Source organism: Populus trichocarpa, chromosome 3, assembly GCF_000002775.5.
Source record: "Populus trichocarpa isolate Nisqually-1 chromosome 3, P.trichocarpa_v4.1, whole genome shotgun sequence".
Lineage (NCBI taxonomy): Eukaryota > Viridiplantae > Streptophyta > Magnoliopsida > Malpighiales > Salicaceae > Populus > Populus trichocarpa.
Window position 1 is genome coordinate 4,352,270 of NC_037287.2, and position 72,089 is coordinate 4,424,358.

The 72,089-nt window shown below is 32.8% G+C and overlaps 3 protein-coding genes across 7 annotated transcripts; 2 read left to right on the forward strand and 1 right to left on the reverse strand.

Annotated features, from left to right (window-relative positions):
* The first annotated feature begins 744 nt into the window (after nt 1-744).
* Nucleotides 745-11,282, forward strand: LOC18096753 (protein ROOT HAIR DEFECTIVE 3). 2 transcript variants are annotated; one of them, XM_006385304.3, is made up of 23 exons: nt 745-910; nt 1,944-2,093; nt 2,507-2,573; nt 2,686-2,788; nt 3,609-3,679; nt 3,784-3,847; nt 3,938-4,003; nt 4,092-4,139; nt 4,216-4,278; nt 4,391-4,447; nt 4,659-4,817; nt 5,001-5,069; nt 5,187-5,278; nt 5,950-6,028; nt 7,144-7,309; nt 7,600-7,724; nt 8,060-8,322; nt 8,410-8,506; nt 8,598-8,762; nt 9,361-9,465; nt 10,095-10,189; nt 10,281-10,377; nt 10,566-11,282. In XM_006385304.3, the coding sequence occupies exons 1-23, from the start codon at nt 907-909 to the stop codon at nt 10,794-10,796; spliced, it is 2,436 nt and encodes an 811-aa protein (XP_006385366.2). In that variant the 5' UTR covers nt 745-906; the 3' UTR covers nt 10,797-11,282. The 2 variants fall into 2 exon arrangements, with proteins under 2 accessions (XP_006385366.2, XP_024453155.2); XM_024597387.2 differs by lacking the exon at nt 745-910 and adding an exon at nt 1,622-1,852.
* Nucleotides 11,283-24,639: 13,357 nt separating this feature from the next.
* LOC18096754 (protein HOTHEAD) lies at nt 24,640-29,941 on the forward strand. 2 transcript variants are annotated; one of them, XR_008058827.1, is made up of 7 exons: nt 24,640-24,828; nt 25,652-26,030; nt 27,266-27,576; nt 27,667-28,049; nt 28,189-28,757; nt 28,895-29,004; nt 29,179-29,941. XR_008058827.1 is itself a non-coding variant. In XM_024596988.2 (6 exons), exons 1-6 carry the CDS (start codon nt 24,750-24,752, stop codon nt 28,947-28,949), a joined length of 1,776 nt encoding a protein of 591 aa, XP_024452756.2. In that variant the 5' UTR covers nt 24,640-24,749; the 3' UTR covers nt 28,950-29,156. The 2 variants fall into 2 exon arrangements, 1 of the variants encoding a protein (XP_024452756.2); XM_024596988.2 differs by lacking the exon at nt 29,179-29,941 and having other exon boundaries at nt 28,895-29,156.
* Nucleotides 29,942-44,534: 14,593 nt separating this feature from the next.
* LOC18096755 (receptor-like serine/threonine-protein kinase ALE2) lies at nt 44,535-51,564 on the reverse strand. 3 transcript variants are annotated; one of them, XM_052451566.1, is made up of 11 exons: nt 50,875-51,562; nt 49,140-49,223; nt 48,654-48,779; nt 48,332-48,544; nt 48,153-48,230; nt 47,938-48,045; nt 47,468-47,839; nt 46,745-47,035; nt 45,987-46,379; nt 45,648-45,891; nt 44,535-45,492 (listed from the first exon to the last, which is right to left on the reverse strand). In XM_052451566.1, exons 1-11 carry the CDS (start codon nt 50,951-50,953, stop codon nt 44,859-44,861), a joined length of 2,622 nt encoding a protein of 873 aa, XP_052307526.1. In that variant the 5' UTR covers nt 50,954-51,562; the 3' UTR covers nt 44,535-44,858. The 3 variants fall into 3 exon arrangements, 2 of the variants coding, with proteins under 2 accessions (XP_052307526.1, XP_024453739.2); XM_024597971.2 differs by having other exon boundaries at nt 49,140-49,229; XR_002981025.2 differs by having other exon boundaries at nt 45,357-45,492; nt 45,569-45,891; nt 49,140-49,229; nt 50,875-51,564.
* Between the last annotated feature and the right edge of the window lie 20,525 nt (nt 51,565-72,089).

Consider the following 72,089-nt stretch of genomic DNA (forward strand, 5'->3'; position numbering starts at 1 on the left):
GCTTCGTTAATGTTTAATTGAATATTACTTTTAATAATAAATATTAGGGTTGAGTAAGAAAACTGAAAAATTAATTAAATCAAGAAAATTAAAAAAAATAACCGAATCGTGAAAAAAACAGATTAAAATTTTGAAAAAACCGACCAGTTCGATTTTATAAACCTGAAACTGAAAAAACTGAATCGAAAAAAACCAGAAAAAACCGAGCCAAAACCGAAAAAACTGAGTCAAAACCGAAAAAACCGAGCCAAATCGAAAAAATTGAACAGAACAGAAACCTGTCGGTTTGAACCGGTTTTGATTTTTTTTTAAAATTTTGATTTGATTATTCTTTTTAATAAAAACCGAACCGAACCGAAAATAAACCACTCTAATAAATATATTTCAATTAACTAGAAAATGGCATCCATTTTTCTTCATCCTAAAAAAAAAATAAAAGAACTCTTAATCAAACTTTCTCTTACCAAAAGAAAAAAGAAAAAAGAAAAAAACAATTGCTTTTTTTAATTCCCTTTTACAGTTTACTTCCCTCTCTTTTCTTATTTTTATTTAATAAAGTAAAATAAGAAATAAAAAGGGACAGGCAGTCTTTGTCAAACACCCTTTTTGAACGCTCCGGTAACTTTCGTTTTTAATGTTCAATGAAAATATATTTGCTTTGAAAAATAACAAATTAATATTTTTTATAATTTTAATAGGTTGATTTAAAAAAATTAAAAAATTATTTTAAAATATTAAAAAAACACTCTTGAAAAGCTTTTTACACCCAAAGAGCATAAAACGAGAGAAGGGAGGAAAGCTAGAGACACACACACACATTGCTCTCTGAGATCCCTTTGCCTTCTTTCCCAATCGAACAGGCATCCGTTTTAGGTGAAATTGAGCTGTCTTTTCGATCCAATTCAAATGGGTAATCCATGATCTCTCTCAACCATTCTATCATTCTCTCTCTCTCTCTTTTTAACGTCTCCTTCAATTATTATTATTATCTACCGGATTGGTGTCTTCTCGGTTCAATTTGTAACTGTTCTTTCGGTTTCTTACTTGCTTGTTGCTGTTAAATTTGTTGAATTTAGTTACCGTGCGACTTTTTATTATTAGATGAATGAATTTGATTCACTTTTTGCGGCTCTTAAGATATGTTGTGATTGCAGATTGATAATTATCAATTTTCGGGTATTTATGGAGTTTGGATCATGATTTTACTTTGAGGCAAATGTGGATAAGAGAAGAGGATTTTGAGATCTTGATTTTTTTTTTATTTGAGGATGAATTTGAAAAGAGTTTACTACTTTTGAGGACTAAATTAAAGTGAGTTTTTTATATTCAAATGATTTGAATTTGAATAAGAAATTGCCATTTCATACACAATTGTGACTCTGTTTTTTTTTTTTTTTCCTCTCCCCTCTTTGTCTTCTTTTTCTTGCCGAATGAACCAAGGACTGATAAATGTTTTGAACTATGTACATGTTTGGTGATGTGGTTGAAAGTGCTTTTCTTTTAAAAAAATAACAATCAAATTGATGCTTCTTAGGTGATTTTCAATGGTTTTTGACGTCCTCGTATAAAAAAAAATCGAAAATCACCTAAGAAAGCAATCTATTTGATGCCTTTTAAGACAATAAGTCTTTTGAAAAGCACCCCAACCGCAGTGCCAAATAGTCCCTAAGTGGTTTCTAATGGGGTATAAGTATGACTTTAAGTGTGAAAACCTCAGCCTATGACTTTAAGGATTCTCCGTTTTGAATTGTATGAAGATTCATGTATTCTATTTCTGTTATCATTAGTTTGTATGGGAAACTCGCACAGATCGATATGGCATGGAACTTTTGAGCTGTTAGTTGTTTTAAAGGTTATATTGCTTATGTATTTACTGTAAGATATGTAATCTGTAATCTTTAATTTGTGCTCCAAAACTAATTCGTGTAATGTTTGATTTTCAGAAAAGAGCGATGGTTGCTGTTCTACTCACCTTATTGATGGAGATGGTATGTTTAATGATACTGGATTAGAACAATTAATCAAGGAAGTGAGATTGGGCGAATGTGGATTGTCATATGCTATAGTCTCCATTATGGGCCCACAAAGTAGTGGTATGAACCTTTTTCGTTCATTGATGAGTTAACCTTTTGTTTATTTCTCTCTGGTTGTCCTTATTTTTGTCTGATTAAAAGATTTTCATTCCGTGATCTGATTTGCCAAATCGCTTTGCACTAGAAGCTAGAACAGTATGATTTATCCTGTAAAGAAGGTAAGAGAAAGTTTTGATTATGAGACTCAGTGCTGCACTTTTTGGAATGTAGTCAACCTGGAATAATTAACAGCATAGCTGGTATATTTAATGCGAATTTGAATGTTGTTCTATCTAGTTTTATCAAGCTGTCCCTGGTTTTAGTTCAATTCAAGTTCCACCACCTTTCCAGTTTTATTGGCTAATAATTTACACCTGTTATTAATGGCCCATGTTGCCTGAAGAGTTTTACATTGTTTTCTTTGGACTGGACAGGGAAGAGCACTTTGTTGAATCATTTGTTTGGTACCAGCTTTAGAGAGATGGATGCTTTTAAAGGAAGGCACGTTCTTGCATTGCTCTCTCCAATTTGATTTTCTTTTATTGCACTTTTTCCTTGAACATGAAAAACTTTCTGGAATTGCTAAAGCCTGATAGGTTCCATTTATTTTCAGGTCTCAAACCACTAAGGGAATTTGGTTGGCAAGATGTGCTGGTATTGAACCCTGTACTCTTGTAATGGATTTGGAGGGAACTGATGGAAGAGAACGTGGAGAGGTGCCTTTATTATCATTTTTGAAATAACTTCACTTGCATTTCTCCCTCCCTCCCTCTTTCCCTATAGCACCATTTAAAGTTTTCTGGGGTTTTCAGTTTTCTGTAATCTTTTTATACCTTGTTTAAATTGTAAATTCATTTTGTATTACACAAATGCAGCCATGTTCTAAAACTGGTTATATTATATTACCCTCTTAGATACTCAGCTCTCCATTCCTCTGCTCTATATTCATGAAACTTTTTTCAGTATAGAATGAGTAAATTAATTCTCAAAAATTTGCAGTGAACTTCTGAATGCAAAAATCAGTAGAGTATGCACTTTTAACCTAAAACATGCTTTGGCTGACAACAATACCTTTTTGGTCATGAACACATCCTTGAGCTGCCTTCTTTGAATTTTTTTGAAGATTTATGCACATATGATCCCTCCAGTAGTCTACCAGAATGGTTTGTCAGTTATGGTTAGGGTTGTAATTGTATTGGCTGCATTTAGATATATAATTTGGAGTTGTTTGATTAAGATTTTATCGATGTAGATTTGGAAATGCTGAGCATTACATTAGTGAAATTATTTTATATCAAACCTCGTCGGATGTAAGTGAACAATCCTCTAGTCAAGGGTCAAAGAAATGGGCAGGAGGGAGATTGTCTTTTTGTTGAATGTTAGCAAAACCTGCCCAATATATTGACTTCCATTGAGAGAAATAGCACATTAAAGGGTCTTTCCTGAAAGAGAGTTTTTTCTTCTCAAGAAACACTAAATGAAACAGTATATTGTTGTTTGCTTTCTCTTATCTAGTGTTCTTCTCTTCATTTTTAGGATGATACAGCATTTGAGAAACAGAGTGCCCTTTTTGCCCTTGCTGTCTCAGATATAGTATTGATTAACATGTAAGATCTCTATCTTGCACTGGACATAAATTCTTCATGTTTCTTATAATGTTTAGGTTTTCCATAATTTGTATACATAACCTTTCTAAGAAATATTTATCTAGGTGGTGTCACGATATTGGTCGTGAGCAAGCTGCAAATAAGCCTCTTTTAAAGACTGTATTTCAGGTAACCTTGCTTGTGTTGTCTGCAAACCTTCAATATGGATTTTATGAAGTTCCCATGGTTTTGGAACTTGATGGGTTTGTTTGCTCTCAGGTCATGATGCGATTATTCAGTCCACGCAAAACAACTTTGATGTTTGTCATACGTGACAAAACAAGGGTGTGTTTCTCTCCTTCATGCTAGTTAATGTTGTGGCTTGACTGTGCTTTTACTTGTATCCATTATGTTGATCTTTGGTTGTTTACAGACACCATTGGAGAATTTAGAACCTGTTCTAAGAGAGGACATTCAGAAGGTAAATAAAACCATGCTTTCCTTATTTACTGAATTATGGTATTGTCTTTAACCTTTTTTCTTCTATGTAATTGCAGATATGGGACTCTGTTCCCAAGCCAGAAGCTCACAAGGAAACTCGATTGAGTGAATTCTTTAATGTGAGATGTCATGCTTTTGTCTGAACTTGTTTTTGAAATGTCCTTTTCTAGAAGGGAGAGATGTGGAACATTGATATTTGACTTTGCAACATTTCTGATAAATGATGGCCAGGTTGAAGTTGTTGCTCTTTCTAGTTATGAAGAAAAAGAAGAGCAATTCAAGGAGCAGGTAGAGAAAATATGTTTCTTGCTGTTTGTGTTGCATGCAAATTAGATGGATGTTAGTATCCAGTCATTCCATTTTAAAGTCCTTGCATTTCAAAGTTTAAATGTATCACACTATAGCCTACCATCTGGATTCTAGTTTGTGATCTAAACATTGAGCTGGAACTTAGCTAGCATACCTTTGTTATTTGATAGACTTCTTCTTGTCAATGAAGGTTGCTAGTTTGAGACAGCGATTTTTCCATTCTATTGCACCTGGTGGGCTCGCTGGAGATCGTAGGGGTGTAGTTCCTGCTTCAGGTTTCTCTTTCAGTGCACAGGAAATCTGGAAAGTTATTAAGGAAAATAAGGACCTTGACCTTCCTGCCCACAAGGTAATTTGGTGAATATTTATTTAGCAGAGGATTAGAGTAAGTACATCCACATTTTATTAATGCCATATGTGACCCCAATAATCCTTTCCACAAGGTAATTTCGTGAATATTTACTTAACACAGACATGGAACAAGTACATCCGTATTTTGTTAATGCCATTTTCAACCCCCATATTCTTGCAGGTTATGGTTGCTACTGTACGCTGTGAAGAAATTGCCAACGAAAAATATGGTAGTTTTGTTGCAAATGAGGTATAGGCTTTTAAAGTATTCTGTCATCCTTTCTTTTCTTATTTCCACTTCTTATCTTGATCTTATCCTTAGTGGGAGCATTGACACTGAGAAAATATGGTTTATTATCTCCCACAGAAGTGGTGTCAAATGGAAGAGGCTGTAGAATCTGGTCCAGTCTCTGGCTTTGGAAAGAAGCTTAGTGCAATTCTAAATATTAGTTTGTCTGAGTAAGTGTTTTCCTTGTGCAATATGTAAATTTACAGTGGCTCTGCTACTGATGTGTTCCGGTGTAGGGTTAGCATACAGCTTTAGAAACTGCCTTAAGCTTTGGCAGATATGATGTAACTTGGGTGAAGAACTGAAAGCTATATCTCTATTTTTGCAAGGTTTTATATGCCGGTGGCTTTGTGCTTAGTTCCACATGTATCATCCAACAAGAGGGTATTAGAAATTTAGAAGCATTGTTAGATTCTAAGGGAATTTATTTTCATTAGAATCCTAATAAAAGTGGTGAACAAGATGACTACTGCACGGGTTCATACTCTAATAAAGCTGATTAGATTATTTTTCTGGTTGATGAAGGGATGGTTGGGTTGACTTCTTGATTATAACAGATCAGATTTCATACCTTGTTATTATCTGTTGCTTTCAGAATTTCTTTTTCCCTTACCACAACAACTTGTTTTAAGCTGGCCCTTCCACTTTTTATGCGCCATGAAATAGAGTTTCTTATGATTCTAGGTAGATCTGCTTCATCTTTGGTTGCATCGTTAACTCAATTTTCTCTACTTTGTCATTATCTGGGAACCTTTTATTCAGTACTAGTTCTATGGCTTAAGATATGCATTGAAAACCTTGTTGATTTGGTTATCATAAATAATGGCCTTTTTAATTCTAGGTATGATGCCGAAGCTATTTATTTTGACGAAGGAGTAAGATCTGCAAAGCGAAAGCAGCTTGAGGAAAAATTGCTCCAAGTAATCAGTCTCTAAAGAGTTTTTCTTTTTTTCTTTTAAAATTTTATGGTAGTTGTTTTGATTGATGAAAAACTGAGATATTGCCATAAAATTGAGAACTTAGGATATTGAAGTACAGTCAATGCCTGTCCATTTGGAACTAAAAGCATGTCAATATTTAGGCTACTAATTCTTTTGATTTGTGTATAAACTATTAACATGATCATTTTACAGTCCAGAAAAGTGGCCACCAATAGTCACATTAATATGGAATTAGAATCAAACTAATTTATGTTAATACTCAGTTAATTTGAGTTGTATATTTGAATGTATGGACAACCTTGAATGCATAAGCATGTGACTGCATAGGGATCAACAGAGGTGGCTGGATGAGTTCTTACGGCTTGATATCAAACCTTTTATGTGATTCCTCTCTTGTACGGGTGTGTTTGGTTTAGCTTTTGTGGTTGAGGTTGTGGTAGGGTACAACCCATTTATGCACAAAACTCAACCATAAAAGCTAATTTTTCTTGCTTTTTGTGGCTTTTTTAGTGGGTCCCACACCCAACCTCAACCTCCACCTCAAATACAAACACACACTTGCATTCAACCCAACAAACTCAAGCTAGTTGGCAGAGAGGCTTGTGTATCATGTCAAGTTATTCTTTATGGCAGTGAGAATTGTTTGCACATAAGAAGATTAGATGTATGAAATACAAAGTATGATCTGTAAGTGATTGGTAAGAAGGTGGAAATGCACCTGATTGAGGATAGGTTGAGGGAGTGCATTTTGAGATGGTCTGGTCATGCATAGATCTACGGATGCATTGGTGGAGAACATTGATTGACTGCGTGTACTTGGAGTAAAGAAGGGGTGGGATGGAAATGTGGGCTGAAATGGTGAAAGAAGATATAGTATTAAAATATATTAAAGCATGTTTGTGCTCATAACATAATGGATATTAGTTTCCTTATTGGCCACTCAATTCATGTGCTCTGAGGATTGTATTTGCAGAGTGCTGTTTTTGGATTTCTATCTTCTGCAGCTTATTTGTAGCAGTTTCAACTGTTTTCTTATGTTTGATATCAAATTTATGAATAATTAATCTGGTTAGCTGTCTTCTTGTGCTTTGTAGCTTGTCCAACCAGCACATCAATCCATGTTGGGTCATATAAGGTCTGGAACTCTTGAAAAATTCAAGGAAGCATTTGATAAAGCTTTGAATGCAGGAGAAGGGTTCTCTTTGGCTGCTCAAACTTGCACTCAGTCTTACATGGCTCAATTTGATGAATGGTGTGCAGGTATGATTACATGACTTAAATACATTTTGCCATTTCATTATTAGCTTTGATGATGTAGAAAAACAAGGCTTAGAAAACAAAGCTGTCAAACAAGTGGAAAGAAACTTTATCACACTTTATTCTTAGGGGAAAATAATATCGAATTGCTGTTGCATGATTAAAAGCACAAGGGTAATATGAGCAGCCTTTTGTTTAATCAGCTATGTAACTAATATGAGAGTATTGAAAAACTAGCTATACTGTCTGGGCTCAATAAAGTATATCTTCTCTTTGAAATACTATAATCACAGATGCTGTCATTGAACAAGCAAACTGGGACACATCTAAAGTGCGGGATAAGCTACGTCGTGATATAGATGCACATATTGCTTCTGTCCATGCTGCCAAACTCTCTGAACTTACTTTGTCATTCGAGGTACAATTTTTCTATGATTATCCTTTCTTGCTTCTGTGTGTGCCAGCTTCATTTTCTAATTGTCTTCAAGTGAAGATAAGTTAAAACTAATATGGAAAAATGCTCAAGGAATATGGTTGTGCTTGAAGTTTTGTCTTTGCAGGTCAACAATTAAAATGATTGTCGTATTGTTTCACGCATTCTGGATTTTATATGTTGTGAAATCTTGTTAGACACCGATATCTTATCAATAAAGTTGGGTGTGGTGAATGACAATGGTCACATGGTTTGGACTTGCTCACAAAAGAAACTCAATGTCTATATATGTGTGCTAAACAAATTTTCTTGACCTGCAGGCAAAACTAAATGCGGCATTATCAGGGCCTGTTGAAGCTCTTTTAGATGGAGCTAATAGTGAGACATGGTCAGCCATAAAGAAACTTCTGCTGCGTGAGACAGAATCAGCTGTTGCTGGGTTCTGTAATGCAATCTTTGGTTTTGACATGGATGAACAATCTAAGGACAAATTAATTGCAAGTCTGGAGAATTATGGAAGAGGTGTCGTTGAGGCAAAAGCAAGAGAAGAATCTGGAAGGGTCCTGATCCGTATGAAAGACAGGTAACAACCCATTGCAATTTTTCAACTAAGTTATTTGTTTTGTTTCATATCCATCTTATGGAGAGTGAATGTAAACTTTGCAAGCAGGTTTTCAATGTTGTTTAGCCATGACTCTGATTCAATGCCACGAATTTGGACCGGAAAGGAGGACATTCGAGCAATTACCAAAACTGCACGCTCTGCAGTATGATCAATACATATTTCAACAAATGTTGATTCTCAAGTTTTGTTTTGAATATGGATCTCAACTAATTTCATTTGTTAAACTTTGCCAGTCTTTGAAGTTGTTATCTGTAATGGCTGCAATCCGTCTGGATGATGATGTTGACAGTATTGAGACTACACTATCGTCTGCTTTGATGGATGCAAAGAACAATGCTGCTGTTAAAGACAGAAGTATCATACCATTTGACCCACTGGCCTCGAACTCTTGGGAAAAGGTGACCTTTTCTTATTGCTGAGCTTTTTCCTGGTGTTTATGTTTACATATCTTCAAATTTGCTTGTTATTGTCATAGAAAGAGTATGTAATCAATAATTCAAGAAATGAATTTTGTGGACCTTATACTAGATCATTTTTCTAAGATCAATTCTCAAAAACTCCTGAAAGTTTTTTAGTTTATTTGCAACTCTTGTGAACTTTTTTATATCAGTTTACAGATGACATTTGCATGAATGAGGTCTGCCATTCTAAGTTAAGTGTTTGATCAATGAATCTCTTTAATTCTGCATTTCAAGAAGATGGTGGTGGAACTTGTGATAGTGGATCCCATAGATAGTGCACACATAGGCCTGTAGCTATGAATAGGTCTGTCATGCTGGTGCAGATGCTATATGTCAGATGTCTACAAATGCATTTCTCTTTGATAAATTAATTGGGAATTGCCTGATGGATATTTTAAGTACATACTGGCACCGTAGTATCGAGTGATCATTGCTTAAGACCTCTCCCTTGATTTTGCACGCACTGATACCATTGGACTCTTCTTTACTTACCACAAAGCACCTTTTATACTTGCAACTGGTTTTGCTACTGCAGATTCCATCCTCAAGGACATTGATCACACCTGTCCAGTGCAAATCTTTGTGGAGGCAATTCAAGACAGAGACAGAGTACACTGTTACCCAGGCCATTTCTGCACAGGTATGGTATCCTTGCATATCATTAGGTTTGCAAATTTATTTTATGTTTTCACAGTTGTCTTTAGATTATGATTGTCAACATAGAGATGGAACATAATGTACACCTTTTTTGCATTTTCATGTTTGCTAAGCTGTGCTTGGGATAAGGCATGTCCAAAGAAATAAAACTTGAGAACCTAGTCCTGACTGGTCAGTTGCATGAAATGCTGTACATTTAGTGATATCTGGTTCTTAAGAGTGCAGATTATCAAGTTTTTATAAGATGACAACATTTTACAGGATGTGGCAGGTGCAGTGGCACAAAAATATGACTAGGCTTCATCTCACGGCCTTAGATAACTGTATGAATATCACTATTAAAGTGTTCCCACCATATCGAGCAATTTAATGGCTTTACATTTGGTGTTGCAGTCAAAACCCTTATGCTGTGGCATTGAGTGTTTTATGTGCTGTAAATGTTATATTGCTAATTCTTGGAATTTGATTATTGTGCTATTATAGTTGAGATAAATGGGTAAATGGCTCTATCAAATATCTGCTGTTTCTGGTAGTTTACACGCACGCGCGCATACTCATTTACACATCTGTGTGTGGATGCTTTGTTAATCTATTCACTTTTTCAATTTTCAGGAAGCCCACAAACGTAATAACAACTGGTTACCACCCCCATGGGCAATCCTCGCCTTGGTTGTGTTAGGATTTAATGAGTTTATGACACTTTTGAGGTAACATGGTCGTGGAATTAGATATTTTTGGTGACAGATTATATCCCTTGTTTGCTGATATTATTTATTTTGGCATTCTTTACTGTTGCAGAAATCCTTTGTATTTGGGTGTCATCTTTGTAGGTTTTCTACTCATTAAAGCCTTATGGGTGCAGTTAGACATTTCAGGCGAATTCCGCAATGGTGCTGTAAGTGTCAAACCGCAATCTCATAGTTTGGTTCTGATTTTCCACGCATGTCTTGCTTTTGACAAGCTCCTTTTGCCCTTGAAACTATACCACCAAAGTCTCCATACTGACTTTTAAAAGTTTTGCACTTGTTCAAATTACTCGTTGAGTATGCTTTCTAAACTCCCTCCCTGTCTGCATGTTCACAGCTTCCGGGGCTTCTTTCCTTATCTTCAAAGTTCGTTCCCACTATCATGAATCTTCTCAAAAGACTAGCAGAAGAGGGGCAGAAACCTGCGACTGCAGATCCTCAGAGAAATGCAACAAAAAGTTTTCAGAATGGATCAAGCTCTTTTAGTGATTCCTCATCAAGCGCTTCCTCTGGTGTTACGTCACCAAAACAAGGGACCGAGTACTCGAACACCTTGAAAGATGACTAGGTGGGGGGAACAGCTGTCTTGTTGGAAAAGCATTTTAGTTTCTCTGTTTGAAGATGCCAGCATTCTGCACGCATTGTGGTGGGTTGCATGTGTATGGTCCACGATTTTGAACTCTTGCAAGCATGTGAGAAGAACAGATATTTGAAGGCATTAATTTTTGTGTAAGTGCCGCATACAGGAGGGTGCTGGTTTATTGTGAGAAAGCCCCCATTGAATAGTTCTTCGTGTATCAACCCTAGGTGTTACTTTTGTTTGTTTATTTTTCGGGGACAAGCTACATCTTATCTAAACATTGGTCGTGGTTGATTCTACTGGCTCGTATTCAATCTTGTCTTTGTGAGAATTGTGACGCTGTTTCTGTTTGGCTTGTATCTTTTGCACTCTGTGTTTCTTCTTCGCTCTATTTCAGAGGAGGGAAAAAGAAAGAAAGAAGGGCATTGGGTTTTGGAACAGGAAATGCAATTGATGATGATTGCTTTTATTTTATTTCTTGGTTGTCAAAGGGCTTAATAATATATCAATGGCGGATGCAGGGCATGAAGTTTGGAGGGGCAGGATGTGATATATATATATATATATATATATATATATATATATATCCATTAATTGCTTCCTTAATTTCTGTTCCTCATCGGCTCAAAGACAGCCGGCAAGATTGTTTATTATTATTATTATTTGACTCGTTTTTTCATGATCAAGATTCAAGACAGACATGATCATGCATGGAGACTGGTTCCCGTTAGTGGCAGGCAGGCAGACTGTCCTACAAATGTGAATTCAATAAATCTCACCAGGCAGTGGGCTACAATGATTGTGACATGCAGACCAATAAGGGCATAAATCTCATTTAAGAAAATAATCACAAGAAATTTATTAATGGTGGTTCACCTAAGCTAATAAATAAAAAGAATAAAAATTAAATTTAATATAAAATAAAATGAACTAAAATATTAAAAGATGTAATTGAAAATTTTTTTTATCAAGAGAATAATATAAAATATTGAGGAATGTAATTGAAAAAAATAACTTAATTAAGAGAATGATTAAAAAAAAAATATAACAATCAAAAGAATAAGAACTAGATTTGAAAGGAAAATAAAAATAAATGAGGGTTAAATAGAAAGAAAATATCAATTTTATGGATTATTTAAAATAAAAAAATTGTAATAAAAAGAACAGAGATCAAATCTTAAAAAAAATAAAAATTAAAAGATTGTTTTGAAAATATATCAAGAAGAAGAGATGAAAGAAGGGAGGCAAAAGAGACTTGGTAATTAAAACACCCAACCTTTTTTTTAAATAAATTAATATTTTATATATTGCTAAATACTAAATTGTTCTTGATCAGACTTGGTAATTACAAAAAAAAAAAAAACAAAAAGGCAAAAAAACCCTTGACCCATGTCAAAGACAATCTCAATTCAAGGGCATTGCAGTAATTTTATTGTGTATTTGAAATGAAAAAAAAAGTGCCCTTTCCTGCCAGTTCATTATTTTTTTAAATCCAAATGGCATATTAGTTATTTTATTGTGTAAATAAATAGAAAAAATTGGAATGTAGAATTTTAAAATAAAAAAAGAAATGTTTTTTGGAAAATTAAAAAAAAAAACAAGGTGACAGTGAAGCACCATAAACTTTTTCAATTCTTTTAGTATAATTGAAGAATGAATTTGGAAGAAGAAAAAAAGAAAAGTAGAATTAAAAAAAAAGATTTGAGAAATTAAAAAAAAAACTAAAGTGTTGTTCATATGAATAATAAAGCATCATAAACTTTCTTAATTGTTTTAGTAGAGAGAATAATAACTTAATAAAATTGATTTTTGATTTTAGAAGTTATTTTTTACAATAATTTATGATAAAAATAAGTTAAGGTGGCTAATAATTTTAACTTAGAATTTTTAATATATTTAGTGAAAATTTACTCGAAACAACTTTATAGGTGAAGGAAAGTAGTATAAGTTAAAAGGCCAATAATTTTAACTTAGAATTTTAATTTGGTTTCGTAATAAGTTTTTCTTTTATTAAAGTCAAAAGTTAATTTTAATGAAATATATTTATGATTTTGCTATGAGCAAAATTTAAAAAGCAATTGAAATCAATTTTCAAAATCATGTGATAGTAACCTTTATCAATATCATGATTAAGAGTTTATTTGAGATGATTTATGAAAAATAACTTTTGAATGGAATCATAATCTAAAATCAAAGTTGTTTTTTCATAAATAATTTATAATAAAAATAAGTTAAATGACTTTAAATTAGAATTATTTGTGATAAAGATAAAAAAAACTTTCTAAAAGAAATAATGTAATATAATTATATTATAAAGGTCTTGGCATTTCACTCTGAAATGCTAAGGTCTTTTTGACTTTGATTCTCAATATTTTTTTGAACTTTCTTGTTTTAAAAAAAACTATTAAAATTTAGTTTTGTTTTTTTTTTGTTTTTTTTCTAATTTCATCGTTCGATATTTAATTTACTAGGTATTGAATTTTATAATTTATTTTAATTTTTTTCTATGAGGTTATCACGATCTCATTACTTGAGTTGCGAGTTTTGCGGGTTAGCTACTTGATTTTTTTTGAGAAAAAAAAATATTGATGACTCACAACCTAGTAAACCACTCCATTGTGTAATGTTGAATTAGTAAGTGAGCAGCCCCAATCTATTTCAGTTTGCTAATGAAAGAGATAACTAGAAATGTGATAAGTACAATGATTTAGAAGATGGATACAAATTTGTAAGTGGATCACATTGTATCTTATTTTATATTTAAAAAAACAATTTGAATCTCTAATTAAGGACAATAATTTAAGCTGAATCTGATAAACACCGCATCAATCTGGATGGGTTGATATTTTATGGATAGTTACCATACTCGATGCAGTGAGGGCTAGGACCCTGCAAGGCTGATATATATATATATATATATATATATATAACCTAGCTTAAAAATATATGTTATTAAAAAAAAATTGTTAAATAAAAAAAATTAAAAGACCTAGCTACCCAACTCTAGCTCTTTTTATATGCCCATACCAAAAACTTCTTGTCTCTCCCTCTCTTCCATCATAACAAGGAAACCTAAACTCAAGATTCCTTTTTTTTTTCTTTCCATCATAACTTTTAAGTGTCTCTTTTTGCTTTTGTGTTGTATTATTGGCATTCTATTTTGTTTTTACATTTGCGTGGGTTGCTATTAATTTTAAATTTTGATTGAGTTTTTGTTACTTTGAGTGGAATTAAGGATGCCAATTTCATCAATTTTATCAATTTATGGTCTTGATCTTTATTGTTGTTTCTAATTTTGGATCTTGAATTCTTTTAATTAAGTTTGCCTATTTCATTTGATTTGATTTCAGGTTGAATCATGAACAAGACGACAAGAAGAATTGATTTTTTTTGAGAAAAAAAAAATATTGATGACTCACAACCTAGTGAACCAACTCCATTGTGTAATGTTGAATTAGTGAGTGAGCAGCCCCAACCTATTTCAGTTTGCAAAGAACTTGGATTCATTATTTAACAGTCTCCTACTAAAATTATAAGATCTAAACAAAAAATTATTGACATTGCTCATTTAGTTCAAGATCTAGGTAATCAACCTCAAATTTGGGAACACCTAGTTAATCAACAAGAAGAAACTTGAAGGGCATACATTATTTTAAGGCCATATCAATCTTTGATGTCTGAAAATCTGTTAACTGGTAAAAAACTCCCTTGTCAATTTCAATCTCATTAGTTCAAAAGTTTTTCTTGTCTTGAATATTTGGAGAAAAATACTGCGTTTTATTTTTCAAGTTATTTATTTGCAAGTAAACCAATAGGAAAGCCAAGATAAAAACACATTTATTGTTAAAGAATTTAGTTGTTAAAAAAAAGTTAATGATGATGAATGATGTGTTTTTTTTTTTACTCATAAGAAAAATGTTCAAATTCAGCTCATAAATTTATTGCGGATGCTTGGAGAACTTAATAAAATCAATCATGTTATATTGAGAAAGTAGTTGAGAGGCAAACTTCTCAAGAAATTATAAATAATTGATTGTGTATTAAAACCTCAATAGATATTGTTCGTTGGCTGACATTTCAAGCATATCCATTTAGAGGACATGATAAAAAAACCATAATAAAAAAATTAGGGTAGTTTTCTTGAAATAATGGAACTCTTAACCATCATTTAATGAACAAATAGGTGTTTTTATTTTGGATAATGCTCCACAAAATGCTAAATACATATCACATTAAATTTAAAAGGAAATGTTTCGTGTCTTTACTAGAAATGTTTAGTTTTCAATTCGTCATGAGATTGGTGATGCATAATTTTGTTTGATTGTTTATGAAGCTTGAGATGAGTCTAAAAAGAGCAAATAACCTTTATTAATAGGTTTGTTAATAAAAATAGATTTATATGAGAAGGTTTTTTTTTTGATATAGTGCATGTTAAAGATACAACTGTTTTAATTCTTAAGGAAGATATTTCCTCTATTTTATCTCATTATAATCTTAATATTTAAAATATTAAAGGTCAAGGGTATGACAATACTAGTAATATGCATGGAGAGTGGAATGACTTGCAAGCTTTATTAATTAAAGATTGCCCTTATGCATATTACATATATTGCTTAGCCCATCAATTGCAATTGACTCTAATTGTTGCAACTAGAGAAATATTTGATGTTCACACTTTCTTTTAGAATTTGATTTTTATTATCAACATTGTTAGTGCTTTTTGCTGAATTGCAATTGACTCTAATAATGATGAATTTTGAGCTTTTCAAACAATTCAAATTGAACATTTAATTGTTATTGGTGAGATTAAAACAAGTAAATGATTTAGTCAAATAAGTGATTTGCAGGTACTCGAAGATAGTAGATGGAGTTCGCATTTCAAATGGATTTACTTATTCTCAACATGGTGATGCAGTTTTTGCAGTTAAATTGCTAATGTCATTTGAGTTTTTAATATGAGGGGTGATCTCACTGTAAAAAAAATTCAGTAACAATTGAGTATCACTACCAAATTGACTCTAATAATTAATAGATTGATTCGACTTATTTTAACTCTTCATGTTTCAATAACAATTACTAAACAAGCATTTTTAACAACGATGTTGTTAAAACAAGACTTCACAATTAGATGATGGATGATTTTCTTGTATATTATTTGATTGTTTAAATAGAAAAAAAACATTACTGAAAGATTCTAAATAGATATGATAATCAATGATTTCTATTTTATAAAAGAACAACGAGCACAATTAAAATGAAGAGGTAAGAAACTGTCATTATTATTTTATTATTATTGTACTTTATTTTGAAAAAATTACCAAACAAAAATAATGTTTTGTTTTAGCTAATATTTCTTATAAACTTTGTATGTTTACATTTTATAGGTATGAAGACTAATAAAATTAAAGTGATGGATCCATTGTGAAAATAAAATTAATTTCATACTTTTGATTCAATTTGATATTTCTCTTAGCCTCTTAAACCATACAAAGATCGTTCTATGTTTGTAGTAAGTTCTTACATTATAAATTTTGTCTCATTCTATGTTTTTCTTTGCATAAAACTAAATCATGCAGTCAGTTTTGTATTTAATTCATGTATGATAGATTAGAAAAAAAAATTTATGTCTTGTTATAATAGTTTCTCCCCCTAAAAAATTATCCCAATTTTGTTTTCGACTCAATGAGTAATGGATAGGTATTGAATTTTTCCAAACCCAACTCGAAACCCATCTAAACTTAACCTGAAATATATATTTATATTATATAGATATATTTGTTGAACATTTAGATTTTTTTAATACAACATGATATATACATATCTCTACATTGACATAAAACACATACATGTATAATATTTATAATTTAATATACACACTTTGAATAAATATATTAACTATTTTGTTTTTTTATTAAATAATAAATAATAGTAGAATATAATAGATACTCAAAACTCAAAAGATAATTTATAAATATATAATATTTTTATTTAAAAGAAAATGAATAAAGTATAAATATTAAAAAATCCGACCGTGAAAACTGGTGGAATCCGTATCTCTATCCAACACTAATAATGACCGACCCCTCTAATAATTATTGAAGATGACAAAAGATTGTAGATATCTGATAGATAGCTTTACTTTTGGGTGTCCTGTTCCGAAAACAGGAATCAATTCATACAGATCAAACACAATACAATGCCATCTCTGTGCTGTTAGAAGCTTTCTCCAATGGCTGCACAATGATTTGATCAACCAAGCCAATCTAATTGACACCATCTATTTTTGAAAACAATTAAGAGGATGGGAATTTTGAGAGTCAAGCAGCAGGATGGATGGATATGGATGATTCGCTTCCCATTTACACGCACATAATGGTTGCTAGGTGAACTTAATGCTTGCAATCTGCTTATTTTTGTGTTTTTTAAGCATACTCATGGAGAGAAAAATTATATTGCAGATAATTTGGCCAAATAAAAAGTTCTTGAAAAGCTAATTTAGTTGCATGGTTTTATTACAGAGTTTTTAATGTTTGAGAGATGTTGCCATGCAAGTAGTGTTTTGATGGCTAGGTGACCAACCACCCTCCTCCGTCGTAGTCGCCGTCCTCGTCCTCCAAAAAAAGAAAAGAAAATAACATCACTCACACATAGATGTGCACATGAGATTTCATGACAGATACATTCGATATGTACATATGACCAACCACCCCCGCCCTCCTCCTCCTCCTCCTCCAAAAAAAAAAAAAAAAAAAAAGAAGAAAAAGAGGTCTTGATTGAGGGTTGCAGTTGTGAGAATTAATGGCATCCATTTTCTTTTGCTTTCCATCAGTCGTGCACGACAGGTGTTTGTTACAATGACTTCAAAGTCATCTCTCACTTTACTTTCTTTCTTTCTTATTTATTGCAAATTAAATAGTTCAATCACATACATGTTTTTTTTATACAGCTCCTCCCAAGAAAATAATAATAATAATAATAATAGTTTCTATTTTATATTTAACAATAACAAAGAGCGTTCATCTCTCTCTCTCTCTAAAGTTATAAGAGGAAGCAGCCCTCCCCTAGCAAGGCTGGACCTGGTGAAATCTAATCGCTCACACATACATTTATGTTTTAGGCTACACAGCTCTATTATTATTATTAACAGTATAACCTCTTTTATTATTATTATTATTATTATTATTATTATTTGCAGCTTCAACCTCTCCTGCACAGCATTTTTTGAACATACTATGAAACATATTTACTTCTTAATACAATTAAATTTGTTTGAAAATATATTAAATTTTTTTAATTTTTTTTAATATTTAATATCAACAAATTAAAATCATAAAATAATAAAAAAATATTAATTAAATTATTTTTCAAGCTAAAATCACTTTTGAAAAACACCTAAAATGAAAAAACCTAAGGCTATAATGTGTTTGAATAGTTTGCTTATTTCAAAATATTGTTCCATACCACCACCACCACCACCACCACCAATAATAATAATAATAATAATAATAATAATATAAGGTTTTGTTCCTCATCGAAATAAAACCTAAGGCTATAATGTTTATTATCATATATAATTGATAAACCTACTCCAATAATTAACTCTGATACAATGCTCTTCATGGTTTTAAAACCCGACTTGATCTAATAGATAAACTCGAGACTCGGCTGATCTGGAGCTGAAACTGGGCCGTTTTTAAAAAAATTAATAGAAGTTAAAAACTTGATTGGCCCAACAGGTTACCCGATAACTCAATTATCCTAGTAAGAATTGGTTAAAAATTCAGTTCCAATCCATTGACTATTTAAAAAAATAAAATAAAACAGTATTATTTTAATTTTTTTAAAAATTAAAGATTACCTAATAATCTCGACAAAACTCATTATCCAGACCGGATTTAAAAACTCTTATTATTCCCTGTACACACCGCACTATTTACTTCGAAGCAAACTCCACCAATCCATCCATGAGTCCAATAATGCATGATCTGTCGTCAACAAGTGCTAGAATACAAACAGGTCACCATAAATGTCAGAGATACTCGTCAATCGTCATCACATGCTGGAAAAAAAAATATGTTAAGCGAGATTAAATTTCCTCGCACAGAATTTCAAGAGTATATCTTTTATATCAATAAAATATATTCAGTGGAATTTAATAGTTTTTTTTTATACCGAACTTCAGACTTAAACTTGATAAACTGAAAAAAAATAATAAACCTCCTCTTGATATGCTTTTTTTACTAGGTGGAACTTTACTCCGCATGGTTCGGAGGTGTTTTGCGCGCGTACACACACATGCACTGGTGTGTGTGTATTTGTGAGAAGTGGAATGGAAACAGCACATTTCTTGTCATTTTATAATTATTAAATCAAACGACTTATTTTGCCGGGACGGGAGCACGGTCGGACATGATCTGTAACAGCTAATACTTTCAAACTACACGGAGAGAGTAGGCCCGTTGTATCATAAACGTGCACACCCATATCAAGCATTTTGGGGCAACATTATCAAATTATTTTTATTTTTATTTTTATTTTTGGAACTCATGAACAGATCAATCATGATCACATGAAAGTGGTGGACAGAACAAGAAGTGGGTCCCACGTATCCTGCAAGATTATTATATAACTCTCTTTCCCTCGGCCAGGCTCCATAGGCTTCAATTTTTTCCTTTCTTTTTGTAATGGTGGGGCATACAAAAGGAATTGACCGCAGTTTGTTTCTGCGGTTCAAAAATAAGAAAATAATTGAAATATTGTAGTTGTCCATTATGTGATAAATTAACCTCTCTAAATTAAGCACCCTTGTATATAATTAACACAAGTACCTCAACAATAATTATTTTAGTATATTTTTAAATAAAAAATACTTTCTCCTTGATGAATAAGAAACACGCAAGATATTCGTTACTTACTTGGACGGAAGTAATAGCAATTTTTTTTTTAAAAAAGAAATAGTCAATAATACGCAATTCATATAAAAGTGTTTATTTTAAATGTAAACATCGGATGCCCTGTACGGCGCTTTTGCTGTGCGTTTTGTGGTGACATGTGATGGTGTGCCAGAACTCACATCCTGCCTTTATTTTTGTCGCATAGTTTATAAAGGCTTATCATGCTTCCTGATAAGCCTTTATAAACTAAAATAAAGGCTTATCATGCTTCCTGTCGTACACGTAATGATACGAAGGGAGCATTATCATGCTTCCTGTGATTAAAGTTTTTTTTTTTTTTTTTTTGGGATTGTTTAGTATTATAATAACAGTTTTTTTTAAAAAATAAAAACAAAATTGAAACACTTAAAAACAAAATAAAAATAATATTAATTAAATTATTTTTCAAGCTAAAATCACTTTTGAGAAACACCTAAAAATAAAAACAAAATTGAAAAAACCTAAGACTATAATGTGTTTGAATAGTTTGCTTATTTCAAAATATTGTCCCATAACAACAACAACAACAACAACAATAGTAGTAGTAGTAGAAGGTTTTGTTCTTGATCGAAATAAAACCTAAGACTATAATGTTTATTATCATATATAATTGATAAACCTACTCCAATAATTAACTCTGATACAATGCTATTTATGATTTTAAAACCCGACTCGATCTAGTGGATAAATGTGAGAGATACTCGTCATAACATGCTAGAAAAAAAGTAGGGTTAATAGACATGAGATTATAATAAAATTATAGAAATAAATGCATACGGAATCATGAATACAAAGATGATAAAAGTAGAGAGGTGAACAATTCTTCAACACCCTAACCTTCTCTATGAATGATTTCTTCGTTGAGGTACTCGATTTTATATATTATTTTTTATTGTTTATTTATTTATTTCATGTAGAATTGATAGCTCTAACCTCCCTTTTCTTTTGCAATCTATATTTATAATTCCCACATGGATTTAGAATCATATTTAAAGTTTATTTGGGAGTATGGTTATTTTTTAAAATTAATGTTTTTTATATCAAAATACATTAAAAATATATTTTTTTATTTTTTAAAAATTATTTTAGAAATCAGCGCATCAAAACGATCTAAAAAATAATAAAAATAACTAATTGATTATCTTGATGATCGAGATCCACTTTCAACTTTAAATTCATCCATATATATAACTCCACCATAATTATTAATTTTTTGGTTTAGTATATTAATTATTAATAGTTTCCTAGAATTGTGCTTTATTTTTATTTCATAAGAGATTTGCGAGCTATTTTGCACGAGTCCTGGATTAACTAAACAATTTAGAAAGGTTAATTAAGTTGAAATATTCATCAATCATGCATTAGAGATATTGATTGAATTGAAAAGCCATCAATCATACAGCAACATGAAAACAATTTTTTTTTAAATTTGTAGAAGAATAAGGTTTTATTTACGGGAATAAAAAAAAATTAGTAGTTTGATTGAAATTTTTATAACCATCTTGATGACGTAGATTTCTTTCCTTAATTATGTATAGGCATATAGGCATTCATTTAATTAGTGTAGAACTAGATCATTCAACTATCTTATACCGGATCAAATTTTTTTAAATATAAAACAAATGTTTAAGCATTTATAATATGCTTTTTCTTAGCAAATTAATGTAAATCTAGATTATTGAGCCATGATATATCGCGGATTAAATCATGTAAAGTTGTTTTAATATGATCCAATCACCTCGACAGGTCAAAAAACAACCATGATGACTGGTAAAAACATGGTTCAAATTAATAAAATTTCAAGACAATATTTTTTTTTATATAAATATTGAAACAATGACATATTGAACCAATCTAGGTTTGATAAATTTTTTTTTTAATATTATTTATGTGATAACAAAAATAGACGCTTATAGTAAAGCAACCATATAAAACTAAAAACATTATTATGATGGGTTGTACAAAAAGAATGCTTGTTAATATCAAAAAATATTTATATAATCTTATTTGGAAAAAAAAGTAAAAAATGAATGGTATTGGATAAAATAATATCTAAATACATTTTTAATTATCTTAAAAATTTAATAAAATAATGTACCTAAAATATTTTTGATTAATTGGTTTTTAAAGAATTCCATCTAAATTTTAGAAAAAAAAAATAAAAAAATAGACTAGGCACGAGTGTCTAGGCCTTTTTTTTTTCTTTTTGAAATTGGATTATCGATGCGTCGTTTGCCCAATTTGTTTTAAAGACTAAGCCCACATGCTTGGATTTTTTTAATTTCTTTTTCAAATTAGACAGATAATATGTTGTTTGTCTATTTTTTGGGTAAAAAAAGCAGTCAATGCGTCGTCTTTTTGTCCATATTCTGACTACTAAAGAGGTGGCAGAAAAATCATAGTGGTGTTCTTTTGATCTTAAAATCTTTTTTAAATCTATTTTCACTTAAAAATATCTACTAAAAAAACCCTTAAAAATGGTCAAAAAACATAAAATTAAACTGAAAAAGAATTTTTTCCTAACATCGATATACTTTTCTAGCAAGAGAAAGACTTAAAAAATATATCAATGAAACTTTCCTCGTCAAGTGAAAGTCGTTGACACCAGAATCAACTTTTTTTGTTGTAGAAATGTTATCAATAAACAACTTTTTTTCCTTAGTTATTTTCCAGCAACTCTCTCTCTTCTTTATAATTTAGAGATTGAAAAGTCAACAAAATAAAGTTTGAGACTAGAATGTTAATTGTTCAAATTAAAAGTATCGAAAATGAAAATGTAGAAATTCTTTTAAAAGAGTTGACTTAAACAGTAATTGTCAAATTTAGTCTCAATTATTTTTTCACACCTAACAAAATTGATTATTTTGAAAAGAGGATTCCAAACGTAAAAAGTCACCAAAATATTGGTGGAAAATCGATGTTGTAATTACTAATATTAATACGTGTCTAAAAGGTCGCATGCTTGATTTTGTTTTTTTCCAAAGAAAAAATGAAAAAGCATCTTTGATAGAATTTCCCAATTATAAGTAATTTAATTGGTTATATATTTATTCATGAAATTAAACTGTCACAAGTTAAAAATAAAGCGGCGCAAATACGAGTTTGGAAAAAGGTGAAAACGACCGTACGCATGGGAAAAGCTGGATAATTAGTGTTGGAGAATATGGTTTTGGTTGATTTTTAAAATATGTTTTTATGTTTAAATATATTAAAATAATATATTTTTTTTATTTTTAAAAATTAATTTTGAGATCAGCGCATCAAAACGATTCAAAAAATACAAAAATTAATTAGAAAAAACAAATATTTAAATTTTGATAGAACACGGTTTGCACCGCGTTACCAAACACATTAAAAAAAAATCATCAAATCAGCGTACGCGTCAACTATTATTAAATTTCTTTTAATTTAATGATTTCAAGAGGCAAGGTATATATATTCAGAAAAATATGTAATAAATTTATCAGAATAATTAATATCCCTATATACTCCAACTCCGACGGTGGCATTAATGAGCTCACAGTTGTTGTTTCAGCCTTGCAATATTATATTTCAGCCTTGCAATATTATATCAACGATGTCTATCCTCTTCCGTTATGCCTTGAATTGCCTCCCATCTTTTATATATATATATATATATATATTCTAGATTTCTCATCTAAATTCCACTCAAAATGATCCACTTTCATTTCACTAGTTTTATTCATGTATAATATATATTTTTATATTTTTTAATTTTATTCTTTAACACTTAATTTATTAGAAATTAAACTTTATAATTTATTGTGATTTGCTTTTTTTGCGGTTATCTCTGTTTTATGATTCATGTCACGAGTTTGATGAATTAATTCAGTTAACTCGAGTTTTTTACCGTGTCCTTTTTTACATAGAATTTTCTCAAGTTCATTATTCAACAATGATTTATTGAGAATTGAGTTTCATAATTTGTTTTGATTTGTTTTATTTGAGGTTATCATGATCTCATGACTCGGGTTGTAGTTTTGAAAGGTTAATCTAGTTCAATCCAATATGTTGTTGTTTCAATAATTAAAAAAAATATTGCCTTAATTTTTGAGTTAAACTAGATTTTTACCAGTTGTCTAGGTTGTCTTTAGACCTATCAAATCGATCAGGTCACATCAAATTAACTTTTATATGATTTAAATTTTTTATTTCTGCAAGAAAAACATTAGCTAAGCCTGGATTCTTCTTTTAAAATTAAAAAAATTAATCTAACCAGCAGAATAACACGGGTCAACGATCTAGTTGTTACTAAATATAAATGTTTAAATTTTAAAATTATATTTAGATATTTAATATCGCGTGAAATCTGAATTATATAATCTCAAGTTAATTTATTTTTTGATTTGAATTGGAATTATATATGTTTAATTAATATTTTCAATTATATATATATATATATATATATATATATATATATATATATATAGTATAATTCTAAAATAACACTTGAAAATACTCCAAAAATAAAATATATCATTCTAATTAAAAAAATAAAATACCAACAGAAACAAAATTTACATCCTTATATATGCTATACAACTCTAAACGCACATAAGAAGTTCTGTTCAATTATTTATTTATTTTGAATCTAAATCTTAGCATATTATTAAGAGAAGTTAATAAATATATGAAGATATATTTTTAAAATTAATTGAAAAAAAAGTTAATATCAATTGACGTCTACATGAAAATATCCCTCACTGTCTAAAAATAATCTTGACAACTCACTGACTCACTCACTAAATGGATATTGATTAAAATGGTCAAATAATGAATTATAGATGCCATTTCTTGGTGAATGTACTTATTTATTTATACATGTTTGTGTCTTTATGGTGTAAAATGTGAGTGTATATATATATATATATAAAGGTTGTAAACACACAGAACAAGGCCAACCAGAGGCAGCCACATACAGGACTGAAACAAGAGCTTCTAGTTCTGCTGCTGCTGCTGCTGCTGCTGAGGCTTTTGTCTGCCTTCAATGGCTTCTGTTTGCGCACTACTGAACCAGCTCTTTCTCTTCCTCCTTCTATGGCTTTATACTCTCTCTTCTTCTCAAGGTTCGTTTTGCTTCCAGCTCTAGCCGCTAATATTACCTACCTCCATGATCACTATATATTTGCATGCATCTTTAGTTTAGTTTAAATTTACTGTCCCTTGACCTCTTTACTTCTTTTAATTTTCTTAATTTCCATCTCGATCTCTCCCCTCGGATCAAATACATGTTTCTGCTTCTGTTTCTGCTTGCATATATATAAATTCTACTTTATTTTTGTTGGTCAAGAAGAGATCATCAGTCTTCTCTAGTTAATATTAACATACATATGAAAACGAGCTCCATTGTTCTCAGTGTCTTTGCACCATGCATCTTGGCTTTAGAGAAAGGTTTCAATATTTTGTTTTCTTTAAACTTAGCAGACATCGCGTGGATGGATGCATAATTGAGTCCCAGTATTTTTTTTTCCTCATACACAAGTAGTCAGAATATAAATCTTGTGAGTTTAAGAAACAGAGAATCTAAATGATTTTTATCTTTGTTTCAAAACATGCGCAAAACAATGGTGATTCATTGCATAAATGTCTTCTTCTTCCTTCTTCTTCTTCTTCTTCCTCGCTTCATTTTTTACAGCATAATTAGACGGGTTGATGGGGTAGTTGGCTGTGATTAGTGAGTATATTTATTTTGTCATAAATGTTACCCTGTAATATATAGCTGTGGGAAGATTGGTACTATATATGGGCTATCTATGCATCTATATAATAACACAGAAATTATTGAAAGGCCTTTTTCCAAAACAAATTATTTAGTTGACCCGTTAACGTCACTAGAGAAATAGGGTTGTAAATTTCTTTTATTGACATCAAAATTATGTTGCAATGCAGCTGTGCACCACCAGTACAACTCTGAATTTAGATACCCATTTATCAAGAAAGCAAGCTCATTCTCATCATCCTTGTCATCAAGTGGCCGGGGAGATCATACATATGACTATATAGTTGTGGGAGGTGGCACAGCTGGGTGTCCTTTAGCCGCCACACTCTCTCAGAAATTCAATGTTTTATTGCTTGAAAGAGGTGGAATGCCTTTTGGCAATGCAAATATCTCCTTATTACAGAACTTCCATATTACCCTTACTGATACTTCATCAACTTCTGCTTCCCAATACTTCATTTCTACTGATGGAGTCCTCAATTCTAGGGCTAGAGTTTTGGGTGGTGGTACTTGCATCAATGCTGGGTTCTACACTAGAGCAAGCACAAGGTATGGTTTGGAGTTGCTAGCTTGCCTTTAATTTTTTCCTCACAATATATACGACTACTTTTTTTTTTTTTTTTCAACGAATATTCATTCAATGCACCTGCCTAGATCCCACATGAAGTTAGTTGTAGTTTTGAGGTAGGGAGTGATGAGTTAAAGAATTTAGTAAAATAAAAAGAGATTTTGAAGAGAAAGAAAGACAACAGTTATAATTAACGTTGTCATATCTTTAGGAAGAATTAGTGTGGTCATTATTAAGAAATATCAACTTGCAAATAATTAATGTGTTGGAATTTTCTTTCTTCTTGAAAAAGAAGGGTTTTCTAAGATCTGAGTAGCTGACAAAGCCATCAAGTAATCCTGTCCAGAAATAAAATCAGAACATAAATCCATCTGGATAATGACTTTGTTAAGGATCGATGATGTAAGATGTTTTTCTGCTTGGATCATGTGGATGCCACAAAATCAAGCTTAGTCACTATATATATGACAAGACAAAGTGTGCTGTGAGATTAACATAGGTGTCAAGGTCCCACGACTGAACTCTGATCTGGGGTCATAAACAAAGTCACCCGTTTTGAAGGTCACCATTGCACGCTGGGAAGTCATTTGTTAGGGTTTAGAGAAGTAATGGTACTCATGACATTGCCATGGTTCGCACCGCACATTATATTTATTTGTGGTCTTATTTCAGTTGTCTTCGTGGTCCTTTTCTATGCTTTAATTAATGGGAACAATTGGGTGGAGAGTTTCCTAGAAATCAACTGTGATATTTATTTCGAGCCATCAAGAAAATTGATCCAATTGAATGCACCGAATTAAGAAGACTGTTTACAGCTCGCTTTTGATACCATGCACGAGTCCACCACAAACTCTTTCTGTCTCTCGTAATTATGCCACCTAATTCAGCTTCTGAGGCCCTTAAGGTGTCTTGGTGTTAACTTAGAATATATTTCTCTCTCTTATTAAGCACTGCAAATGAAAGAGGTCAAGGAAAGTGAAGGATTAACTATAATCAAGCATTTATCATTGTTTTTGGCATGCAGACCCCCCTTCGTTTTACAGTTCATAATCATTGATTGGATAGTAAGAGTTTAGCATTCGTAGTTCAAGGAGCAAGGGAGTTACATGAATAATTTTACTTGAAATCCACAACTTCTTGTGTTGAGAGCTGAGACCACTTACTAAATTCATTGTAACGAAACCCTTGGAAATGTTGAAGAAATTGTTTCTTGCAGGTTTATAAACAAAGTTGGTTGGGATTTGAAGTTGGTGAACAAGTCATACTCCTGGGTTGAGAAGCAGATTGTTCACAGGCCTAAGGTTGCACCGTGGCAGGTTGTTGTAAGGGACAGTCTTTTGGATCTTGGAGTTGCACCTTTCAATGGATTCACTTATGATCACATTTATGGAACCAAGTTTGGTGGTACCATTTTTGACCGATTCGGTCGTCGGCACACGGCTGCCGAACTACTTGCTTCTGCTGATCCTCATAAGCTCACTGTGTTGGTGCACGCCACAGTCCAAAAGGTTTTATTTGACACATCAGGTATGTTAAACTACTAAAGTACTTCGCAATATTGTTAATGTAAGAGTTTGCGGATAGTTATAACTTGGGAGATCATAATGTTCGACCCAGGAAAGCGACCAAAAGCAGCTGGAGTCCTATTCAGAGATGAAAATGGAAACCAGCATCAAGCATTTCTATCAAACAGCCTGAGTGAAGTAATATTGTCATGTGGAGCCATTGGCACCCCTCAGATGCTATTGCTCAGTGGTGTTGGCCCAAAAGCTGAACTTAAGGAGATGAAAATTTCAGTGGTCCTCAACAATAAGTTTGTTGGGCAAGGCATGGCTGATAACCCCTTGAACTCAGTTTTCGTTCCTTCTAAAAAACCAGTAAAGCAGTCCCTCATTCAAACTGTAGGGATTACCAAGATGGGTGTGTACATTGAAGCTAGCAGTGGATTTGGGCAGTCCAAGGACAGCATACAATGTCACCATGGAATAGTATCTGCAGAGGTAAGAAACATTTCAATTTAAAGGAACTATATTGGCACGTGAACATATCCTTTACGACACAATACAACTCCTTTAAACAATGATTTTGATTAAGTGATAGTGAAGTAAGAATATAAAATTCATTTTTTCTCATAACCAGATAGGGCAACTATCAACCATACCTCCAAAGCAAAGAACACCTGAGGCCATCCAAGCATACATTAGACGAAAGAAGGACATACCACATGAGGCATTCAGAGGAGGCTTTATCCTTGAAAAGATTTCCAACCCCATTTCCACTGGCAAGCTCAAATTGATCAACACAAATGTTGAAGATAACCCTTCTGTCACCTTCAACTACTTTAAACATCCACATGATTTACAACGTTGTGTTGATGGTATTCGCATGGCTACAAAGATGGTGCAATCAGAACACTTTACAAATTTTACGCAATGTGACAAGCAGACCACAGACAAGATTCTTAACATGAGTGTCAGTGCTAATGTTAACCTTATACCTAAGCATACCAATGACACCAAGTCCCTAGAGCAGTTCTGCAAAGACACCGTACTCTCAATTTGGCACTATCATGGTGGGTGTCATGTTGGCAAGGTTGTGGACCGTGAGCACAAAGTTCTTGCTGTGCACAGGCTTCGCATTGTAGATGGATCAGTATTTGATGAATCTCCTGGGACTAATCCTCAAGCCACCATCCTGATGATGGGCAGGTAGGAATATCTTAAAAACCCTGCTTAAAATGAGATACTGCTTCTAAGTAGTCCTCTTTCCTTCTCAAGAACACATCAGGTTAATTAAATAACTGCTTTTATATTATAAAAAATGGTTTCTTAATTGTGATATGCAGGTATATGGGACTGAAAATCTTGAGAGACAGACTAGGAAAAGCAGCTGGTGTTTAGGGGCTGATCAGCCAGGAGCATGAGAGGAGCAATATTAGTTTGAGTAGTGCAAAATGTAATGCAGCTATATATATATATATATTTATTCTTAGTAAGCAGTTTGTCATGTGTAGACATGGCTTGCTTTATGAAAATCTTAACATTTCCATTATATTTGTGTCCTTGATATATTGTAGTGACTCTGACTGTGCGCCTTTTGGTTGTGAACATCTTAAATCTAATCTTTCAGGTTTTTTTTGGCTGAAAAGAAAAATGGAATGGAATCAAAACCTCCCTTCAGCTTCTCACATTAACATCAGTTTCTGTTTATATTCGAAGTTAGTGTAATAATCTCCTCATTTCCTTTGGTATGGCCTGTCAATGCAACAATCTGGGCAAGAAGACATTCAGTACTGTCAATACAATGGTTGGCCATCGTGTGGATGCATGAAGAGTTACGCGGAAAGAAATTATGAACATGGAAAAGAGAGTTCTGCTTGGCAATCTCGAAAACATGTAGAAGGCAGCATGATCACTTGTTTATTTGAATCAGATCAATGATCGATACCTCATTAATGCAGTTGAAACACTTCAAAGTAGGTCTCAACGAATTACGCAGTGCCTTCTGCAAAATGAGAGGCTAGCATTCATGGGCTTCAGACTATGACAGGTTCCACTAAAATGCCAGCATAAAAAACAATTAACACAGCTCACCAGTGTTCCCAGGACGGCAAAGATTTCCACCAAACAAATTAGCTGCATGTTGGTGTGGCAAGAATCTCAAAATAACTAGCAATTAGAGGAGCATGAAACTATCATATGATGACAGCTACTCTTCCATGTTGTTAGTTAATTTGAATAGTTCAAATACAAATCTAAGTGTATCTATGAGTTGTACAGGATAGGATTTTATCTTCTATTATCTCTATAACAAACGTGTACGTGTATTATATAACACTTGAAAGTAAATGGAACAGTGTGCTTGAGCTTTTCCTCCTTCTCTATGAAACTTCTATCATGGTATCAGAGCTCCCTTTTATTCATTGAATAATTTTTCAGGTTATTTCCTTCTCTGTTTACAATGGCTACTCAAACCAATTCAACAAACAATCCAAATCTGTCCAATTCAACCACGCCAACAAATTCAACCATTCTCCACAGTAATGATTTTCAACTCATCACCATAAACACTTCTGCTCAAGCCCCACTTAAACTCACCTCCAACAACTATATCTCTTGGAAACTTCAGTTCCAAACTCTTTTTATTGGATACGATCTTCTTGGCTATATTGACGGATCTAAACCCTGTCCACCTGCTACTATATTGACAGACCAATCAAACATACCAAATCCTGCCTACCACATATGGATTCGTCAGGATCATCTTATTCTCAATGCCCTCATTGGGTCACTTTCACCTACACTTATTCCATTTGTTGCACGATCCACAACATCACAGGAAGCATGGACCATTTTAGCCAACACCTATGCCAAACCATCACGAGGACGTATTAAACAAGTCAAGGCTCTGTTAAAAAATTCCACTAAAGGTAATTTAAATGTTACTGACTTTCTTCAATCAGTTAAAGCTCGTGCAGATGAGCTTGCAATACTTGGTGCACTAGTAGATGAGGAAGATCTTACTGAAAAGATTCTTGATGAGCTAGAAGAAGATTATAAAGAATTGGACCTTGCTATTCAAGCTCGTGATAACTCTATCTCATTTGATGAGCTTCATGAGAAACTGTTAACATTTGAAGCCTCTCTATAAGGGAAAACAAAGAAATCCAGTCACTTTCCAGTGACTGTGAATCCAACACATAGAATCAGCACAAACTGGCGACATCAAAACACCATTCCTAACTGGCGTTCCACTTCTCATGGCCAAACAGGTTGGCACCCGTCACTCCCTTCCCATCCACGTCCCCGTGATAATCGTCCATCATCACGTCCATACTTGGGCTATTGTCAGATATGCAGCACTCAAGGACACAGAGCCAAGAGATGTCCATCATTCCAAGTGATTCCTATTCCATCATCCAACAAGGCCCCTGCACCACATTCCAGTACTTCATCAACCCCTTGGCAGCCTCGGGCTCACTTTGCTGCTAATGTTGCCTCCCCCAATTCCACTTGGTTGCTTGACAGTGGTGCCTCTCATCATGTCACAGCAGACCTCAATAATTTATCTCTTCATGCTCCTTACACTGGATATGATGATGTCATGATTGGAGATGGAACGAGACTTTCCATCACTCACACTGGTTCAACTTCTCTTCTCACTAATAACTCTGCATTTCAACTAAAAGATGTCCTATGTGTGCCTGATATCAAAACAAACTTAATCTCCATTTATCAGTTTTGTGTCACCAATAATGTCTCTGTTGAGTTCTTACCAACGTGTTTTCAGGTGAAGGATCTTCACACGGGGGCACCTCTTGTGCAGGGCATCACTAAGGATGGTGTGTATGAGTGGTCGGCTATCAAGTCCTCCTCCTCCCCTCCAATTATCGCCTTCTCAAGTACAAAAACCACTTCCTCCAATTAGCATAATAGATTAGGCCATCTTGCCCTTCCTATATTAAAGCATGTTCTTTCTGAATTTCAATTAAACGTATCATCTCCTCTGTCAAAAGAATTAGTATGTAATGCATGCTACTGCAATAAGAGTCATAAACTTCCCTTCTCAACCTCCTCCTTACAATCCTCACATCCTCTTGAAATTATATTTTCTGATGTATGGACTTCTCCCATTCACTCACATGATGGATTCAAATATTACATCATTTTTGTCGATCATTTTACAAAATATATCTGGTTCTATCCATTACAAAAGAAATATGATGTTAAGGATGTTTTTATACGTTTTAAAGCCATTGTGGAAAATCATTTCAAAACAAAGATTATCACACTGTATTCAGATAATGGGGGAGAATACGTGGGTCTTCGAAATCTTCTAGCAATAAATGGCATCTCTCATCTCACCACCCCTCCACATACACCTGAACACAATGGCTATTCTGAAAGAAGACATCGTCATATAGTTGAGACGGGACTCACACTACTTTCTCATGCCTCTCTCCTATTAATCTTTTGGTCTCAAGCATTTGCAACAACAGTATATTTAATTAACAGATTGCCAACCAAATCTCTTGGTCTTTCCTCACCGTATCAATCAATTTTTGGTACTGCTCCCCACTACTCCAAACTAAAGATTTTCGGGTGTCTCTGTTATCCTTGGCTTCGACCATATTCCTCTCATAAACTTGATCCTCGCTCTAAACCATGCATTTTTCTTGGATATTCATCATCGCAACATGCTTACTTATGTTTTGACCCCACCTCCACAAAAATATTCATATCTCGTCATGTCAAATTTGTCGAAACTGTCTTCCCTCACAAGTCACTTCATCATCAGTTACCACGTCCTGACTCCACCAATATTGATTCCTGGATCCCTCCAATTCTTCATGTTTCAGTTCCTCATCCTACTTTGCCAGTGCAACATACCCCATCTACTGAGTGCCCACAAGAGCTTCCACCGTGTGCTGCTTCCTCATCATCCTCCACCTCACCTGCTTTACAACCACTCCCTCCGCCTCTACCAACCCCACAACTAAACAACCCAACATCTGTTAACCAAACTTTCCAACCTACTATACCCCATCGCATGACTACCCGCTCTCAAAACAACATCCACAAACCACAGAGAAAGCTTAACCTTCACACCCACTTTACCTCCAACTCTGTCACAGAACCTACAACTCTGACCCAAGCTCTCAAAAATCCTCATTGGTGTAAGGCCATGTCCGAAGAGTATGATGCCTTGGTCAGCAATGGGACATGGAAACTTGTTCCACCCGCTTCTGCCTCTAACATTGTTCGTTGTAAATGGATTTTTCATATTAAATGACATTCTGATGGCTCCATTGACAGGTTTAAAGCTCGACTCGTGGCCAAAGGCTTCCATCAAAGACCTGGTGTTGACTACCATGAAACATTCAGTCCAGTCGTTAAACCTGCCACTGTGAAACTTGTCCTTAGCATTGCTGTCAGTCGTGGGTGGTCTCTTCGCCAACTCGATGTCAATAATGCTTTTTTACAAGGTCATTTATCGGAAGATGTTTATATGTCCCAGCCTCCGGGTTTCATTGATTCTGATCATCCAACATTTATTTGCAAGCTTCGTAAAGCCATCTATGGCCTTAAGCAGGCACCAAGGGCGTGGTACCATGAGCTGCGCCAATTCCTCATGGCTGTAGGGTTTCAGAATTCACATGCAGATAATTCACTCTTTGTCCTCAACACACCACCAATCTTTACCTTTTAGTTTACGTGGATGATATCATTCTCACCGGAAATCAACCTGCTCTTGTTGATCAGTTCATAACTCGGCTTGCTCAACAATTTTCTCTCAAAGATCTCGGGTCTCTCATATATTTTCTTGGCATTGAAGTGGTTCCTCATAGACATGGAATTCTACTATCTCAGCGTCGGTATATTCAGGATCTTCTTGCTCGCACCAATATGACAGGTGCTAAACCTGTTTCCACCCCACTGCCTACCAATCCTCCTGTTAGTTTATACTCCGGACCCACTCTCTCTGATCCTACAGAATACCGCACAATCATTGGAAGTCTGCAATACTTGTCCATGACACGTCCCGACATCACTTACGCCATCAACAAGTTATCACAATATATGCATCAACCATCAACTGAGCACTAGGCTCTTGTCAAGTGCATCTTGCGCTATTTATGTGGTACATTAGATGAAGGGATTATCATTCATTGTAATTCGTCAATCTCTCTTCATGCCTTCTCTGATGCAGACTGGGCTGGCGACAAAGATGACTACTCCTCAACCAGTGCATATATCGTGTACTTAGGTCGCAATCCTATCTCTTAGAACTCAAAGAAATAAAAGATCGTTGCACGTTCGTCAACAGAAGCTGAGTATCGATCTGTTGCAGCTACCGCTGCTGAAATAAAATGGTTGTGTTTACTCTTGACAGATCTTGGAATTAATTTACATCAGGCTCCTACAATCTATTGCGACAATATTAGAGCTACTCAGTTGTGTTCTAATCCAGTGTTCCACTCAAGAATGAAACATGTTGCCATAGACTTTCATTTTATTCGGGATCAGGTCCAGACAGGTTCTCTACGTGTGGCTCATGTTTCTTCCAATGATCAACTTGCTGATGCACTTACAAAATCGCTGCCCCGCTCCAAGTTTCAAACTCTCAAAACCAAGATTGGCCTCTCTTGTCGTGGCCTATCTTGAGGGGGCATATCAGATGATGACAACTACTCTCCCATATTGTTAGTTAATTTGAATAGTTCAAATACAAATCTAAGTGTATCTATGAGTTGTACAGGATATGATCTTATCTTCTGTTATCTCTATAACAGACGTGTACGTGTATTATATAACACTTGAAAGTAAATGGAACAGTGTGCTTGAGCTTTTCCTCCTTCTCTGTGAAACTTCTATCAGAAACAACCACAATCAACAATTACAATCTCAAAATTGTTGTCAAACTCAAAGACAAAGCTCACTTTCTTACTTTGTCCTATATTCTAAGACCATGGTAGTGGATCAGGATTTATGGAGAGTTACGTTAAAAGATTAGTAACCCAACCAGGAAATGCAATTATTTATTTATTAATTAATGTGGTCTTCGAGCCGGTTGTGTTTACCTCGACTAATTTTATAAATCCTAAAGTTAATAATTATATAAATTTTAGTGACTCTAAAAGGACATAAACTCCTAACCATTAGAAAAATAAACTCAAAAACTAATTAATTTAACTTATTAAAAAAATGCAATTTTGTATCTCTATCCAAAACAGTTGGAGCTACTTCTTTAATTTCCACCGCAATGAACTCATACGGATATTGTTTTTATTGAGTAATATTGATTTTAGATATTTTTTAAAATTTGTTTTTGATATTATTATATTAAAATAATTAAAATAATAATAATAAAAAATTTAAGTAGCTTATACCGAAACCACACCTGCAAGCTGGACCCCCTCTGGCAGACCATTTTAGTTTTTAGATACAATAAAGCTAGTGACATTGATGCGTGCTCCTTGGGTAATTTGTTCCTCGCAGGTAGTTGAAGCTCTTCCAAGAATAAGTTCATTTTTCATGATTAATTAAAACAAAGTGAAAGGATACATAACTTTCTTAAGGTTTAGACATTTACTAGTTAATTTGCACCCGGATCAATAATAATTTATTTTTAAAATATAAAAAAATATTTTACATTTTAAGAGATATTTTTAAAAGAAATTTAGGTCTGACCCTCAAGTTAGATCCAAGTGTCTACACTTGAGTCTGACGGTCATACTAGACCAAAAAAACTTGTGTCTAGCGGTCAAGCCAGACACAAGTATCTATACTTGGGTTTAGCTGCCATGCAACATCCAAGCAAGAGCCTCGGGTCTGGCGACCAAGCCAGACCCAAGACACTTGGGTCATAAGGCTTCAATCGAAGTAGGAGTAGCACAACTTGGTTGCAACATCAAGTTATGTTATTTCCTTGAATTTGTTAATTATGATAGTTTATAAATTATTTTTATTAATTATAGATTTATAAGAAAAAAACATGAATACTATAACATGTTTGTTATTGTATTTCAAAAATATTTTTGAAATTTTTTTTGATTTTTCTTTGCTTTAAATTTTTTTTTGTATATTTTCAATTTTTTTAATGTATTAATATTAAAAATAAAAATAAAAATAAATTATTTTAAATAAAAAATACTTTTGAATAAAAACTATATCGATAACAACCATAAAATAGAATTTATATTGAAAGAATAAAAAATTCATAAACATAAAAAATGAATTATTTCAATGGAAAAATATGATTTTAATTTTTAGATCTAAAACGTTAAATTAGATTTTTGTGATGGTTTGTTGTTTATAAATTATTTATACTTCGTTTATAAATAATATTTTGACCCACATTACTTGGGTCTAGCAAACATGTCTAACCCAAGTTTACTTGAATAATAATAATAATAAGAAGAACAACAACAACAACACTAATAATAATAATAATACTAACAACAACAACAACAACAACAACCACTACAATAATAATCATACTAATAATAGAAGATAGAATTTCTATTGAAGGAATAACAAATTCATAAACATAAAACATGAACTATATCAATGGGAAGATATGATTTGAATTTTTAGATCTAAAATGTTAAATTAGATTTTTGTGATGATTTGTTTATAATAATGAAGATATGTTTGCTTGGGTCTTGCAACCATGTGTGATGACAGACCTATGCGAGCGAGTCTACAAACCCTGGCTCGCGAGACAAGCCAGACCCAAGTTTTTAGGGTTTGGCTCCCCTAATAATAAAAAAATAAAAATATTTATAATAAAAATAATAATATTAAACTTGTCTGATCCAAGTTCTTATAATTTTTAATCATTCAAATCAAATTTATGGTTTTTCTTCAAAAATAATAATATTGTTTTTCAAATTTATTGATAATGATGATGATGATAATCTCTAACAAAAAAAAAGAAGTAAGAAGACCTAAAAGAGAGGCATGAAAGAAAACCAATAAAAATTATAAATGAACCCATCCACACCCTTTAATCCAAAGAAATGACATTGAAGCATGACAGTATTACCAAACTCAAGAACAATAATACTACGTCTAATTAAAAAAAACAATAAAACAGGACATGAAAATGATAGAAAAGAAAGTAGAGGGCAACTGAAAGGAGTCTAAAAACTAAATCCACAACTGAATACTTCAAGAGAAGAAGTAAGAGTGATGAGGAACCAAAACTCTCAAATCAACTATCCAGACCTAAAAACACGTCCAATTCCACCTAATAAGTAGCAGCTCTTTCAATGTTGTCCAAAGACCAAGGACCTAGGCAAGTGTGCAATGCATTGTTGTGGCTGGACTGTTGCTGTTACCATCCATAATGAATTCTCTCTCCCTGCACAATAGTATTAGTAGGAGTTTTAGTTTTCTCTGTAATATTAAGTTAAAAATGGAATATTGCAACAAGGTAATGATCAGTGCCATGCCTAAAATCCGTGTAGGTTCAAAGGAATATAAAGCATGAAGCCATGTTCTTCCACTCCCTCGAACAAGTGCAGAAACGCCCACTACGAGGAAACATTATAAGGATCAAGTATTTACTGTTTCAGTAGCAAAGCCTCACAAAACCAAACCATACAGGGAAATTTGTTGCCCTCTAGACTCAAACCCAACTAGGTAATAAAACTAGCTCTCGTTTCTCCAACAAGTAAAAGAAACCATCCATTCCAAAACACCTCTATCATTTTGAAATAAGGAAATGTTGCCTTTCATCACAAAGAAAAAAACCCTACCTGTGCACCACTGTCCTTTTATCAAACGAAGAGCTAGCATGGGGTACAACAACAACAATTTTAAACTAATACGACACAAGATACAATGGGAAATGCAAGCTCTATAATATCAAAACCAAAACGTCATAATTTTTTTTGACTGACAACCGTTAATGAGAAGGAAACCTTTTACCTGCAGTGATGATGAAAAGGTGAGGAGCTATAGGTGCAGCTGCTGGACTGTCACTGATGCGGAGGAGGTGTGTTAAATGTAATTTGTAATTCTCAATGTCTTTTATCGTTAGCTTTTATGGCTCTTGTTTTCTTGGTTTTTCCTAGATTGTAAAAGTCCAAGTGTTCCTAGATTTTATTAATTCAGCTTTTGTTATATAAGTCATCTCTCCTTTGTTTATGAAAGTAAGAAAGCAGAACAAAAGTATAATAAAATCGTCTCTGGTATTGAGCTGCATCTCTACCAATTATCAGTTTCAATCTTCTTCTCTGTTTCTGCTATTTGTTTTCCAACAGATTTGACATCAGAGCAAGGTTAATTTCTTCTATATGGCTTCTTCTTCTAGTATTTCTACTTTCTCTTATAAAGTTAAGCAGATTCCCATCTTCGATGGAGAACATTACGCATACTAGAGTTCTTAGATGGAGACTATCTTTATTTCACAAAACTTGTGGACATTAGTTGATGAAAGGTTTGCATAAACACCCCAGACAAGATCTTTTACATTCTGGTAAGAAGAGGATGCAAAGGAATACAAGCAGAATATATAAAGAAATGCAACTGCTGTAAGAATTATTCAGCAGGGAGTAAGTAAATCAATTTATCCCATAATTTTCTCTATTAGGAAGACACGAGAAGCATGGGAGATATTGAGAAATGAATTCCAGAGCTCTCAGAAAGCCATCTCCATTCGGCTACAGAATCCATGAAGAGAATTTGAAAATCTTACAATGAAAGATAATAAGTTGGTTAAAGATTTCTCTTCTAGAACTACTAAAATCATCAATCAAATCAAAAGTTGTGGAGACAATATTTCTGATAAAAGAGTTGCAGAGAAGATACTAAGAAGTTTACCATAAAAATTTGAACATATAGTTATTATTGAAGAAACAAGAGATCTGTCAAGACTTTCAATTCATGAATTAATGGAATCTCTTGAGGTGCATGAACAAAGAGTAAACCAGTATAGCAAGCAACCAATGGAGCAGGCTTTTTTTATCAAAGCTAATTTTTCTAACAGTAGGGGAACAAGTTTTCATCAAGATCAGAAAGGAGGAAGATCTTTTTTCAGAAAAGACACATATAGAACAACAAGTGAGAGTTAGAATCGCAACAAAGGTAAAGGTAGAAGCAGAGGAAGAAGAAGAGCAAATTTTCAACCAAGAATAGGCAACAATTCATATTGCTCTATCTGCAAGAGAGGACTGGTCATGGAACTCGAGATTGTCTCTTCAAGTGTACCACACGGAAAAATTCCACTCATTCTGACAAAAATTGCTGGCACGAAGATAAGGTAGATGGCAGTGGAGAGAACAATATAACAAAATTTTCAAAGGAAGAAGATCAGTTGTTCTATTCCTGTATGAATGCAGAACACAAAGGATAAGAAATCTAATATCTTGATAGTGGTTGTAGTCATCATATCACTGATGATCGCTCAAACTTTGAAACTCTTGATGAAGAGTTTTCTTCTCATGTTGAACTTGGTGACAACAAAAGGGTGGAGATTAAAGGATGATGTGATATTGCAATCCACTCAAATGAAGGTAATAAAAAATGCATTCATGATATGTTTTACTCTCCTAGCATTGGTCAGAATCTATTAAATGTGGGAAAAATGATGAGAAGAGGTTATAAACTGGTTTTTAACGATGCACAATGTGAGATCTATAATAAGAAGACAAATAAGAGAATAGCTATAGTCCAGATGAGTTCTAATAATATCTTTCCTTTTAACATGAAATCCCTTCATAATGTTACTATGAGAAGTGAACATCTTAATGATTCTCAACTTTGTATTTAAGATATGGGCATCTGAATTACAATGGCTTGCAGCTATTAAAGAAGAAGAGGTCGGTTTTTGGTTTGCCTTCAATCCAGAACCAAGTTGGGATTTATGAAAGATATGTGTATGGAAAAATACATTGTTTTCCCTTTCCAAAGACTGTCTGGAGAGCTAAAGCACCACTGGAATTAGTTCATGCAGACATTTGTGGTCCTACTCAAACTTCATCTATGAGTAACAAGAGATATTCTTTACTTTTTGTTGATGATTACTTGAGAATGATTAGGATTTATTTTCTTGATAAAAATCAGAAGCCTTCTCTGTCTTTCTGTAATTCAAAGCTCTTGTAGAAAAGCAAAGTGGGTACCGAATGAAGACCCTAATAATAGAATAATAGACTGTGGAGAAGAGTTTATTTACAAGCCTTTTCTTGATTATTGCAAAGAGCATGGCATTCAAAGGCAACTTACAATCCGACATACTCCTTAGCGGAATAGAGTTGTAGAGAGAAAGAATATAACTATTGAAGAAATGGCAAGAAGCATGTTAAAGGGGAAATGACTTCCTAATAAATTTTAAGAAGAAGTTGTCAACACTGCAGCTTATATTCTCAATAGATCTCCAACAAAGGCAGTTAGAAATCAAACTACATTTGAAGTATGGTATAAATAAAAAGTTGATGTTAGTCATCTTAAAGTATTTGACAGTATTGTTTATGCTCTTATTCCTTCCCAAAACAGAGGCAAGTTTGATAAGAAAGAGGAGAAACTTATCTTCATTGGCTATAGTGATGAATCAAAAGGCTTTCGACTTTTCAATCCTAAAAAGGATCAGCTACTTCTGTCCAGAGATGTTATTTTTGATGAATCTCCTGCTTGGAAATAGGAAGATTCAGTCAATCTAGAATCAGCAATACTAAAGTTATTTCAAGCTTCAAAACAGCTTGATGTTTCCAATTCTCAAGTTAGAACTAGTTTAATTTTACAGTTTGAAGGAAGCTCATCAAGTTCTATTGATGAATTAGTCTCAGAATCTCCTCCAAGGAGAGTTCATTCTTTAACTGACATTTACAATTCATTTCATGTTGCCTTCTTTTCAGGAGAACCTCAGAATTTTGAAGAAGCAGTAAGAAAGGAAGAATGAAGGAAAGCTATGAAAAGGAGATGATAAGTATCGAAAAGAATCAAATGTGGAAGTTAATTGATCTTTCAAAAGAAAAGAAGGTAGTGGGATTAAAATGAGTGTTCAAGATCAAATACAATGAATATGACAACATTCAGAAGCATAAGGTTAGAATTGTTGCTAAAGGCTACTCTCAGCAACCTGAAGTTGATTTTTCAGAACCTTTGCACCTATTACAAGAATGGAAACTATCAAAATAGTTCTTGAATTATCTACACAACTTCAATTGCAGGTTTTTCAGCTTGATGCTAAGTCAGCATTTCTTAATGGCGAATTGCAAGAAGAAGTCTATGTCCAGCAGCCTCTAGGATATGAATTAAAAGGACAAGAAGATAAAGTCTACAGACTTTATAAAACCCTTTATGGATTAAAACAAGCTCCAAAAGCATGGAACCATAAAATTAATCTCTATTTTCATCAGAATGGATTTGGAAGAAGTCAATCCGAACCATCACTTTATGTAAAGAAGAAGAGAGAAGATTTTCTAATGGTTTGTCTTTATGTTGATGATCTGATTTATGCAGGAACAAGTAAAGATATGGTTGCAGATTTCAAGGATACTATGATGAGAGAATTTGAAATGACAAATCTTGGGTTGATGAGATTTTTGCTTGGCATTTAAGTGAAGCAATCTATAAGAAAAATCTTTATTTCACAAGAAAAGTATGTTATAGATCTCTTAAAGAAGTTTAACATGTCAGAATGTAAGCTAGTAACATCTCCAATGATAGCAAATAAGAAATTACAACAGAATGATGGTGCGGCTAAGATAAATTCAAAGTATTTTAAAAGCCTTGTTGGATCCTTAATCTACCTCACAAATTCAAGACTTGATATACTTTTTTCTGTTAGCATTATCTCTAGATTTATAGAGAATCCTAGCAAACTTCATTTTGCAGCAATAAAGAGGATCTTGCGATATCTTTAAAGAACCAAGAATCATGGACTCTTGTATAGAAAACAAGATGAAAACAGGTTGATTGTCTATACTGACAGTGATTGGGCATGAAGCTATAATGATAGAAAAAGTACATCTGGTTACGTGTTTTGTCTTGGAACAAATACAATTTCTTAGTGTTCAAGGAAGCAAAGCTCTATAGCTTTATCTTTTGCAGAGGCAAAATATATTGCAGCAAATGAAGTCGTTTGTCAATCAATGTGGATGAAAAGAATCCTTTCTGATTTGCAACAAAATATCCTTGATCGAGAAATCAATTTTTCATGTAAGATCAAAACATATAGAATTAAGACATCATTACATTAAAGATATGGTAAACAAGAAGAGAAACAATTGGAGTTTATTAACATATATGATCTACCTGCAAACATCTTCAATAAAGTTGTTCTAGTTGAGAAGTTTCAGCAATTCAAGAGTTTTTAAAGATTACAAATTAAAAGAAAGTATTAAATATAATTTTTTATTTTTAATGTCTTTTATTATCAGCTTTTATGGCTCTTGTTATCTTGGTTTTTTCTAGATAGTGGAAGTCTAAGTTTTCCTAGATTTTATTAATTCAGCTCTTGTTATATAGGTCCTCTCTCCTCTGTTTATGAAAGTAGAATAAAAGTATAATAAAATCGTCTCTGGTGAGCTGCAGCTCTACCACTTTTCAGTTTCAATCTTCTTCTTCTTTGTTTCTGCTATTTGTTTCCAACAAGGTGCTGGTGTTGGCGTTGTTGGATCTGCTGCTGGCAGGGGTTGCTGTGATGTTGAGGAGCTGGTGGCTGAAGCTAATGGAGGTTGTTTCGGACTGAGAAGATGAAGATCTTACAGTTGCTACTGGACGGAGAAGAGATGCAACCATCTGCTAGTGATGGAAATTTCTGCTGGACTGAAACTGACCCCATGCTGGCGATGGGAGCTTCTGCTCGACTGAAGCTAATTCTTTGCTTAGCAATGGTGGGATTCTGCTGGAGGTGTAGAGAAGGTAACATCGCTAGAAGGAGGAGCTGTCATGGCTGCTATTGGAAGATCCTTCTCTGCTGCTGGAACAGTTGAAGATGAGATGAGGGCTGAAGACAATCCTTAAAGAATGCTCTCGGTAAACCACCATGACTGAGAAGAAACTCTTCTTGCTAAAGCTGCCGTGTGCAGAAGAGAAGGTCGCTGCTGCAGCTTGATGGGGTTCACGGTACTATGCTGGTGCAAAGCCGCTCTTCTAGACTGTGATGCTTCAATGGAAACCGCGAACAGTTGAGGAAGAACGACTGGAATGCTATTACTAGAGAAGAAGAAGTCACGGTGCTATGTTGTTGCTCTTGCAGCTGTGAGAATGAAGATCTAGCCTCTTCTAGTGTGGCTTGTAGTGAGAGTTAATTATCATCAACGTTGGATCCAAAAGAAAAAGTCTAGAGCCCTTTCTAGGAGAGAAGGGTTAATTATGTTGATTCCATTTTTTTCATTTTTTTTTTTTTTTTGGGAGAGTAAACCGCTGGTGTAGAGGAGAGTTAATTATTTTGGGCTATTTTGGCTTGAGGGTCACGGTGCTACTTCCATGGAGGATGGGAGAGAAGGGTTAACTATGTTGATTCTCTTTGGTCACGAATTTTGATTGTTTCTGGTAGTGGTGATTATTTTTTATTTGGTTTAGTTTTTATTAAAAAAAATAACTAAATCGATTTAAAAAAAACCGAAACCGGTTCAAACCGACCGATTTCAATTCGGTTTGGTTCGGTTTTTTAGAACAAAATCTTGTTAAAACCGGTTTGGCTCGGTTTTTCAATTTAGCTCGGTTTTTTTCCAGTTTGGCTCGGTTTTTTCGGTTTGGCTCGGTTTTTTGGTTTGGCTCGGTTTGACTCGATTTTTTTCGGTTTGGATTTTGTTTAGTTTAGTTTTTTCGGTTTCAGACTTATAAAACCAAAACCGAACCGGTCAGTTTTTTGAAAATTATAATCAGTTTAATTGGTTTTTATTCACGGTTCGGTTTTTTTTTTTGTTTTTTTCTGGTTTTTTTTATTTAATTTATTTTTCAAATTTTTTGTTCACCCCTAATTTTTAGAAAACTGGAGAAACTTTATTGTGCTTTTTTTATTATTATTATTTTTGGTGTGAGTGTGTTTGTGGGAGGGAGAGTATTGGGTGTGTGTGATTTTTTTTTTAATTAATTTTCTTCTAATTTTTTTTTCTTTTAAAATCTCTTCCCCTCGTGAAATTCTATACTAAAATCTCTTCCTTTTATATGTGCACCTATTTATAGATAAAAAAAATTAGTTAGAAGAGAAAATAAATCAAAATTAATTATAAAATTTTAAAAATAAATCTTTATTACTCATTTTATAACTTATAACTTGAAGATAAAGTAAAGAAAAATAAATTTTTAGATTAAAAGAATTAATTATGGGCCTTTTGATTTAAAATTGGGTTGTTAAATGAACGGATATTTAATTTTTAAATTAATCCTTTTCTTTATACATCAAAGATAAATATTTTTTTTATTTTAAATTCTTTGAAAAAGATGCTGCAAATGATAAAAAAAAAATCAAGAATATATTTTATGAGTTTTTATTGTTTTTCGTTATTTTTATTTTATTTTATTTTGAAATTTTTTCAAAAATAAAATAAAAAATTAAATAACAACAATACATTTTCAAAAGAAAAAAACAAAAACTCGCTATCACTGTCACTCTCCATAACAACCTTACATTATTAGCTTACGATGTGTCGCTTTTGCACCTATGCTGTACACGTCAAAGTTTTAGGGAGAAATCGTGTCCTGAAATTTTGCCTGTCTTCGAAGAACACCTGTTTACCATGCCATCTATGAAGCCATTTAAGCTCGCCCAATTCCTTACGGAAATTTCATTTACACATTGGAGGGTTGCCTGTGGCGGAGCGCGGACACCCTCCTTAACGTTCCTCTAAAATGCAAGTGAAGTCCATGCATGGAGCTGAAGGTAGAAATGAAATTCCATGTGTTGTGAATTGTCTGACACCTTTCAATAAGAGCACTGTAACGCTTTTACTCCATATGCATATACAGGAAATCTTGTATAGCAGAAGGATTCCATAATCTAAAAAAAAAAAAAACTTTATGCAGCAAGAATGGAACCCTGAAAAGCTGGGAATGCATTGCCTGTCGAAAGAAACCAATATTTACAATAAGGTCATGGCATTGTATCCCATTGTGCTAATGGTTGCATAATTGAATCTGGAAAGCACAATGTTCATCTTCGTTGCTGGTTTTTAAGCTTTCATTGACATTCAATAAAGAAAAGTCTATGTGGAGTCTCCCCAAGCTCTTTGCAAGATGCACAACAGGACTGCATCTTGCATCCGCCTGTGTAACAGATTTTTTTCGCTTGCTTAGTCAAGGAAGCCCACCTAACCACATGGAAAGAGCTTACTGGATTTGCACCACATAACTGGTTCATGGCCATAATTTATGAGAAAATCCATGCTCACTCATGCTGCCTCTGGATAAATTTCTTAATCTCTGCCAGAAATGCCTTCTTCCTATTCTCAAAGTCCCTGAGCTAGCATGTCTCCTAAAGGACCCAACTTCTTGACCCTCAAATCCCATAGATGTGGTCAACAAATCAGATTTCGATAATGGCACAGGGTGTGAACTTTCTATGTTCTCACCTGAAACTTCATCCTTACTTTCTAAATCAATTAGAAGATTCTCATGGCTGCAACTTCTTGACCTCTGCATATTTGCTTCATCAAACTCATTACAAACAAGCTTCAGGGCCTGAACCACTTCACCCATAAAAGGGCGGTGAGAAACTTCTGGTTGCACACACATTGATGCAATTGCTGCTACTTTGGTGATGGTATCAAATGAGACGGAGGACCTTATAGTTGGGTCTACTATCGCTTCTAAGCCCTCCTTGCATGTGAGGAGCGGGCGAGCATACACAACAAGATTTTCTTGACCTGGTGGTTGAGACAAATCTACAGGTTTCCGTCCGGTTAGGAGCTCAAGGAGGACTACACCATAGCTGTAAACATCACTCTTCACCAGAAGGTGACCCATCATTGCATACTCTGGTGCCAAATAACTGGTAACAAGAAATAGCATATGATAAGATATGCGTTTAAGTTGTAAAACAAATTCTGAAAAAATAAATAAGTAACCTGAAGCATGCCTTGATTCATCAATTCACTTCCTTAACTGCCAATAAAATGTATAAAGATAAATCAGAGTAAATTATACCCAAAAGTTCCCATAATATGTGTGGATATGTGTTTATTTCCCCCATCCACTGCTGCCTTAGCCAAGCCAAAATCTGAAACTTTAGGTGTAAAATCAGGTTCTAACAGTATGTTACTAGACTTGAAGTCTCGATGAATCACGCTAGGGCTTGAGTCTTCGTGCAAATATGCTAGGCCCCGAGCTGCACCTAGGGCAATCTTCATCCGGGCATCCCAGTCAAGTGGATCTGTTTCCTGGTCAACTCCTACAATAACAGAAAAACAGCACAAAGTAAAACCACTTCAAGAAATCAATGATCTAGATATAACAAATACATAAATATTTTTGGTTTTTACCCACCATGTAAATGTGATTCGACACTTCCATTTGGAATAAGTTCATACACCAGGCAACGGGTATGGCCTTCTGTGCAAATACCAACCAATTTAACAAGGTTTCTGTGATGCAGACGGCTGAGCATCTCAACTTCTGCCAAGAATTCACGGCCACCATGCTGGTCATCTCTCTTTAAGACCTTCACAGCCACTTCTCTTCCATCATCTAACAAGCCACCGTAGACAAGCCCAAACCCACCTTCTCCGAGGATTCGTGAAGCATCAAAGCTATTGGTGGCTCTCTCTATGTCATTCAAAGTAAATGTCTTTGCAGATCCCGTATATGTCATTGCCCCAGAGCTGAGGGACATAGATTCAGAAGTGGGCATACTTCCAAAAATCATAGGCCCAGTAGCCCCTGCCAGGTATAAACTGGAATCTATAAGCTCAAACATTACAACAACAGACAAAGCTTGATTTTATGATGTAGAATGTACAACATACAAGGATTACCATAAATGCAAGTTAAGTAGGAAAAAGTTTTTCATGCAAGGATGCCAGTTCTAACATCTCATTTTCCAAGCAATGAAAAATAAAATTATTTATCAAAAGAAAAGAAGAAATTTTTTTGACATAGAATGTAGAAAAAATATTTGGAAAAACAATTTGAAATCACTAATTTCATTAGAAAAAATAAAAAGAAGATGAACTTCATGATTCAAGTAGTGCATAACTTTAGGGCTTTCTAGAACAAGTTGTATAAGATGGTCAAAGTTTCTGTACCTGACGCTTTTACTGGTGAGGACTCTAATTCCTGTAGAACTTGTTGAGGTTCATGAACCTGAGTTCCACATTTCAACAGCAAAAGCCAAGCAATTGCCATGCATATAACCAAGACAGTGAAAGAAGAGAGAACTATTACAGCCACCATGCTTCCACCAAGCCCCTTTTTTTTCCTCCTTGGTACATCAACTCCTAAAGGTTTATTTGTCCTTCCATTGTTATCATGGCCGGTATATGGTCCGTCATCAACAGTAGAAGTGCTCTCAGGTGAAGGTGGAGATGGTGGAAGACCTGCAGGTTATAAGAGATTCAGAAGTTAGAAATCCAAGACAAGTATGAAGTCTAAAGTCTAAATGAGTAACTTTTATTTGAATGGCAGGGAAGAATAACTCCTACAGGCCAACAGCAAATCAATATGGCTTGAAGTTTTTTACATTGTCAAAACAAGAGGTGATGAGCAAATATTCAGGAGCATGAATTTAGGAAAACAAAAGGCAATATAAGAATTATAACACCCCTCAATTAAACTGCTTGAGAAAAAGCCCATATGGGCTTTCTTTCATCAGACACTTCAGCAATAAAATGGCCTCAATGAAAAGTCCCTCAAAACAATTAGAAAGTGTTCAAGGATGAGTCTAAAGGTTTAAATGATCCCAGTGAAGTTTGGCAAAGGTTAAATTTCCATAAAAATAAAAAGATTTTCAGGGAAGTTAAAAAGATGACCTGGATAGTGAACATATAATACTTCATAGGCACCAAAGAGGGAAGGCTTTATGAGAACTTGTCTGTTCCAAAATTTCTTGTAGATTGAAAATGCAGAAGAATCATCAAATTTTACTCCTCGTGGAACCAGGTTGATGAGAACAGTGCTTTTCTCTAGCTCCTGACTAGCAGCATTTGCTCCCATGATGCGGACTTGGCTGTGGTTTAGTGCAACACTTGCTGCAATTTCCTCAGCTAACTCTGTAACCAAAGTGAAGAATGTGTCTATTGCGACACTAAAACGGAGTTTAACTTGAATTGGCCACACACATCCACAGGGTGATCCAGCAGGCGTATATGTTAATGGCTCTGAACATGTTGGTGATGTACAATCTGCAAATACCTCTAGCAATAAGCACATGCGTGATATTCCAAATTTAAATGATGGTGTAATGGATATATTATACTGTGAGGTATGTGCATATTTTTACCTTCATTAGGAGGTGGAGGTGGCAGAGTCAGAATCTGTAATGGTGGTGGAGCCTTCATCTTCTTCAAGGATGGATCAAAAGGAGACATTGCAGGTGGATGAGAGCGCACTTGCAGACAGAAAACATGATCTCAGTGAGATATTTGTAAGCAATCACCATAATGAAGTTACAGATTCCAAGATTAAATCAAATACAAAAAAGTTAGGATCCTGTACTGGTAAAATTGCTTGCAGGTGATAAAGCAGGTACAGGAGACTCCCAGCTCATTGATGGAAATGGAGAGGCAGAAGGGCCTAAAAATTCAGAGAGAAATTTTTTACTTCCTGAGGTAATGCTCAACTGGCAAATTAATGTAATGCATTTATTAAGGTCCCATCAGGTTAGAGAATCCTACCAAGTGGGTTATATTCGGGGGGAGGGATTCGGTAGGATGGTTCAGGAATTTTGACATGGTTCCTTCCACGACCATGGTGTCTGTGATTTGAGATTGAAGGAGAATATGCAGGTCTGTGAACCCATTCTTTTGCAGGAGTTCCAAAAGATGAAATAGAAGGTGCAAGTGCAATACTTGAAGGCCTAATGGCATAGTGTGGATGAGGAGCTACAACTGGAAAATATGTTTTTAAAAAACAATATACATATAATTAAAGGCATAGTATTCCTTGAGGTAACTTGAATCTTAAAAGTGAAAAAATTATGTTAGACTACCCACTGACCTTTAGTTGGAGAGTGATCCGAAGATGATGAAATGTGGGACGCTTTGTAAGAAGGTGTGACACCTTTGTTTCTATGTCTTCCCCTACTGAGGTTGGAAGGAGCTTGCTTTGAATAGAAGGCAGGGTCTGTATCATAGAATTTATATATATAAAGATTCAATCTGTAATCAATTTAAGAGGCATCTATGTATTGTTTTGTGCTACGCAGTCAAATGCAAGGGTGTAGAGATGCAGCTTACTGTTGTCTTCCATTATCTGAAAATATATCTTTCATTTTATAGAACATAAATTTAGAATTGAATATTTGGAAACAGTTCCTGGCTACCCTCTTCAATATGTTATCAAAAGGATCCAGGGAAAAAATCTGCATAGAATAATATTGAATGCTGTTTCCATTTTTAGCAAGACACATTTGCAGCAGGATATGAAATTTTGTTCCACGATTATAATGCAATTTCATTTTTTTCTTTAAGAAAATTTTTTCACCTGGTTGAATGGACGGCTGTTGGCTTGGCCTGATTGGGGAAGCAGTAGGGGGCTTTTGAGGCAATCTGCTTGGTGACGGTGCAACTGGTACTGCAGCATCAATGAATTACCAATGCAGCATTACAATTTGAAGCACACAAAAGTGGTGTTCATCACGTATGAAACAAAAAGATTCGATTGCATCACATATGAAGCACAAGAAGATATAATTTGCAAGAGATTGATAATTGACTTGATTCCACAGGAAACATGCAAAGAGTGGGCTTGGTGCAAAATGTTATACAAGTACTTCACTATGAAGGTTTACCTTCCCGAAATTGAAATATTTTGAGTGTGAATTTTCAATTTGTTTATTCATTGAATGATAAAGAACAGCTCAACTTCAGAGACTTCGCCAGCAAACATTTAGAAACAGCATAGTATTGAAGGCTTGGGGAACATGCGTCTTACTGTGAGTGTAAGTTGCATCAATTATATCTTCAACTAGCTGGCAAGCAATGGAAAAGAAAATGTGTAAAACGTGTCGCAGCCCGATGATTAAAGCTCCATGGCTATTGAGGGAAGGGAGGCGTAGAATGCTTATGGTAAACTGAATTGTGAGGTACATCATCAACCATTATAAAGCTGATTGTATAACAGATAATTAAATCTAGAACCTGCAAAGATACCCCTTAGCTGATTTTCTCGACAAATACATGCTCTTTCAGTTACATTCTGATTGCAAGATCAAGAAAAGTCATACTCTATTGGTTCTAGTACTTTTTGTATTATCATTTTGTGGTCAAGACAATGATAAATGATAAATTTTTCAAGCTTTAATTAGTATCCGTGAAGCTAAGAGCTACGATAATGCATTTAATGCTACAAATGCTGTTGTTAACTCTGTCACAATGATAATGGCTGCATAAGCTGCGCAGCAGCTTTCAAACCATAAGATCAGATAATGAAGTACATTGATGAGCCTATGGGTGGTTTTCGTTTGTGATGGTAGACTGGTAGCATATACTCGTGAAGATGCTAACAACGACAGCTCACTGCTCAGACCTCACTGCCTGGCAGTAACAAGCAAAAGCAGGGATTTTGGAATGACCACCACAGTTGAATGGCATTTTCACAGCTGATTGAGTAAACAATAAATCTTAGCAGTGTTAGTTTTTTTTCCTTCTTCATTAGCAGTGTTAGTTTCCTTCTTCATTAGAGAGAGATAAGGCCTGATTTATCAAAGTGGTGCTCAAAAGGTAAAATTTGAATGAAATGAACTAAACAAGAGATAGATAGAAATTTTGTGGCAGTATTTATCTTTCTATTTTAAGGTTGATAAAACTGATAACGCAATCAAGATGGGGAATCCTTGTAAGATGTAAAACAAAATCTCAGTTTCAATGACTGGTAGCAGGGTGGGTTAGCTCAACATCAGATTCTGTGCAGAAAGATCATGAAACGGGTGCAGGGACACGTCTGAGCAAATTCATGATTCATAATTCTCACTGTGTGACCTACCCTTTAGAAAATGTGCATCCCTCACAAACAAGAGTAAGGAGGTTCTTGCATACAATGGAGTTGCTTCTAAAGCTGTTGGTCCTAGATACAACCAAGCTATATAACCCAGATTCTCAAATCCAGTCCAAATTAAAAACTCAGCAGAGATTAGCATGTAGAGTATCAGCTAGTGGACGGATCAAACATAATTCAATGCAAGAACCAACTACAAAGGGTAAAGACCAAACCCCATTACCTGGAGATCCAAGAACAGACAAAGCACCACCAACTACGAACATGATCACCAGCACAAAACCCTCCAGCTGCATCCCCATTTTCACTTGTAAAGAGACTGAAAGATCCCCTCCTAATATCTCTCAACTCTCACCCGACCATCCAAGTGAAGGAGGATATGTATTGAAAAAAAGTAGTAAAAACTCGAATGACATTACGATGCAAAACATGAGTAGAAGACTTAAAGGAACAAACTACCCTACAGTGTACATGTCACAACTCACACTACTTTAAAAGAAAAGAAGAGACCCACCCATACAGTAAAAGAGAAGTAATGAGTTGATGAACTAAAAGCACACAAAGAATGAGTTAGGTGGGGAGAACCTACAAAGAGTACATGGCTCTCTTTTTCCTTTCCCCCTCAGACTAATAAGAAATGAAGCTTTGCCTTTGTTTTGTTAGTAGAACTGATCAAAGCTTAAAAGGCGTAACAGTGCCCTTAAAACAACTGGGTGGGTGGCACTTTTAAGTTTAAAAGGTTGGAGAGTTCCACGAGGTTAGTGGATGTGTGGGATCATTTCATGGCTGAAAGTTATCATCAAGTGCTTTGATATAAGAATTGCTGACTTCTTTTTCAGCTGATAGTGGCAAAATGATCTCTCCAAGCACTCTATCTGTGGAAATATTAATGTTTTTTTGCTAAAGTTAGGTTTGCTTTGACTCCCTCTCTGTGATTAGTGCTAAATTATTGATTTTTTTCAATCTTTCGTGGTTTGAATGGGGACTGTGCCATCAAGTCAAACTAGTTTTCTTCTTTCTATATTTTTTTTTATTGATGTTATTTTTTCTTCAAACTTTTTATTTTATAGGTGGTTTAACTTTTCCTCCTAACTGTTATCATGAGTTTATCAGTTAATTTAGTATATTCAAGTTTTTAAAAAAATTAATATTATTTTAATATTATTTTTTAATATTGAATGGATTGAAAAATTAGATTTTATAATTTATTTTTTATTTGTTTTTCATGAGATTATATTGGTCTCATCACTCGTACCATGAATTTAACGAGTTAACCTAGTTAACTCAAGTTTTTTATTTTTTTTAATCATTTTTTTTCTATTTTCATCCTTTAGGAAGGATTTGATTATGAATTAAGCTTCATAATTTATTTTGATTTGTTTTCTATGAGGTTATCATCATCTTATAACTCAGATCATGTATTTTATAGAATAACCCAGATAGACTCAAGTTGTTTTGTTTTTTTTAATCATTTTTTTCATCATTCAGCAAGGAATTAATTATAAATTAGGTTTCATGATTTATTTTGGTTTACTTTCTATGATGTTATCCTAATCTTATGACTCAGGTAATGTATTTTGTGGGTTAATCCAGATGGACTCAGATAATGTATTTTGTGGGTTATTGTTTCTTGTTTCTAGATTTAATTTTTTTTTAACTTTCAACCTTCAACAATAGATATATTGAGAAATAAACTTTATAATTTGTTTTGATTTGTTTTATATAAAAAATTATTTTACTAGAATAACAAAAAAAATTTACATGTTTAAATAAATTTTAATTTAACATGCAGTATAGCATGAGACAAGAATAGACTATCTAACTAATATCCCTTGAGTACATATATAAAGAAAAGAAAAGGAGAAAGAAGAAAAGTGAATTTCACTTTGATACTTAAAGATTGAAGTTTCCTTTCTTCTATTTGAATTTTGATACGATAATTAATTTCCTTTTAAATACGTTGGGATTTTTTTCAAAACACATGATTCAGCTTGCAGATACTCAAGAAATCTTGTAGTTGCCTATCATAAAACCCTTTTTTCAAAACAAACCGATGTCTCAAATGCTTCTTTTGGGATGAATGACCCTTTTTCCTTTTCTTTTTAATTAATATGGGTGTCCGGGCCAGCTTGTACGCACCTCGACTAATTTCATGGGCCTGGAGTTAACGACCATGTAAATTTCCAGTGGCCATGAGGTTTGTGAGACTCGAACTGGTGATCTCTAGATAGTAGACCTAGAGCCTGACAAGCTAAGCTACACCTCTTAAACGTGTTCAGAGTGTGGTTGCGATTGTTTTTCACTCAGAAAATATATCAAAATAATATATTTTTTTATTTTTAAAAATTATTTTTGACATCAGTATATCAAAATAATTTAAAAATACTAAAAAAATATTAATTTGAAGTAAAGAAAAAAAATATAAAAAATTCAAATTTTGTTAAAAGTGTTTTTAAAATATAAAAACAAAAGTGGAGTTATGAATTATTAAAAAAAAAAAAAAAAAGAGAGAGGCTGTTATAATGATATAACACATGAGCTGGATACCCAATAATTGTTGCTTAATTGACAGTGTCCGAGAAAATCAAAGGACGGACAAATTTTCAGACCATGATCTTGAAGAATATTCGATACATTTATAGCTCGGAGATTAAAAAAAAAAAAAAATTATTTATTAGGGGTGTTTTTTTTTTGAAAAGCCATTTTTTAAATTTTTTTGAGTTTGTTTGCTATTAAAAAAATTGATCAACGAAAAATACTTTTCGGTCAACAAAAAATATTTTCCAGTAAAATTTAACTTGATTTCTAGGAAAGTGCTTTTCTTTTATTTTAAGCAAAAAATACTTTCTGAAAGTTGTAAAAAATTTAAAAATATAGTATTATTTACTGATTATATCAAATTTTATCTTAAATTTTAATTTCTATGTATATTTTATTTTAAATATTTATTTTTAATTTCTTAATTTTATATTGAATTTTAATTCAAGCACGCAGCATGGATCAACATCATGTTGTCGTATAATTGGACGCCCCCACCGCACCGCTGGTATTAGGTACTGGTTCTGGACTCTGTGTCGGATGTCACCTCCATTGTTAATTCTCTCTTTCAATTTTGATCAACTTGTACGGCAATAGTGCACTCCATCTCCATGGCCTCAAACCATGGGATATTTTTTTAAGCTTCGATTTAATGTGTCGGTGAATAAATATTGGGTTCTTTTTGCTAGCCATTATTGCACCGTCCACTGCAAAATACAAGTTTGCTTCTTCGATAATTTCAAGGTTTATTTTCTTCTTCGTTAGATCTTCCCTTTAAGCATGTTGAAGAGGGTTTTATTTGGGTTTTTCGTGTAGATATCACAATCTTTATATATATATATATATATATATATATATATATATATATATATATATATATAATTTTAATAACATAAATTATTCATTCTAAATTGTGTAAAATTATGCATAATTATATTTGAGTGAAAAATCGACTTAAGAAATTATATAGATGAACAATTTATAGTTATCAAATTAATATGAAATTTAGCATGCATAATATGTGAGAAGATGATGAAAAGTCTAATTTCATCAAAGTAAAAATACATAAAAAGTAATTATAAATGGATGTTTGGAAACGCTGTTGTAACCGTGTTTTTAAAAAATTAAAATTTTTTATGTTAAAAATTATTTTTTTATATGTTTTGAATCGTTTTAATACGTTAATCTCAAAAATAATTTTTAAAAAATAAAAAAATATATTTTAATGCATTTCGGTATAAAAAATACTTTGAAGAGCAACCACAACTATACTCTCAAATAGACAATTAAAAATAACAACATGTATGAGTTACATGTATTGTTGTACTTTTTGAATTTATTTTATAATTTTATGTGTATTGTTAAGTCTAACCTTAAATTAAATTGTATGAGGAAAAAATAGATAGTTGAATTATGAGTAATCTCTCTAACAATTTGAAATATTAAAAAGAGATTTTGTTTTCATTATAAAAAGAAAATCTCTCCATTATTATTATTTTTATATCAGAAGGAAACTCAACTTCACGATTTTTAATAATAAAAACTTTAAAAATATTTATTTTCTAAACAGATTATATATATTCCTTATTATTTCCATGCATTTAAAAAAATCATAAAACAATTTTAACATTCTTAAAGTTTGGATGTTACACATCTTTACACAAAAAAGTGTAAAAAGCCTCCATCAAGGATTTTGAAGAGTAAAATATTATTTTGATTTGTGTAGTCATAATAAATTGTAAGTTATTTATTTACTGACATGTAAAACAATTCAATTTCAATGTCGATAAATTTTCTAAGAGTTTAAAAGGTATTTTTAATCAATTTCATGCTTTCGTTTATAAATATATGTTATTTTTCATTGATATTAGAATTGGATTATTTTTTTTGTTCATATAAATATTTATGACGTATTTTGGATGTGCTAAATTGAGAATTTAGCTTAAACTTAATTTTTATGTTAATCCTGATTTTTCTTACATAATTATTTGATAAAATTTGTATGGTTAGAAATTACATCTTATTATATTTTCAATGATCTAAAATTTGACTTAATTAAAGTTTTATATTGAAATTAATGGGTTTTTTTTTTTTAAAAAAAGAAATAACATTGTATAAGTTGAAATTAGGAATCTCAATTAATTTGGGATTAATTTTATTTTCGAAAAACAAATCAATATATATATATAAATTGACACCACCAATAAACTCCTCCTACCGAGACAGTTCGAATAGAGATGTTTAAACAAGAACGGACACTAGGAAGGTAGCAAGTGGTGTCCACACACCACCAAAGAGACTATGGATCGCACATTAGTTGCATGCAATCTAGTGCAACCAACATTATAGTAATCTAGTTCTATCAACCAATAACATTGTTGGAAGCGTGATTGTTCGCGCAGAAGCTCATGGTAATATTATGAATCCTCAAATGATAATGTGACACATGTTAGTTTGTTTTCTTTAGAAGAAATCAAAGATCATTTGTGGTAAGAGAAGCGTGATGGATCTTACAATGATCTTTGGGTGTTGGTTTTCAACCAAAATTTTTCCGGTAACCTATAAAAAAATATTTGTAATTTTTAATAATTTTTATGGATACATAAAATTAGTTTTTAAACTTAAAAGTTTTTTTTCTTAATGATACTCTCGAGGGTATAGAAAAATGGTATATAATCTAAAATAGTAAAAGTTTATATAATTTTTATGGTACTTATTTGTATTTGTGACTACTATTTGATAAATACTTGATATCTAAAATAATTATTGCATCTTTCTTATTTTTAAAATGTATATTTAAGATATTTTAGAAATTAAATAAATTGTAGCATGATATACTCTCATATAATATAGTATTGTTCATCTCTTAATCATCTTAAATGTGCGCTATTTGAATATAGTTATTGATGATCTCAAAACAAATTGTCGTTAACCTTAATATGGATGAGAAACTTGATGTGATAACTGTTAGTTTAATAAGTCATGTAGTCAATCGATTGGTTATATATAACATTATTATATTTATATAAATACATTTTTATATTAATAAAGGCGTGATTTATTTATAACATTTATATAATATTAGATTAATGAATCTAGAGTAAAGATAAAGTTCATGGACAAAAATATTTTGCAAATAAAATTATAAAATTGTTATAATTATGGAATTTATATTGCATCAAAACATTGTTTTTAAAATGTTACTAGTTGATACTCTCTTAAATATTAGACATTCATTATAGATGTAAAGACTATTATATATTATGTTATTTCATTTATGAAAGAAAACAATTGTTCTTATAAGTTGAGGTATAAGAGATACCTAAAAATAATATGTAGGTGCTTGTCATAAGACATGTACACTGAACTGACCCGCATAAAAATTTCATATGGAGAGATCATATATGTTTGTAGAAAGGCTTATGTGATGGTTATATAAGTAATCTTTATACTTGAGATCACTAAATTATCTTATACAAAGAATTTTTTCATCATGGATAACTTCAGCTATCTTGTTACGGTATAACCGGAGATGGGTGTTTGGACATTTTAGTCTAGTATACTTGATGAAGTCTGGCACTCTGAATTTTTTCAGCACCACAATGTTTGGCACTAAACACACTTCAGCTGCTTGTACAGGGTCAAACAAATCATTTTCTTCAACTGCTCTTAATCTCTTTTCTAGAGTAATCCATTTATCATAGTTTATGAGACCATTAGATCTATCATCAGAGGGTCCTTCAACTGTCAAATCCATAATAACTAGATGAGCTAGCTAGACAGGGGAAATGAGGATAAAATACTGCTCAGTTTCTTAACTTACCCCAAAGTTTTGAGATATATGAGGGACATAAGCTGCTAGTGCTTTCATAAAGGCTATGCAGATGTTCCCTCCTCACTCTTGGACTTTAAGAGTTGCTCGAGTAGATTGGTCATTCGAGCAACTTCACTCTTTACAGTTTCTAGCTCTCTCTGATAATGTGATTCCAGGTGAGTCATTTCTTTGTTTTCTATCCTTTCTCTTAGTCGGGTGCAATAGATCCTAGGTGAGAGACCTATGTTTCACAACCTGTAGTGCATATGACAATTTATAAACGAATGCATGATTATGATGCATATGTCTGTATATTGGATATGTATTTAGCATTTCCTAGAATGATTGATAGCCATCACTTTGTTTGCATAACATGTATGAATTCTTTTGTCACATTTCTATCAGGAATAATTCTTCTCAAGTTATTGCTTCGATAAAACTTAAATCACACTCACTAAAAGACAAATTTTACTTAAAAGGTGGGTCAAGACCCTTTCATTAATATTGAAAAGTTTATTACATTGTTTTGGAAAAGGAAATACAAGAAAAAAAAGAGGTACATCAATCTTTCTCTTTAACGATTTTTTTTAGCCAAAGATAGGAAAGCAAAGCCATGATTCTCAATTTTTCCTAGAAAAGCATCATTCTCAGCTAGGCTTTGCCGGTAGCAAAAAATATCTCCTCCCACCTTTTGAGCATTAGCCCTAACAATTTGGGCATGTCCGACAGCTTCATCTATTTGCTCGTCCATCTTGGTCATCTTTTTTATGAGCAACATGATGCTTCTGTTTAGCATGCATAATATGTGAGAAGATGACGAAAATTCTAATTTCATCAAAGTAAAAATACATAAAAAGTAATTATAAATGCGTGTTTGGAAACGTCGTTGTAACCGTTTTTTCAAAAAAATTAAAAATGTTTTTGTTAAAAATTATTTTTTATATATATGTTTTGAATCGTTTTGATGCGCTAATCTCAAAAATAATTTTAAAAAAATAAAAAAACATCATTTTGATGCATTTCGGCACAAAAAACACTTTGAAAAGCAACAACAACCACACTCCCAAACAGGCAATTAAAAGTAACAACATGTATGAGTTACATGTATTGTTGTACTTTTTGGATTTATTTTATAATTTTATGTTTATTGTTAAGTCTAACCTTAAATTAAATTGTATGAGGAAAAAAAACGAAGAAAAATTAGAGAGTTGAATTATGAGTAATCTCTCTAACAATTTGACATATTAAGAAGAGATTTTGTCTTCATCATAAAAAGAAAATCTCTCCATTAATATTATTATTTTCATATCAGAAGGAAACTCAACTTCACGATTTTTAATAATAAAAACTTTAAAAATATTTATTTTCTAAATAGATTATTTATATAAAAAAAATTCCTTATTATTTCCATGCATTTAAAAAAATCATAAAACAATTTTAACATTCATAAAGTTTGGATGTTACACATCTTCACATTCAATTTCAATTTCAATCTCAATTTCAATCTCGATAAATTTCTAAGAGTTTGAAAGGTATTTTTAATCAATTTCATGATTTCGCTTATAAATATATGTTATTTTTCATTGATATTAGAATTGGTTTAATATCAGCACCACAATGTTTGGCACTAAACACACTTCAGCTGCTTGTACAGGGTCAAACAAATCATTTTCTTCAACTGCTCTTAATCTCTTTTCTAGAGTAATCCATTTATCATATTTCATGAGACCATTAGATCTATCATCAGAGGGTCCTTCAACTGTCAAATCCACAATAACTAGAGTTTGAGCTAGCTAGACAAGGGAAATGAGGATAAAATACTGCTCAGTTTCTTAACTTGCCCCAAAGTTCTGACATGTATGAGGGACATAAGCTGCTAGTGCTTCCATAAAGGCTATGCATATGTTCCCTCCTCACTCTTGGACTTTAAGAGTTGCTCGAGTAGATTGCTCATTCAAGCAACTTCACTCTTTACATTTTCTAGCTCTCCATTAATTCTCTTAATGTTGCTTCTGTTTAAGGCATTGTTAATTGCGCTGATTTGGTCTTTATGCTTTTCCAGTGCTATTAACTTCTCATTTAAGTGCTTTATCTTTTCTTGTTTTTTATCGAGCTTCACTCTCAACACCTTGATTTCATTTTTCTTTGTCACTAGATCTATTTTAACAACCTCGACTTTCTTCCTTTTTGCCTTCAACCCTTGCTACCTTTTATGCTTTGGGTTTTCCATCATCATATATTTCGTTCAATTTCTTAATTATGGCTACCAACCTTTCTTGAACCTATGCAAGTTTATATTAATAATATTCAACGCTTCCTTGACATTTAATAAAGTCAAACCTTAATGCTTCAAGTTTGGAGTTGTTTTGCATCTAGTTTATACCCAGTTCTCCTTTCTCTTTCTTAGACTCTTCCCTTGCAGCCTTCTTTTTGCTTAATTGTAACTCTAATATTGTTATTCTTGTATCTTTAGATTGAACTTGCTCATCTAGAAATGCCCTTCTTTTGTTTACTTCCAGCACTATTATTTCTAAAGTTGTCTTATCTCTCTTGCTTTTGCTTAACTGTATTTCGAGCTTCTCTACTTTCTCTTTTAGCTCTTTCTCATTGTTGACCTTTTTTATTTTAATTAGCTCTTCTAAAACTAGTGAAGATCTATCCTCAAAATGTGGTGCCTTAGGAATAGTAGTCAAGACCATATATCTCCATCTTGTACACTCTTGGCTTATGTTAGGGTCCCTTAAACTTTCAGACTCCTATATGATCAGAACCAAGTGCTTCCAATCTTGTTTGACAATCTCCAGGACTTCTTGTACGACCAGATCTTTGAATAACCCAGAAAATTAGGCAAGTCCAATAATTCTCGGGATGTATTGTATACCCCATAGTTGGTTTATCACAAGAGCTAGAGTATAACTTATATAACCTATAACCCCAACTAAAAGTACCTAGTCTCTTTGCCAACAACTTTTCAAGACATCTACTGCTATGACCCATGGGGCTTTCCAATTGAAATTGCAATTAGGCAACTCTTGTCCAAGCTTCCACATTCTTTTTCTTCCACCAACTTTAAAGGCCTTTGGTTAAACCACCAAAAATTATTGAGGACCAATTTATTTGTTTCAATGACTGATCATTCATAAGTATAATAGTTGTGTGCAACATCTCATTGCCCTTTTTTTCCAATTCTTCTACAATGGTTGACAATTAGGATGGTTTTGGCCAACATAACAACAATAGGGTTAATCTGGGTGTTCTTATACTCTACAAACATAGCGACAATTTCTAAACTTGTTACACTTGTTAAGCTTGGAAACAACACAAAATCAAATATGCCTAAAGCAATCAATTTGTTTTTTTTTTTTCTATTATTGATCCATGTTCTGACTTTTTCCTCTTTAAATCAGCTTCTAACAGTTTCCACTACAGACCACTAGCATTCTTCTCTAAGAATTTAGTCAGATTAGGAACTTTGAGCAGTTTTGACAACTCTATAATCACTTTGTCATCTTTCAAAGGGAAAGAAACCTTATACAGATGGTCAAGAAACTCTATCAACATTCCATACTCTTCCATAGTAGGACATAGATCTATATTCTTGAAAGAGAAACACCTATAATCGGGATCCCAAAAGCGAACAAGAGCTCTAACTATTGGGTTCAATATTTCTACCTTCATAATTTTTATTAGTCGCCGACATTTCCTAAAAAATACAACCTCATCAATATTTTGAACATGAACCATTAATTTCTTCACCTCATTTGTAGTGTAATTCAGGTTCTTGATCGGTGATAATTTTCTTGCATTACATCTATGGTAGTTACCTTTTGACAATTGTAACAATTCAAAATTTTGCCATATTCTACTGTGGTAATTTTAGCAGTTATTTCGTTCTCATTCAATTTTTGCTTTGTTATCAAATAAGATGTTGAAACCTTTCAAGAATATTTAAAGGGTATTTTTTTATAATTTTAGCAAGCGTATATTTTTTTATTACATTTTCATTGGTTTTTTTTATAATCATATTATTAAATTAACCGAGTTTATTGAACTCATTTGAATCAATAACCTAATTTCCATAAAAAGAATTTGCTTTCTTAAAAACATTATCAATATTTGGGTATTTTTTTTTATGTTAAAAAAAATTGACCTAACCCAGTACATGATGCGGGACACATATTTAGTTTTTCTAATAAGGGAAAGGAAAAGAATATCCAATAAGCAGAGGAAGGAGTTACGAAGCCAAGATCTTAGAAGGCGTTTGGTATTACGACCATAACATTATTTACCCAAAATTTAATTTTTTTTAATTCTTTTTTTAGTATTTTTGGATCGTTTTGATGTGATGATGTTAAAAATAATTGTTTTTTTAAAAAATAATATTTTGATGCTTTTTTAGATAAAAAAAAAACAATCGCTAACGCAATGCCAAATAAACTCTTAATATAAGATAAGGAGCTTCGATCTTGGTAAATCCTCAAAGTCAAGGTCTTTTTTTCAAGGCGATATCTATAAAAATGAGTATATGTGCTCCTCACCTTACTGGGTGTTTCTGATAATTCCAATCAAGCCATTAAAATAGGTTATTTGAAAATGAAGAAGAATAAAAGACAGAGATTTATAACCTAAACTTAACTCAAGGTGAACATTAACTATTCATATATAATTTAAGGGGATGGACCTAGGTCAAGTTATGGCTTAAAATCTCTTGGAGCTATCCTTCATGAATCCTTGTTTAGAGATAGACTTTAACTAGAAAAAAAAAAAAGAACTTGTCAATATAAAGGAATGACTAGAATTAATTCCACTATATCAATAGCAAGTAGAAAGGAGTGGCTAATACTCTAGGGTTCGCCTCTCAAAGTATTTTTATCAGCTCCCTCCCCATCATCACATTTATATAAGCTATCTAATATCCTTGAATTGAAAGGTCCATAGTAATGAAAAAAGTGACAAAAAGACTTCCACGTCCAAGAAGGAAACAAAGACCATAGGACAAAATCTTAGTGGCATTTTTGCTTTTGCCTTATTGAATATCGGGTCGTACTGATGAGACATTGAAGAGATTAAGTGGGTCTTTGATGAATTCAGAAAAAAAAAATTAAGAGAAGAATGGGACTTTCTATGATCTGGAGTAATTAGCTTGAACCTTGTATTTGGCCTTGGTTGCTTCTCAAAAAGTAGTACTTGTTGGAAGTAGAAGGGGTTTATCTGATGCTAAAGTTAGTTAAGATATGAGAACGAAATAATATACAAGAAGAAGAAGAGAAAAGTAAAATGAAGTCATAGAAAATATGAATTTGTGTGTAGCATGTATATTACATTTGGCGTAGAATTTATATGGCTTTGAACTTTATGGCCTTCAATGGCTAAGAGTAGCTCTGGATTTGTATACTCTACAAAGACAACGACAACTTCTAAACTTATTACACTTGTTAAGCTTGGAAACAACACAAGACCAAATATGCCTAAAGCAATCAATTTGTCTTTTTCTATCATTGATCCATGTTATGACCTTTTCCTCTTTAACTCAGCTTCTAACAGTTTCCACTTCAGACCACTAGCATTCTTCTTTAAGAACTTAGTCAGATTAGGAACTTTGAGCAGTTTTGACAACTTAATAACCATTTTGTCATCTTTCAAAGGGAAATAAACCCTATATAGATGGTTAGGAAACTTTATCAACATTCCATAGTAGTAGGATATAAATCTATATTCTCAAAAGAGAAACACCTATAATCAGGATCCCAAAAGTGAATAAGAGCTCTAACTGTCGGGTTCAGTATTTCTATCTTTATAATTTTTATTAGTTGCCCACATTTCCTAAAAGATGCAACCTCGTCAATATTTTAAGCATGAGCCATCAATTTCTTCACCACATTCCCAATGCAATTCAGGTTCATGATTAGTAACAATTTTCTTGCATCACATCTATAGTAGTTTCCTTTTGACAATTGTAACAATTCAAAATTTTGCCATATTTTAATGTAGTAATTTTAGAAATTATCTCGTTCTCATTCAATTTTTGTTTTTTTATCAAATAAAATGTTAGACCTTTCAAGAATATTTAGAATGTATCTTTTTATAATATTGGCAAACGTAAATTCTTTTTATTACATTGTCGTTGATTTTTTTATAATCATATTATTAAATTAACCGACTTTATTGAACTCATTCGAATCAATGACCTGATTTCTATATATAAAAAAAAATTTGCTTCCTTAAAAACATCATTATTGTTTGGATATTTTTATATATATTAAAAACAATTGACCCAACCCAGTACGTAACCGAGATGCCTAAAACATCAACATTTTATCAGCTCCCTCCCCATCATCTTATCTATATAAGCTAATACTCTAATATCCTTGAATTGAAAGGTCCAGTGTAATGAAAAAAGTGACAAAAAGACTTCCACGTCCAAGAAGGAAACAAAGACCACAGGATAAAATCTTAGTGGCATTTTTGCTTTTGCCTTATTGAATATTGGGTCGTACTAATGAGACATTGAAGAGATTAATAAGTGGGTCTTTGATGAATTCAGAAAAAAAAATCAAGAGAAGAATGGACTTTCTATGATTATGTTATAAGTTGCTGGAGTAATTAGCTTGAACCTTGTATTTGGCCTTGGTTGCTTCTCAAAAAGTCATCCTTGTTGGAAGTGGAAGGGATTTATTTGATGCTAAAGTTAGTTAAGATATGAGAATGAAATAATATACAAGAAGAAGAAGAGAAAAGTAAAATAAAGTTATAGAAAATATGAATTTGTATGTAACCTGTATATTACATTTGGCGTAGTATTTATATGGCTTTGAACTTTATGGCCTTCCATGGCTAAGAGTAGCTCTGGATTTGTATAGCATGGAATGGATTAGAACTTGTATGGCATGAGGGTGATATATTTTTATTTTTTTGTTAATTGTGGGTGTTCAGGTCAGTTTACGTGCACCTCGACTAATCCTTCAAGACCCTGAAGTTAACAATTATGTAAGCTTCCAGTGGTCCTGAGATTTATGGTACTCGAACTGGTGACCTTTAAAAAACAAATTCAGAGTCTGAGTAGTTAAAGTACACCTGTTATTTATATAGCCTACAGTTGGCCTAGAACTTGTATGGCATGTATGTTGCCTGGCCTGGCTTTATATGGCCAATAATGGACTGACCCTCTTACCTAGTGAATGGTAATTGAAAGTATTTATATATTCAGCCCTTGAATTTTCTTTATAGAGAAGAAAACGTACTCATCATAATGGAGAAGTTAGCGCTCACGATAAGTTATGGAGTTGGCAATCCATCAAAGGAAAAAAATAGTGTGTATCCAATACTTTTTACATAGTAAAACATCATTTGTTGTTATGTCTTGTCATGAAAAATATAAATGATGGTTAGTGTTATTAGCATAGAAAATTATGTCTTGTCTAAACAAAAGAAGTTGAAGTGGTGGTGGTCGAGCCAAGATTCAAAACTCCTGCTGGCCCAGTTGACATGGTAAGATGGATAGGAAAGGTCGAGGAGGAATTTCCTTTTGTGAAAAATGGATTAGATGTGATTGTATCATTTGTTTTTCAAATGTCAAAACGTTGAATTCTTCGTTCTTTACTCCATCGTTTGCATTAAGAAGAGCACAGTACTCTCTTTCAAAGGTCGCTGAAAGGATAAATTTTGTCTGAACCTTGTCAATGATTCTATGTTTTTCATTACTCCATGCTTTCTCGGTTAGTCATCAAATGGCACATAGTTTATATGTTTAAGTTAGATCATTGACAAGGTTCAGAAAAAGGGGTGGAAAAGTGACGATCAATAGGTCTCTAGTTAATATTAACAAAACATCCAAGTGGCTTGGGGTTGATTTGAACATTTAATAATATTAATATATTATTTTAATCAGATGAGATTATCTTGCTCTGTAACTTAGGGCCTGTTTGTTTCTGCGTTTCAAAAGCGTTTTTGATAAAATTTAAAATTTTTTTATTTTTTATTAACTTCAAATTAATATGTTTTTAGTGTTTTCAAATCATTTTGATGTGCTGATGTCAAAAATGATTTTTAAAAAATAAAAAAACATCATTGACATGCATTTTGGCACGAAAAGCTATTTGAAAAGCAACCGCAACCACACTGCCAAACAAACCCTTACAGCCCTATCTGGTAGTAGGTCACGGGTTCAATTCCTGAGGGTGGCAATTTTTTCTGTTACAAACAAAGGATTTTGTTTAATAATAAAATGTGTTTAAAAGAATTAAAAGTGTCTACATGCCGGAATGGTTAAGAAGAAAGTCTAAGAACTTGCTAAACTTTCCCCGCCCAAATCATGCTTTCTTTGTGTTCATTCTTCGGTTTTTCTGTAAAATTTAATTTTATTTATTTCTCATATTTTTTAATAATTTTTTTTTATCTTTCAATTTTTTTTTTAATTTCATCTTTTAACTTTTTAATATTTTATTTACTTTGGTTTTCATATAATTAAATAAAAAATATTTTACAAACAAAATTATTAAACTCAAATGAGTCAATGACTCAGGTCATAAGTTTGACGGATTAAACTGTGAAGTTTGGGTTTGTCTAATATATTGTTATTTTAATATTGTTTTTAAAAATAATATCATCTTGAATTTTTTTTAAAGCATTTGATTTATTTTGAATTGGTCTTCATAATATGTTTCGGTTTAGTTTTTGTCGGATTAATTTATTTTGATTTGTTTTTTATAAGGTTATCATAATCTCATGACCCGGTTCGCGAGTTTAACATATTAACCTAGGTTAACCCAAATTGATTTAATATGTCGTCGTCTCAATATTTTCTTTTTAGAAAAATGTCACCTTGAATTATTTTTTTTTAAATTTAGACCAAAGTTTTATTAGACATCCAGGATTCCTTTGAATCCAAGTGCTTGGGTTTTTTTTGTTTTTTTTTATATAAAAGAAATCAGTCCAACCCGTAATATAGCACGAGAAAGTAACCTAGTTTTAACATTATGGAGGTTTAGTTGTTAGTGAATATGTCATGTAGCCAATTAATTGGTTACATACAGTATTGATTTTATTCATGTAAAACATATTTATTATTAATAAAGTTTTTTTTTATCTTTAATATTCAATTATATTTGATTAATGAATTTGATATTTAATTAATGAATCTAGAGTAAAGATAAAGTTCATGGAATAAAAACGTTTTATATAAGAAATTATAAAGTTGTAATTTTGAGATTTCTATTGTATCGAAGTATTGTTCCTAAATGTTTCTAATCAATGTTCTATTAAGATTGAACATTAATTAGAACTGTTGAAATTGATGCAATGTTCCTTAATTTATTAAAAGAAGCAATTTCTTTCATAAACTGAGGTGTAAGAAATAATTGATCATATGTCAATGGAAAGGCTCACGTGATAGTAGTGTAAGTGATCTTTAGACTTCATATCACTAAGTTATCTTATATAAGGAGTGTTATGTTTTGATCCTGACCACTAGGGGTGTTCAAATAACCGATTAACAGAGAAAACCAAAGAAAAATTAACCGAAAAAACTGAACCGAAATGAAAAACGGATTAAACCGATTGTCAAAACCATAAATTTTAACAAGTCCGGTTCGGTTTCGGTTTTGAACCAGAAACCGGCACAAACCGAACCGGACCTATAAAAGCCAAAAGTTATAAAAATGTTTGAGGTATAAATAGTTAAATTGTAACCTAACCCTAACAATTAACATAACTTTACTGCCTTTCACAAAAAGTCGCCACTTTGCCCAGAGAAATTCCCAATCTTTCTCTAAATTAATTCTCAATCTTCCTTTCCCAGTTTCTCAATCTTCCTTTCTGGTGGGTTGTTGAATGAGCTTTCAATGAGAAGATCACATTTTTCAACGTCACTTACACATCCAAAGAAAATTGATGTACAGTGATCTTTGCCCATCTTTGTCACTTGTATCCTTTTCTTATTCTTTTCTTTCCTCCTTTTCATTCTTAACTGTACCTCAGACTCCGCTACTTTGAGTTCTTGGTCGAGACTCTTTCTTTCACTCCTGCAACTTGAGGCTCTCCTTTCTAAAGCTGCGAAAGGCACCCCCCAAAACAAAGCCCCACCCTTCTTTACCCCCTTTAATGAAAGACCCTCGCCCCGCTTCCTATTCATTTGTGGGTCGGGACCTGAGGGCTTTTTTTTCTCAATTTCAAGAATCTCTCAATCGATCTTTCTTGTGGTAAGTATTCGTGATAATGGCTGAGATCGATGGAATTAATGGCAATGAAAACCATGAAGGAGTTGTTCTGGCTGAGATCGTGAAAATTTTAAAGCTCGATTTAATGTAAACCAATTTTAAAAAATTAAAAAAAAAACCCATATATGATGGGATTAGGTTTCCCGGTTTTTTGCCAAAAAAACTGGATTTAACCGAACCGGACCGGTTCGGTTTGAACCGGTTTTCGGTCCGGTTCGGTTAATATTTCACAAAATTAATGTAATTCGGTTCGGTTGGTTGTTTTAGTCTAAACCGAACCGAACCGTGAACACCCCTACTGACCACACGTTGTTCAAATCAAGAGTAACAAATAGGTAGATATTAGGTATAACATAAACTATATAAAGGTATTTGAGTAATCAAGAAAGGATTCATCATCCTAGGTGAATTAAAAAAAATATATTACATATGTTCTCAAATAGTATTGATTATGAAATTCTTGGCCTAGGCAGAACGAGTCTTGAAAAGAGTTTCGAAATCTTATTCAAATAACTAATGACTATAATATTGAAAACTATCATGATTTAACAAACTAGACATACTCCATGATACAATGTCAAAATCAAAACATTATTGATAAATGAATAATAATTATACTGAAAAACTAGTCACTAAAATGTTAAGTCAAACTACTTATGACTTTCTTAATATTTGACGGTCATGACAGGTTGTTAGACATTGTATTTGATCTTCAAATATAAATCAATCAATTGTTGAATTGATAATAAATTAAATTATTTAATTTATTTAATCTTATTTCATTTAAGGTTATGATTTATATTTGAGCTAACTTATTATGGAACCTAATAGGTCAAACACATAAGAATCATTGATCAGAAATTAAAATAAGATGATTAATCAAGTGTGACTTGATTGTAAATAAGTTTTAGAAAATAAGGACTAGAATGTAATTAATACAAGAGATTACAATTCTAGACCTAGAAACAATTAATTAAGGACTTGATTGAATAAATTTCTAAAATTAGCCTAAAATAATATATATGATATAATTTAAGGGGTAAATTGATATTTTTTTCATTTATAGGGTTTTTAGGTTTCCCTATAAATAAAAAGTTATGCCTCTTATTTTCTATAAGTATAACACCATACTGAAACACATAAAACACAAAAGAAAAAAGGTAGCACTCAAAGGAATAGCAATCTCTCTCTCCTAAAAAAGTTAAGGAGATTTCTCATTGGTGATTTGTGTGGATTACAGTTAGAGGCCGTATAATTGAATGGTTTGTGGTTTGCGACACTTAGCTTTATAGAAATTATTCAAAGCTAAAAAGAACATTTGATCTTCAAGTAATGTTTATATAAACCCTAAACAACTCTAGATCTATCTAATAGGATCTTTGGGACTCCTAAAAAATTCTAATCTTATTTTTTTCGCTGTGTATATGCGTTTCGAGAAACCCTATAATGGTATCTGAGCTATCGTTAGACAATTAGGGTTTGTCATTGTATGTTTTAGTTATTATTAGTGTTAATTGTGAATTAATTCTGTGTGCAAATTGATTTTTTCTCAAAAGTAATTTTCTCTCATTGTTCTTTAGAAAAAAAAGATTTTTTAGGCTACTATTGCAGCTAAATCTAGCTGCAATTTTTTAACCCAGCTAAAACCCACCATTGAAATTTAAAAAACAAATGGTTTTAAGTGGCTGCAATAGCCACCGCCAAAAGCTAGCATAATTGGAGCGCCTGGTTGTGCTATGCACACAGCTAGTCGCTGCTAGTAGCAGCGTTAGGTACAGCCATGGACATTGCACACAGCGCAAGGGCTGTTGCCCTACGCTAACACCAGGTGCGACGATAGCACTGTTGTCGTTGCTCAATGTTGATGCCAGTGTGGGCAACCCACATCGACATCAGCACCAAGAAAAAGAAGATAAGGGAAGAATTATGATTCTACCTCTAAACTTTGTGTAAGGTTCTTCGAGGGGTAGAATTATAATTATATCCATGTAACTTATATCTAACTACATTTTGTATAGGATTTAATTAGAATGTTTAATTAAATAATATTTAGAAAAATGACTTTTGTAATGTAAAAGGAGTTTTTAATGTAAAATATTTTTATTTAATTGATCCAAAAATAGTTTAGGCTATTAATAAGAATTTTAATATGATTAATCTTTTTATTAAATTTTGAAAAATAGTTTTTTAATGAAAACTTATATTAGATAAAAATTTATTATATTTCAAGAATTATCAAATTAGAGTTGAATTTGATATTTTTAAGTGTTATAAATATTATTTTAAAGCCAACAATTAGAATTTAAGCATGCTATAGTTTTATTATACATATTAATATGTTCTTATGTATGATGGATGATTATGAAAATTTAAAGATCAATGTGATTGTGTTTTTATAGTTGAATGGTTGTAATATTAAATAGGATCTACATGTCTTGCCTTTTCTCTATTTTTCTTATAGAGTTGTAAAAACTTTTCTCATCTAATTTTCCTTGAATGTAACTCGATATTTCTTAATTAATTATGTAAATATTATATAATTTATAAATATAAAAATTTAGATAGGGGAATAATTTTATAATCCAAGACGAAGAAAAGAATAAAGGTGAAGGATACAACCATGGTTCTTGCAAAGGACTTATGAAGATGTGTAGCAACTACCTAGATTTTGACCGCATAATTCCCTTCGATGGCTCGAGGAAATTAGTTTAGATATATCCATAATCATCTAAATAGAATGACATGCTAGGGGTGTATGTTTATATATAATTGTTATATATGATATATCACTAATGCAATGGAATGAGATTTAATTAAAATAATAAATCCCTAAATCCCTCATTTAAGTACATGTTGAGAACATGATTTTTTACCTTCTAATTTTATAGGCATAAAATAAGAATTTTATTCATGGATAACTTATTGAGCTACTCAAGGTTATACTGTTAATCGAATATGTTTAATGATATAAAATTGGATGCATTACTTATGATCATATAGAATTAGAGGTAATAGTTAGGTGAAACATATGTAATGTCTTTAGATAAAGAGTTGTCACCTACTTGATCTAAAAATCACATAAAGTTGTAATTGATAAGTTATTTTATCTATTTAATTTAATTTATTTTGATTTGTTGAGTTACTTAAGGTCATATAAATTAAACGAGATCCTAGCCCACTAGGAGATCTAAGCGGGATTTCCCGAAGTAATAGGGAGTAATATTAATCTGTAAGAAAATAGTAGGAGACCAAGTTAAGATTAGAGATCTTATCTGAATTTGGTTACAAATATTTATGCATGAAATCAATACTCGTTATCTTTACATAAATAGGTTAATAGATTACCATGAGTAAAAATAAATATATCCCTACATAGTATACATGATGCTAATAAATTAAATAAACCAAACTTCTTGGACTGGTACCAACATATGAGAATTGTTCAAGGTTATATATGCTTGAAAATCTGATTTCTTATATCCTTAATAAGGATGTTGATAACAAAGTTATGACAGAATATCAATATCATATTGATTATGATGAGTATGCTACATGTGTGATGTTAGCTAGCATGTCACTCAAACTTTAAACACATCATGAGAAAATGGATGCATGTATAATAATTATGCATCTCTAAGAGTTGTTTGATGCAGCTAGATCATGGTTGTTAAAATCGTGATTCAAGTCGTAAAATCGTATGTTTTTACGAGTTAATATAGACTTTACGTGCTAAATCGTTCATAAAAATCGGAAATGAGTAAAATCGCATAAAAAACAGTTAAAATCGTTAAAATCGGGTGAAATCGCCTAAAATCGCGATTTCACCACCGATTGAACGAGTTTGCCCGCAGGAGAACAAAATTCAGTGTAGTTGCCACGTGTCACCCGCCTATTGGCTTGAACATATCGAAGGCAAAGTAACTATGAGTCTGTGACTCACCGAATTAGTCTTCTCTCTTGACATTCACATTTCACAATTCAGAATTTCAGACATTCATTAATTCACGAAATCCCTAAATTGAAAATCCCAAATTTAACAACCAACAGTCTTCTCTCTTCAGTCTTCTCTTCACCGAATCAGTCTTCTCTCTTCAGTCTTCTCTTAATCTCTTGCAGTCTTCCTCTCAGCCAACAATCAACCACCGTCACAGCCCTCGCTCGTCCCTCATCTACATTATTTCCATCATCGCCGACGTTCTTTCCACCGGCCACTGTGAGAATCACAGTCCACACAACAACAACGGTCAACGACGTCTCTCCAGTCTTCACGAGGTAAGTTACAGTGTCCTTTTATCTTGTTTTTGTAGTCTTCAAGTGGCTTATTTTTTCGTCCCTGTCCGTTTATTAATCTCATCACTGATGTTAATGTTAGTTTGATTGAATTCAGATGCTCCAACTTTGACTGCAAACATTCACTGTGAGTCTTGTTGCTTAGTCCGTTACTCTGTTTCTCTTCTCAGCGTCGGTGCTCACTGCTCAGAACAAAGGTAAGCTTCTTAGTTTCTTACCATTCCGTTTCTTTACAGTTTAATGATGTCTAATCTGTTATTGAGACATGTTAATATTCAAGTGTCCATCAATTTGAGAGTATGCCTGCGAATTTTGGATTGAAATATAACCGGTGACAGTGTGTGTGTGTGTGACAGTATGTGTGTGTGACAGTGTCTAAATGGAGAGACTCTGTTTTTTCTTACCTTGAATTTGGAATTTAGAGTGATGATTGATGATGTTGCTGCTGAGTTGTGATAATGGATTTATTGTAATTTATTTTAGAGTGCTGCTGCTGCTGAGTTGTGAATGAGTTGTGAATTGTGATGAATGGATTTATTATAATTTAGAATGATGCTGCTGCTGTTGAGTTGTGATGCATGG

What these genes read in the sequence shown, in the direction of transcription:
- LOC18096753 (XM_006385304.3), top strand. An exon ending in AAGAGCAATTCAAGGAGCAG is followed by an intron (nt 4,448 to 4,658) that starts GTAGAGAAAATA and finishes TTGTCAATGAAG; the next exon opens with GTTGCTAGTTTGAGACAGCG. An exon ending in GCGAATTCCGCAATGGTGCT is followed by an intron (nt 10,378 to 10,565) that starts GTAAGTGTCAAA and finishes GCATGTTCACAG; the next exon opens with CTTCCGGGGCTTCTTTCCTT.
- LOC18096754 (XM_024596988.2), top strand. Translation starts at nt 24,750, where the DNA reads ATGGCTTCTGTTTGCGCACTACTGAACCAGCTCTTTCTCTTCCTCCTT. An exon ending in GGTTTTATTTGACACATCAG is followed by an intron (nt 27,577 to 27,666) that starts GTATGTTAAACT and finishes TGTTCGACCCAG; the next exon opens with GAAAGCGACCAAAAGCAGCT. An exon ending in ACCATCCTGATGATGGGCAG is followed by an intron (nt 28,758 to 28,894) that starts GTAGGAATATCT and finishes TGTGATATGCAG; the next exon opens with GTATATGGGACTGAAAATCT.
- LOC18096755 (XM_024597971.2), bottom strand. Translation starts at nt 50,953, where the DNA reads ATGGGGATGCAGCTGGAGGGTTTTGTGCTGGTGATCATGTTCGTAGTT. An exon ending in GTCTGTTCTTGGATCTCCAG is followed by an intron (nt 49,230 to 50,874) that starts GTAATGGGGTTT and finishes TTGATGCTGCAG; the next exon opens with TACCAGTTGCACCGTCACCA. An exon ending in ACAGCCGTCCATTCAACCAG is followed by an intron (nt 48,780 to 49,139) that starts GTGAAAAAATTT and finishes TCTATGATACAG; the next exon opens with ACCCTGCCTTCTATTCAAAG.